Source organism: Cornus florida, unplaced genomic scaffold (genome assembly GCF_030987335.1).
Source record: "Cornus florida cultivar Cherokee Brave unplaced genomic scaffold, ASM3098733v1 CherokeeBrave_3.0.0_Hap2_Chr11, whole genome shotgun sequence".
Lineage (NCBI taxonomy): Eukaryota > Viridiplantae > Streptophyta > Magnoliopsida > Cornales > Cornaceae > Cornus > Cornus florida.
In genome coordinates this window covers 130,697,834-130,762,882 of record NW_026775581.1, presented here as the reverse complement: position 1 = coordinate 130,762,882, position 65,049 = coordinate 130,697,834, and the positions used below count along the sequence as shown (strand labels likewise).

Genomic DNA, 65,049 nt, shown 5'->3' with positions numbered 1-65,049 from the left:
ATAATTTGCAGTTCTTTAATGGCATTAGTAACTGAAGTTAGGTTAACCCAACTAGAAAAGCTAGTACTTGAGCATGACAATATGGGTGTTGGATAAAATTCTAAAACAAAACAAATCTCCTATATGGTAACTTACATTCCCACTATGGTTTTCCTTACTAATTAAAGAAAATTCTACTGATAAATCAATTAGAAGAACTATTAATATGAATTAACTTGACATCAGTTATGGTTTGGATTGTCTAGTCGACCTCATTTATATGGATTTAAGACTACGATGAGTCATGCAGAGTAAGAAAATCTTTGACATACAAATTGTAAGCTTGGTAATAGTTGTTAAAATCCCGATTCTAAATTTTAGAATTTTATAATTTTACAATCCTAAATTGCCAAAACGGTTCCAATCCCATCTAAAATCTATAGGAAATAGAATCTCAGTAGCTGTAGAATCGGGAGTAATAGAATCTCAGTAGCTATAGAATCGGGAGTAGGATTCCGAATTAATTTGGGCCTCTCATTAATTTTGGACTAATAAATTTAATCAGTACAAAGAACATAAAGAATTTTATTTTTCCACCTATTATTTGTCAATTCTGAAACAAAAGGAAAGAAAAACTTCATTTTATTGTTATGTTGTGATTTGTTTCGAATCATAAATATATTAATAACTACTTGGTCCATACTCCATAGTCTATACGGTGTGTCTGTGACTACTTGGTGATTTTGAGAAATTTGTTCAATTTTGAGGATTTTTGTTTTGTGTTCTTTTTCTGTTCCGTTTATGTTTCAAATTTTTGTGTTTTGACTTTATTCTTGTTATATTTTACAAACAATATTGTTTAAAAAAGTATTTTGAATTTTTTTCTACAAATTGGTAGAATGTTACGATTTACTTACGATCCGATTCTATAATTCCGATTGTACGAAATCCAAAACGATTCTACATAAAATTCTGAGTATAGCAAACCACACAATAACGAGAGAGAGCCTCTCGGGGGTTTGTTGATCCCCTTTTAAATGGTAACTACTACCCTAGAAGGCATCTTAATATATATTCATAGAAACTGAAAGTGAAAATATAGAAAATGATGAGAAGAAAGAGGTGTGGATATTATTGCTTATCTACCAGCTGCCACGGATGATGGACTCTCTGTGAAATACTATATATATATAGCACAAAAACACACCCCGACACTAAGAGAACCATAATTAGCCACTTTTAGAGGAATAACGTACTTCTAACAGACATCACACAAGTATTAAAACAAGAAGAAAAATTCGAAAAAAAAGAAGAAAAGGAAACAGATTGAATTTATCAAGAAATTCAATTAATCTCCTTTTATGTGCTGAAGTTGCCGAAAATGCTTTTGGGCGGCTGCATTACATGTAGCAACGTGTGGCTTTCCTCCTCTTTGGACATGGCCTCCTGGCCGGAGTTTTCATCAGTGGAATCCGGTGGATAGGAGAGAAGACACGAGAGAGTACCCAAAACACAGTCCAAAAGTGGAAAATACGTAAAAGTATCTGCAGCTTCTTGTAGATTCATAGCGTATAGCTGCCCAAATTTGGCGATCAAAATATGTGAAGTTGAGGTGACTACTATATAGGCGGCTGGTACGTGAAGTAGTGGGATTTTAATTTAGGGCATAATGGTTTTCTTGTGTGGCATCCATTATCTTAATTTTGTTTTTTTTGTTCTTTATAAGAACTACATTTTGTTTAATTCTTAGACAACTATATGCCCCTTTCTTGATTAATGATCTGAGCATATTGATGGATTACGTACTTTTAGAAGCAGATTGATGTGATCATTGCTACAGAAGATCGACCTATGCAAATTAATATATAAGAAAACCATTAAGTTAAAATTCCTTTAATTTATCGCCTAATTTCATCAAAATAATAAGACACTTCAAAATAATGTCGTTCGTTCTTGTAGTGTAGTCATGAATGGTGTTTGATAAAGTTGAAATGTGGTACTTTTCAAACACGATCTTTCTCTCCGCTTGATTTTCTATCATTAATTCTTTAGGGTTCATTTGGTTAGCGTCAAGTAGTCAGAAAAAAAAATATATATATTTAAATTTTTTGAAAATTTGGTTAGAGAAAAAGTGAAAGTTTTTGGGAAAGTAGGAACCCTACAAAAAAGTAGGGAAATTCACTTTCTCGCAAAAGTTGTATACTTTGTATATTACTTTCCTATTATATTCATGTTAGTTATCTCTTTTTTTCTTTACTTAATTACATATACTGCTTTGGAAAGGAGAGTTTATTTCTTCTGTAAATTGCTTTTTTATAAAATCATGTATTACTAATTAAATTGTTTGTATTTTTTTTTATATGTGCATCCAAAATTAATTAATTTTTTCCTTTTGTTATTGAATTATTTTTTTTCATTTTTTTTAAATGTCTTAAATAACTAAAATATTTTTTTCTATAATTGATAATGATTAAGAGTTATTATATATATACATAACTATTTGTTAATAACAAGAGTGTTAGGTGAAAACTAGTCTACATTATTTTAACACAATTTGTTTCATACCTAACATCAAACATTATTTTGAAATAAATAATTGATGATTCGTAAATAGTTTACATAATCTGTCTATGACTTAATTTTCTCAGTGAGAAAGTTGTAATTAGATATTAGTATTTAGTTACATCATTTATAAATAAATAATAAAAAATAAAATTAAAACTAACATAAAGAGAAAATAAATACTTAAACTTTGATAGTCCACTTTACCAAAAACTTATTTTTCTTATCTTAAAGATCGAGAATGCAAGTTTACACAGGAACATGCAAGTGAATATATATAGAGAGGAGAAAATAAAAAAAATTATATTATGATATCACATACTATTCTATTCCATATTTCACTATTTCCTTACTAAAATAAATAATTAAGTATAAATAATATTTATCAAACATAAATTTATTTATTTTTTTACTATTTAAAATTATAAGGGTATTTTAGGTAAGTAAAATTATTTTCTTTTCCTTTTCATACTATCCAAACTACTAAAATAATATTTTCTTACAACTTTCTTCAAAATATTTCCTGTTAACCAAATATATGATAGAAACTTGATTTTTCATTCTTTCACTTCATTTTCTTTCATTTTTACTTTCTAAAAAATTTTCTATCTAACCAAATATATCCTAACCGCGCCTTTTAAAATTCTTTGCGAAATGACGTGTTTTTTTGTAGTTTTTCTTTTTTAATTAATTGATGTGGCACATCTATTAAAAATTAGACAAGCCATTGCCTTTTTAAGTAATCAACGTGGAGCAATGTAAGCCTTAATTTGATATATTAAAAATTAGACATGTTATTGTCTTGTCAATTCAACTTAAGCTAATTTAGACTAAAAAAAATTAAAAAATTAAGATAATTTGGAGATTTATGGTGCATGCACCTAGGATGGAGACAAATTAAGACAGAATGTGTTGGCATCCACCATCCTAACTCCTAAGTTTGTGATCTGCACTTTTTTTTTTTTTTTTTTTCGGGTAAATTAGTGATCTGCACTTTGTCTCCTAGTAGCCCTTTCTTTTTCGAATTTAAGACCAGGTATTAACTTTAATGAAGCAATGTTTAATTGAAGTAGCGGAAAAGAGGAACAGTTAAATTGGTGATCTGCACTTTGTCTCCTAGTAGCCCTTTCTTTTTGAATTTAAGATCTATTAATTAACTTTAATAAAGCAATTTTAATTGAAGCAGTGAAAAAGAGGAACAGAAAACTGTAGTTTTCTTTACATTCATTGTTTATGTAGCTGCTAAAATTTGATGATTACAAATGACAAAATTTGATGATTACAAATGACAAAAATATGTGGAGATGTATATATAGGAGGCTGAACTCGTAGTATCGAAGTAGTGGGACTTTTAGATTAATTATATGTGGCATCCATTATTATATATAGTTTTGTCTTTCACTCTTTATATTAACTTCACACTGTATGTGTTTTTTTTCGGAGCCAATTACTCTTTCTTGATTTCAGGATGAGGAATCAACTTTAATTAATAGCAGTGATTGATTGATCATTGCTACAGAAGACCCGCATGTGCAAATTAATAGAAAAACCATTGAGCTTTTGTTTTGTTAAAGCCCGCTCTTGATAATTTCCTTGTGTTTGTACATTCTGATGGCAAGTACTGCTTTGACACCATTATTAACTGAAATTTTAGCTGACCCAACTTCAAATAACATCATTAATGGTGGTACGTATCTTCATATAAAATAAAAATAAAAAAACCCTTAATTTGGCATAATTAATCTAGAGATCGAAAAAGTTAATTATTACCTCAATCCACTAGAAGGGATCCTTAATTTTCGTAGGATTGAATGTGAAAATGCAAAAAAAAAGAGAAAAAAGGGTATGGTTTTGCTGCTGTTGTGAGATTGGAGTGGACTTAGGGAGAGGGGAAAAAAAATGGTACCTGCCATAGATTATGGACTCAATCGCCATGAAAGACACATGTAGAAAGGGCACACATTTATTAAAATACTAGGAGAACCATAATATATTCATTCAGCTTTAGATAGCCAATCTCTCTCACACCACACACACCAAAACCCTAGTTTGGAAGCTACTTTTCACTACTGGAACAACGGTAAAGGGGAGTTTACAGAGCAATAAAATGAACTTATGAACAAGTTCAATTAAGCTCCTCGTATGTGTTGAAGTTGCCGGAAATGCTTCTGAGCCGCCGAATTAGATGCAGCAGCCCCGTCGTTTTCCGCTTCTTTGGACATGGTCTCCTCACCGGAGATTGAACCGGACTCCTCCTGATGTTGATGAGAGGAGGAAAAAAGAGAAGCAAAAGTACCCAAAAAATATGAACAAATAACTGCTGCGAGTTGTAGATTCATTGCTTAGATGGATGGAGCTACTAAAATTTGGTGACTAAAGAGGAAAATAATGAGTAGTGGAGATTAATTAGATGATGAGATAGTAAGCAGAGGCGAGCTGGACTTGTAATGGGAGTGGTGTGAGGGTGTGATCTTAATTTTATATAATTGTTCCATTGCGTGGTTACCAAGTCAATAGTTGATTCAATGTGTGTAAGATGTCAAGCCTACTCAGATTGACACCGATAAAATAAATGATGGGAATTTTCCTAATATATATGTCGGAAGTGACAACCTCCCATCACTCGTTTTGTGGAAATGGGTATTGATGCATTTTCTTCTCTCTCAAGATAAGAAAGAAAGACAAAAAAAGTCGCTGGAAATTTTGACACTAGACATGGATCACGTGACCTTGTGCCCTGTGCGTGTCTTCATTTTCTTTGACTGCCCCATTTTCACAATTGGGTCCGGCCTGATCTGTCCCGGCAGCGGGGTTCCAAGGCTTCGGCCCAGAAAAAATTGGCCCTATCTACACATAGCTAGGGTAACTGGTCGGGCATTTGACTCTAAGAGCATTTCCAATGACATTGCCAAAATTTTGTAATCCATTCAATCGGCATCTAACAGTTTTTAAGAGTCAAGTTAGCGATTTAGACTCTCCAAAATTTATCATGTAATCAAATTGTTCTAAAAAATATTAAAATTTTAATAATGGCTATAACACACACACACACACACACACATATATATATATATTAAATAAGATAATATTTATTAAGGATTAGAAAAATTAAATTAAACAACATAGTACTATATGAATTTTTTTTTAAAAATTAAAAAAATACAATATCATTATTAAAAACAACTAGGGAAAAAGAACAATCACATTGTTTTCCTCTAAAAAAAATTAAAATTTTTAATAACAACTATATCATAAAATAAAAATAAAATTAAATAAGACAATATTTATTATGGATTAGAAAAATTAAAACAATACGATACGATATAAAAAAATACAATATCATTATTAAAATCAACTAGAAAAAAAGAACAATCATATGGGAATCTTGAAAAAAAAAAAAAAAAAAAAATTATTTTTTCAATTTTTACTTTTTTTTTATATACTTTTTTTTGCCTAAAAAAGTCTTTAAGGCACTATTTGTGTCAGTTAAATAATTTCTTAACGACTTTTTAGTTCATTTTCCTTTGCATTAAGGGAAAAAAGAACATAAAAAAAAAAGGAGCCAAAAACAACATTTTTCTAGAATTTTTTACAACCTAACACGCTATTAACCCAATTATGACTTAAATATATGAAGAGAAAAAGTAAGCGGGCCCATGATCGCCAAATGGGCCGCCATTTTTGGCAACTCATTCCGCAATTCAGAACTCCTAGCCCACTTTTCAACGACCCCAATGGACTACTCAAATGCTATTTTGGATTCAAAATTGTTAAAAACATCATCACAGGATCTGTTCTAACTTAAAAATTTAAGCCGTCAAAGACGAAGTAACATTATTTGATGTGTAAAGTTCAAAATTTGGAGCTACTCAACTTTTGTAGGAATATAAAAAATGAGTTCATTTTTAGTATATAGGAATATTTTTTTCAACATAAACCGAATATTGAAGTAACTTGACACACCCTAACTCAATTTAAACTATTTAATAAATTGAACAAGTGAAATGTATCTAATCATCTACATTAACCTCATTCAAACATGACATCATACATTAGCGTACCTGCTTAATAGTTTACAATAAAAAAACAAATAAACTATAAATCCATCTTGCAAGTTCTAAGAAAACTAAACAGTTAATTATTCATACTTTGGTCTGGAAGGAGAGTAATATATATTATATAAGGTCCATACTCTGTTCTAGAAGGAGAGTACTATATTTTAATGCCTATAAAGCTGGAAGTTATATATTAATGAAGTTTTATTGAAGTTATCAGATAATATTTGTTTATATTACTCTGATGTAATAGTGTTGCATTCATTGGGCTGTTAGGTCATTCCTTCCATATCTATAATTCTTCAGGTACAAGGGTGAATTGTTACTGCCAAGTCTAGAGTCTTGAGTGTGAATGGGGAAAAGAACAATGGAACGTCTTTTGTATAAGATGTAAATATTGTAATAGAATTTAATATTAAGATTGCACGATAAGGCAGGTAGTATGTGGTCATCAGTATGTTTAGTCGTTTGCGAATGAGGTGATAGAGGGTAAGTACTACGTTGCCGTGTGCATTGTGTTTTAGAAATTGAAAACTATGGACTGGAGTTGAATTTCATATTGAGTCTAGGGTATGAGGAGATAGTGCTGGTTGTTTGAGGATCCAAAGAGATAGACTGTCGATTGGAATGATTGGGACGAGGGTGATCACGAAAGGTCTAGTTGGTGGCTCCATTTGACTTTTGTCAGGATCAAGAATGTTCTAAAGAATGGTGAAGAGAGAGGTAATGATGTTGAAAGTACTCTCCTTCCAGGCTAGAGTATGGACCTTATATAATATATTACTCTTATTCCAAGCCAGAGTATGGACCTTATATAATATATTCATATTATATCAATATCCTCATTTTATATAAGCATTCTCAATACTTCAATTATCACATTCAACTATAAAACTTCCACTGAGTACATTCACCTTATCAACTTTCAAATTATTTATTTTTCCTTCGGTACTGTCAATGTGGTCCGTTTCGTCTCCTTACCTAAACAATATTATAACCATGTCATATTCATTTCTAAAAAAAAATAAATAATAATTATCACCTTCCTATAAATCTCAAATTCTACATGGTTGTAGTCAAAATTATAATTTACACCACTCTGATAAGAATGTTTGACCACTCCAGTTTTAATCTATGTTAAGGTCATTAATTTAAATTCATAGTACTTATTATATATTGTGATACCCCTCGGATCCGAGACGCGGGTTGATCAGGCCCAGGCTCAAACCCGAGGGATATCAGATAATTAAAGTATTTTAAAACGAACACGGATTACAAAATAATAAAGAAAATAAATAATAACGCTGAAAGAATTCTATATTAAAAATTCTCAAACTATAATTATTAAAATCCGATAATCCAAAACTCCATAAGTTTAACAACTCGGGAATCCATCATTGTGGACCCCTAATAAAATCCCAAACTGAAACTAAAATAACTGAAATGAAACATAAAGCTAAACATAGAGAGTAGTCCTACGTAAACGGAGGAGTGAGTGTCTGTATCTGCTCTGCACGTCCAAGCTCTAACCCTGGAACTGATGAACACCTGGAAAATAAAGAGTGGGTCAGGCTCACATGCAAGTCCTATTCTACTACGATCCAAATAGTAATCCGATACGCAGATACATCCTAGATAGCTCAACAATATTTATCTAGTCCATACATATATATATCCACACTAAGGGACATTCACTGGACTACAGTAAGGGTCTCAACCTAAATAGAAGGCAACATGTGAAAACGCACCCAAAGGTGAGTATGAGTACCTAGACCTAACAGGGTACACCTCAACCTACTTTAACCAGCTACGCATCCACTGCATATACGCACCCTAACCAACGAGTCTGAGACTCAAGCTCATCTCGTGGTACCATAAACATATATATATAATTCGTCCAAAATCAGGGTATGTCATTCAAATACTTATTAAGATGACATACAATATACAAACTAGTTAATCACTCAACTTATTGAGTTGATATGGCTTAACTACCACCCATTAATCCAGGAAGCCATTCAACTTAGTCGCAGTTGATCTGACTCAGTCACAATTAGGATTCAATATTTTTCAATCCATTCCTTTAATCCGATAGGTTAGGTTTAAGCGTTTTGAGCTAAACCATTCCTAGTATGTCACCGTCCCATACCGGTGCATACAATCCTCCATATCCTTGTAAATTACAACACATGCATAATAAGCTAGTAATTTACAATCCAAACCATTATCCATATCATTGCAGAAAAGTATTTAAAATTTCAGCAATATAAATCCCAACATTAATTCATGTAATTGCACTAGAGAATTTAATATTCCAACAATTAACATCCAGAGCATGCATAGTTCAAACTTTAAACATAAAATGATCTATCATGCATCCAATATAAGATTTATAATCTTATTTACAATTCATTATGTTGCCCAAAATTTAACTAAACAATTTGGTTCTTTCCATCCATTATCAGTATGCTAAATTGTATGCTTTTATACTGATTCATCCTTTCAATAATTTATAGAAATTATTTTCAAATCTATTTTGTCCAATTCCTTAGGCCTAAGAGATGTATTATACACTCTAGAACCTTCCCTAGTCCATTTAACCCATTAGATTTAATTAAAATAGGTTTTAAAACAAATCTGGGAATTAAAAACCAAAAATCCCAACTCAGCCGCCTAAGTTACAACTAAGCAGCCTAAGTTACCAACTAAGGGGGCTGAATTGCTAACCGAGGGGGCTGAATTGCTAACTGAGGGGGGCTCAGTTGCGAACTAAGGGGGCTGAATTGCTAACTTAGGCGCCTCAGTTGCGAACTTAGGCGCCTCAGTTAGTGCTGGGGTCTTCTTCTTTGTCCGTTCAGCCTCTGTAAACCCTAAAACTTCATTGTTAAGGCCCCTAAGCTTCAACCTAAGTCTCATTCGTCCATACTAAATTATTTTAAGTGTTTTAGTAGGCAAAGATTCAAGTTAAACTACAAATCATACATAAAGATCTAAAAAAATAATGAAATCACACACAACTATATATAACCATAAAACTCTCAGTTTGAGTCCGTTAAGCGTGCATGATTATTTCGTTTTATCATTACTTAAACCCATGGAGTTTAGCTAGGCATGCACAGAACACAGATTAAAGGGAAAGAATAGAACAAAGACTTGCCTTTGAGTTTCAGATTTTAAACTCTAATCCACGTCTCTGAATTTTCCGTCAATGTCCTAGGCTGTAGTTCTATACCTCCAGTGCTTTGGTTCCACCCAGAAACAACCACGTTCCTTCCTCCTTGAATTGCTTTGTTAGTTACCCAAGTTCCACTCTCGATTCATCTCTGCCTCTCACAACCTTACTCTGTTTTCTCTCAATATACTAAGTACGCGAATAGGGTTTTCTCTAACCCTATCAGACTTATACAAGCTTATATATAAGCCCCAATGAAAACCTAATCCTAATCCCAAACTAATTAAAAGTCGGCTATACAAAAACGTGATATCTAAAACAAAACCCTAAAACAATTAAAACATTTAATTCATCTAAATTAAATAAAGAATATAATAAACCATTAACTAAAAAAAAACACATAATTTAATTAAATAACACAAATACCATTAAGCAAATAAATTATTCAATTAACTAACACAATTAACACAATTCACTCAACTAAGCAAAAAAATAAGCAAATACACAATTAAACAATTAAAACAAAACAATTAAACAATTAAAAATACAATTAAACAATTAATTAAATATCAGGACTATCCTTTTAAACTTAGGGATATATATATATATATATATATATATATATATATATATATATATATATTGTGTTCATACAAACATAGGACCAAATTATTATCAACAAAAATCAAGGTGGGTTGATTTTTACTTTTTACTTACCCATTATCAAGTACAAGTCCACCCAAGTAAGAGGTTTGGATATGTAAACAATCGAGTAGTTAAGGGTCCGTTTGGATGGCGATAACGTTATATGTTATGGTTTTGTATGATATGAAAACAACCATTTTGGTATTAGTATGTTTTTAGTAGAAATCGAATCCATATTTGGTAACCATTGTTTTGTTTTTGATAATTGTATATCAAAAATATGATAACGCGTTTGGTATTGTCATGCGTTTTAAGGAATCCGAAAACAAAACACGTTTGGAAAGTTAGTTTTGTTATCAAAAATTCTGAATCAATAACAGAATACCTGTTTGGTAAAGACTGTTTTGTTTTTGTTTTGAAAAATTATATATATGAATACAATTGTAAGTTTATATGTAAATAGTCCATTTTTCTTTATGATTTGAGATAATTTGTTAAAATTTTAAAAAAATAAAAATAAAAATATTCTGCATTAAAGTTGGGAAAAAAAATTATGAATAAATTTATATGTATAATGGCAACCAAACTACAAATCTTAAACTTTGTAATAATGAATAAATCTGCATAAACATGATTAATGGCAACCAAATTACAAATCTAACTTTGTAATAATCTTTCAATGAAAGCAGATCTTTGCACTCCATTTATCTTTTTCTTTTGGCTTGCATTCCATTTAACTTTGTTTTGTTTCATATATATATATATATATAATATAAATTCATGATGAATGTGAGAGAGAGAGAGATCCTTGTAGTTGAAACTAACAATGAACAAAGCTAAAACGTTGATCTTCTTAAATTGGTCAGAGTTGAAATTTGATGGACATTGAAGCTTGTGAATAGTTTTACTTCACTTAGATTAGTTTAAAATTTTGTAGTGGAGGTCCTTCAAATTGGTAATATTTTTTTTGTTTAGTCATGAGACCATTTCCCCTTTTCTTGAGTATTTATTTTGATAACCGACTTGTGAATATTTCATACAATATCCAACCATAAGCAAAATTGATAAATATGAATAAAGATTAAAAGCAAGCAATCAAGGAAGATCACTCTCGTACAAGACTGAACAACATTCACATATATACTTCCACGTATAGTTTTACTTTGTACATCACAATCTTAAGAACTTGAGTGTTACACCATTCACATATATACTTCCACATATAAGGAGTTAGACATTTCTTAAAAATAGTATGTGTGTACACACACACTTTATTACACTTACATAAAATGTACACACAACTGGAGATCACTAATATTCATTCCATAAAATGTACACCTACTTCTTTATACTTGCATAGGCCTCTATTTAATTAACTTAGAGATCACTAGCTTCCTGGAGTTACAGCAACTGGAGAATGCTTCATATCAATCTCACTGGTGCCACTGCCTACAACTTAATGCCATGTCCTTTAATGTAGTAGCAAAAAATGAATTTGAATGTAAAACAAGACATTACTTATAATAGCAAAATATAAAGCAGAGTTAAATTCAATTTTTTTATTTTATTTTTAAAAAATCCAGCATGATTTCCTCTTAAAAATGGACATTTCCAAAATTTCAAAACACAATAAACACAAGGGACACCGCCCACAAAATTAATTCAACAAGGGACATCGCCCACAAAATTAATTTAACAAGGGACACAGTCCACCAAATTATTTCAACAAGGGACACCGCCCACAAAATTCATTTAACAAAGGACACCGCCCACAAAATTATTTCAACAAGGGACACTGCCCACAAAATTCAATTAACAAGGGACACCGTCCACAAATTTCCTTTTCCAACAAGATATATCTAACCTTCTTTCAGGCTAAGCTGCAAATTTGGAGTATAAATGACCTCATGCAAAACAAAACACATGAACAACATTAGAGAAAAACAAAATAACATACGGTAGGAATGAAATAATTAGAAGTAGTAAACAAGATCTATCTAACCTTTTTTCAGGCTAAGCTGCAAATTTGGAATGTAAATGATCTCATGCAAAACAAAACACATGAATAACATTAGATAAAAACAAAATAACACACTGTAGGAATGAAATAATTAGAAGTAGTAAACAAGATATATCTAACATTTTTTCAGGCTAAGCTGCAAATTTGGAGTGTAAATGACCTCATGTAAAACAAAACATATGAACAACATTAAATAAAAACAAAATAACACACGGTAGGAATTGTAATACCCCTAAATTCAAAAGGATAGGTTTGGTATTTAGTTAATTGTTTTGTTTGCATTTTTAAATTGGTTAAGTGTGTATTTGCATTAATTGATATATTATTTGATTTTATCTAAATTTATTTGAACTACTTGAAATTGTTTTAGTTGATTGTATTTAAATTAAATGTTTTATTTTTAGTTTTAAATTAAATTCTTTTAATTGTTTATTTTTTTTTAAATTAGTTAATTGGTTCACTATTTATTTATTTTTGGTTATCGTAACTTAGGGTTTTAGGATTCAATATGGCCGACTTATGGTTAGTATAGGAATTAGGTTTTGGTGATATTTGAAGCCTATAAATACTTTATGTTGTGTCAACTTAGGGTTTAAAAAAGATAGAACTTTTATTTCACGTAGTGGAGAGACAGAGAGTTACAGAGAGGAATACAGAGAGAGATACAGAGAGGAAGTCTAGGGTTTTACCTTAGGCTACGATTGAACCAAGGAAGGATTGAAGGGGTTGTACATGGGTGGAACCAAGGATAGAGGGATTGATTGGTGAAGGATTTGCCTGAAAATCTAGAAACGACAGTTAGAGATTTCAATCCAAAGTCTCAAAGGCAAGTCTTGTTCTAGCTCTTTCCCATAAACTTGTGTTCTGTGCATGCTTAGATGGACTCCAGGAGTTTAATAAATGCTTAAACAATCTTTTTATGCATGCTTCAATTGATAATGAATCTCGTTGAATGAAACTGATATGCACAAATTATGAAAGTTTCTGTTAGTTGGTTTCTTTTGTATACATGTTTAATTTTTGTTTAAATTGAGATCATGAAGATGTATTGATGATTTGTAATTAATATGGGTCTAAGTTTAAACCTTGAATCAAGTATTAAAAACAATATTTGATTTTACTGAACAAATCTGTTTTGTATCACTTAAATTTCTAAATGAGATTTCTGTAGTTGTTGCTTCAAAAAGTTGTGTTCAATACCTGTTATGGTCGGATGTCAGTGGTTTAAGTTGAACGTAGGACTGAATTGAACCCTGAATTAAGTTATAAGAACTGCACAATGTCTCTGAACTTCACCGGAGGCAAAGAAGACGATCAGAATATGGGATACGGCTCTCAAAGGAGGAGAGCCGGCTCACCAAAAGAGGGAGCCGGCTCTAGGGGAAGAAGAGCCAGCTTTACAAGGGTGTAGAGCTGGCTCTACATGTGATTGAGCCGGCTCTACATAGGGTAGAGCCGGCTCCATCAAGGGGAGAGGCGGCTCTACCCCTTTCTCCTTCAGTTTTTCAGTTTTTCGTGTTCTAGGTTTTGATTTAGCCAGAAAGGGTTGGTTTAAGTGTTTCCAGTTGCTATGAAGGGTGCAATTATCTGTTACAGACATGTAAGGACTACTAGGAAGCTTGTTAATCAGTAATATGTGGAGGTATAAAATAGTATAAGCCTAAATAATAAGCTTGCATGTGGAAGGTTGGATGATCAATTTAAATTGCGTACTGTCTTTAGCAAATTGATTTCTTCATATGATTTTAAACTGTTAATCATGTTTTCAACTGTGTTATAAACATATAATTATTTATTCAGGAAAAAAATAAATATGATTAGATGGAAATTAACTGATGTGTTACATGTACTGTATATTACATCAGTTGTAGTACTGTTTGGAGGAGTTGTATGCGTAGTCTTATGATATGAATTTGAAAGACTGGAATGTGATTCCTAACTCTTATTTTGGATGCATTAATTGGCCATGTACATGTTGGACTATATTTATGCTAATTCTGGAGTGTAGTTGATATATATTTATATTGTTTTGTCAACTATGTTTATATGGAGGTTTGTATGCACCGGTATAGGACGGTGGCATACTAGGAACGGTTTAGTTCAAAACACTAAGACCTACCTATGCTAGGGACGGATTAGTATAAAACACTAAATCCTACCTACACGGAATAAGGGAATGGATGTTAAAATAAATCCTACTTATAATGGAGTCAAAGAAGCTGCATAAGCTGAATGACTACTCGGATTACTTGTAAGTTACATTAAGTCAAAGACGCTGCACAAGCTGAATGACTAACTGGACTTTGTATAGATTGGAGGGACTTTAAATATATATGTTATGGTACTGCGATCTGAGCTTGAGTCTCAGAGTCGACGGTTAGGGTGCGTATATGCATTGGGATGCATAGCTGGATACGATGGTTAGAGGTGTAACCTGCTTAGGTTTAGGTACACATGCCCACTTCGTGTGCGTTTTAGCATGTTACCTCTATTCAGGTTGAGACCGGCTTGTAGTCCAGTAAGAGTCCTTTAGTGTGACTAGATATATATTTATAGACTATTAGATATTGTTGAGTCTATCTAGGATGTATCTGCGTATCGAGTTTCTGATTGGATTGTAGTAGAATATGACTTGCATGTGGGCCTGACCCACTCCCTTATTTTTCAGGTGTTCGTCAATTCCAGGGCTAGAGCTTGGACGTGCAGAGCAGATATAGACACCCACTCCTCTGATAATGTAGGATTTTCATTTTATGTTCTAGATTAGGATTTAGTCTTCTGTTGGTTAGTTCAGTTTGGATTTTAAGGGGTCCACAAGATGGATTCCCGAGTTGTACAAATATTGGAAGTTTGAAATAATTTATATTCATTTATAAATTGTAAGGAAATTATTTAGTTTTCTTTTCAGCTTTAATATTTATTTCTTAAACTATTTTGTAATCTGTGTTCATTTATATATTAATTGTTTGGTATCCCTCGGATCTGTGCTCGGACCTGATCACCCGGGGCTCTAGAATCGAAGGGTATCACAGGAATGAAATAATTAGAAGTAGTAAACAAGATATATCTAACCTTTTTTCAAGCTTAGTTGTAAATTTAAAGTGTAAGTGACCTCATGCAAAACAAAACACATGAACAATATTAGATAAAAACAAAATAACACATAACACACGGTAGGAATGAAATAATTAGAAGTAGCAAACAAGATATATCTAACCTTTTTTCAGGCTTAGTTGTAAATTTAAAGTATAAATGACCTTATGCAAAACCAAACACATGAACAACATTAGAGAAAAACAAAATAACACACGGTAGGAATGAAATAATTAGAAGTAGTAAACAAGATATATCTAACATTTTTTCAGACTAAGTTGCAAATTTAGAGTGTAAATGACCTCAGTAGCAAATTTTACAAATGCCCTAAAGCTCACTCCCAAAATAACAGAGAAGAGAACACAACAGCAACTAATACGCAGTTCAAAATATACCATTTAAGTATATATTACATACCAAATGAAACACAGGAAATTAACTAAATACGTATTACATGTCATATATTACAAAAGATGGAAGTTTATTTAACTTCATCTTTCAATAACAACGATAATGAGCAACAAGAGGACAATCACAATAAACATGATTGTGATAGCAAGACATCCACAACCTAGGAAGAACATGTACTTCTGCCTACATTGTTCATTTTGAATCATTGCAATGACTCTATCCAAGTCAGATTGAACTTGTTCTTCAACTTGTGCACCTTGGTGCAACTCATCCACCCACATAAATGCATTCATATGTGACTACAAGAAATATAAATTATACAATTAGGAAACAGTAACAGAAATAACACCTAAAAGTTTAAAACCATACCTCCCGAGCTGGACACCTATAGAATTGTCGACCATCATTTTTTGGAGTTCGAGCCCTATACAGATACATAGGACCTCTACCACATGCACATTGTGGTCGCTCACCTTCAAGCCTATACATAAGTGCGCCTACAAGTACTAAAGTATTTAATATTTGATGTCATAATATAATTAATTATTACAGTTATCCATAAATAAGGAGCATCTGAGTTTAATTTACGTAATATAATTAGTTATTACAGTTATTCATATTAAAATTCTACACACTATTAGACAATTTTATAATTAGTGATTACAGTGTTCCCAAATTAGGTTGGCAATACCATCACGATAAATATCCATCTGTCGTATCTGTGTATTAGTAACACTGACCACCTGAACATCGTCATCCAAATCAGGTTCATTTTGTGAAGATTGAGGGGTTTCAGAATCAAAATTTTCATTAGATTCACCTTGGGATCTTATGAAATTATGCAATGTACAACAGACAATGACAATAAGAACTTGAGTGTCAAAGTGATAAGGGGGCATTTGCTTCAATATGAATCTCATCTTTACCAACCCAAAACATCGCTCTATGATATTCCTCAATGACAAGTGCCTAAAATTGTACACCTCTTCTCTACCACGTGGTCCTTTAGTATGTCTACGATTTTCCTGCATGTGGTAACGTTGACCCCGGTAAGGGGCCAAAAACCCCGGTTGATTGGCGTACCCAGAGTCTACTAAATAAAACTTACCTGTCATGTTAAGTATGTTTAGTATTAAAATTAACGTATTTGTAATGTTAAATGCATAAATATGGAAAGGTAATATTTTTACCTTCGGGTGGTGATGGAAAATTGAAATCCTCATTCTGAATGCACTCATTTAAAATTTTCGAATCATTAGTAGACCCTTCCCACCCTGCTAGAATGTATGTGAATTTCATATCAAATGAACACACAGCCATGACATTTTGGGTCGTATCACCCTTTCTACCACGAAAGGGTATTTGTTGGTCAACTGGCACTACAGCATGGATATGAGTACCATCTATGGCTCCTACACAATTCTTAAAGTATGGGTAAAACTTTGGATTGTTCTTTATCTCTTTAGGAATTTCATTCAAATCCGGGGGAACAATAATCTTAGTCCTTAACTGTAATACCCCCGGATTTCCGGATGCGGGTTGGCCAGGCCCACGCCCGATTACCCGAAGATATCAAACAAATTAGCAATTAACGAACACAGAGTACAATTTTAAAGTAAATAAGAATAAATAAAATTTGCTGAATAGAATACTAAAATGATAATCCATTGAATGAAATCCCGAAATAAAATTTCATTAATAAATAACCTCTATGATACAACTGATCTTTCATATACAACTCGGGAATCCATCTAGTGGACCCCTATTCAAATCCCAATTGTATTCAAAAGAACTGGAAATAAAACTCAATTCTACCACATGAAATACAATCCTATGCCAACGGTGGAGTGAATGACTGTATCTGCTCAGCACGATCCAGCTCTATGACTGGAGCTAACGAACACCTGTAAAAAAATAATAGAAGGGTGGGTCAGGCCCACGAGCAAGTTCTAATCTAACTGTAATCCACACAGTGACCCGATACGCAGATACGCCCTAGATATCTCAATAATAGCTAGAGTAGTCCGTATATGTATATAGTACACACTATAGGACGCTTGTTAGTCCAGTAGGTCTGTTGTAACGCCCCCGGATTTCCGGATGCGGGTTGGCCAGGCCCACGCCCGATTACCCGAGGATATCAAAACAATTAGCAATTTAATGAACACATAATACAATATAGAAAACAAGAATGAATAAAATTTTGCTGAAAAGAACCTAGAATGATAATCCAATAATTGAAAACCTCAGAATAAATAATTTCATTGATAATTAAAACTATTTTTGATACAACTGATCCACCAAGAATGGAAATCGTTCTCCAATGTATACAACTCGGGAATCCATCTAGTGGACCCCTAAAAACCAATGGTACTCAAAAGACTGGAACAAAACCCAAGTCTTAACATGAAATAAAATCCTACGCCATCAGTAGAGTGAATAACTGTATCTGCTCAGCACGATCACGCTCTACAGCTCAGAACTGACGAACACCTGAAAAAAATAATAAAAGGGTGGGTCAGGCCCACTAGCAAGTTCTAATCTAACTGCAATCCATACAGTGACCCGATACGCAGATACACCATAGATACCTCACAATATCTATCTAGTCCATACATATATATATCCACACTATGGGACATTCACTGAACTACAGTAGGGGTCTCAACCTGAATAGAAGGCAACATGCGAATACGCACCCAAAGGTGGGCATGAGTACCTAGACCTAACAGGGTATACCCAACCTACTATAACCAGCTACACGTCCACTGCATATACGCACCCTAACCAACAAGTTTGAGACTCAAGCTCAACTCGTGGTACCATAAACATATATATCTAAACTCCGTTCCTAACCATTCACAAGAAATCCAATAAGTCATTCGGCATATTCAACCGTACCGACTTATAAATATATAAGGAGGATTTATTTAACAACCCGTTCCCTTATTCCAAAATAGGTAGGACTGAGTATTTTAAATCAGTCTGTCCCTAGTATGCCACCGTCCCATACCGGTGCATACAATCCACAAAGTCCATATAATTGATAGAACCAGTCATACTGTTCACCAATTAAAATCCATAAGGTAGGAATTAGCATTTTGAGCTAAACCATACCTAGTATGCCACCGTCCCATACCGGTGCATACCATCCTCCATATCCATGTAAATTACAACATTCAAATGATAAGCAAGTAATTTACAATGCAAAACCAAACCCAGATAATTGACAGAATTTTAATGTGAGAATTCAGCAATTAAAATCCAATACATAATTCCAAATAATTGGTCAAATTTAATATAAGAATTCAGCAATTATAATCCAATATATGATTCCAAATAATTGACCGAATTAAGTATAAGAATTCAGCAATTATGTTCCAATACATAATTCCAGGTAAATTACAAGGCATAAATAATAAGCATGTAATTTATAGTCCAAAACCAACCATCCACATCGTTGTAGAATAGTATTTAGTATTTCAACAACTTAAAACCAAAACCATGTAAATTACAGACTACGAATGATAGTACAGCAATTTAAAATCCAAAACCAATATCCAATTAATTACCGAAGATTTTTAAATGTTTCAGCAATTTATATCCAACCAATTAACCATATAGTTGCAGGGGATGAATTAATAAATCAACAACTAACTTCCAGAGCCTGCATAGATTACATCTAACACATCGATGACCCCATAATATATTTAAGACCATTTAATAAATATATTACATCCCACTGGAATGCCTAAAAATAAGCTTAAGCATTTAACACTTCATTCATCCACCAACCGTATACAATTGTACATAAGTGTTATACAGTTTGATCCGTTAATTTAGAATTAACCTTAAATTAATTTAGGGTCCTAATAACACCTAAAAATTAACTATTTAATCCCTCCGTGAAGTCTCATTAAATTTCTAAAATTTAATCAAGCCATTTAGTTCCTTTCTCTGTTAGTAGCATACACCGTTGTATATTTTTACACTGCTTCATCCTTTGTCTTAAAGACTTAAACCATGCAACATTAAGTTTAATAACACTTAAAATTAACTACTTAGATCCTCTGTTAAGTCCCTACAGTTCATTAGAATCACTCAGAAGCCCAAACAGTGCTCAAAACACCAAACAGAGCCCTAAAACCACTTTCTGGACGTAAAAATAAATTGGAGCCGGCTCTTGGAATGGAGGAGCCGGTTCTTCCCCTATTGGAGCCGGCTCCAATCCCCTAGGAGCCGGTTCTTGCTGAAGGGGAGCCGGCTCTTGACTTCCTAGAGCCGGCTCTCTCCCTCTTGAGAGCCTCCAGTTCAGTCTCTGCTCCGTTTCCGTCAATCTGCTCCTTCTCCGATCAATTCCTACCCCTCAGCTTGTTTCTTAAACTGATCTAAAGGATCTAATACCCTCTTGCTAGCATCCCCAAGGTTTGATTATAGCAATTTAAGTCAATTACAAAGCTTAAGTTTGCTACCCAACTTAACATGCTGTTAGTATGAACACTGGAACCATATGCAAATTGAAGCAGAACGGATTGCAACACGTATTTAAAATAGAATAATAGCATCCCTATAAGCTTTGTATAACCCCAGTAGTGTTCCTATACTGTGTTTACAAAAGTTGCAATCACATACAGAGACTAAATTTACAACAGAATCAATATACTTGACGTACAGGATACTGAAACAAATATACACGAACTGTAAATATATTGGATTTTAAAACAAACAGACTATCACCCAAGCATATAATAAACATGTAGGTTTCAATCATTGATTAGTTATTCCCTAGAGATCATCTAGGTGCACAGAACACGACCCAAAGGGAAAGAGGAAGATAGAACTTGCCTTTGTAATAGTTGGTCTGCTTTCCTCTGTTCTGGCCACGCTGAAAATACTGCTTAGCCTCCTATTACTTCTGTGTTTCCCTTCTCCTAGGTTTGGCTTTGAAACCTCAGTCGAGAACTCACAATTTGCTCTGTTATCTCAACCCTTACTCTGCATCTCTCTGTGTTTTGCAGAACCCTCTACGTGTATCTGCTATGTGATATATTGTAAAACCCTAGCTTAACGCATAATGGAGTATTTATAAACTAAATACTAAAACCCTAATCCTTGTCACATTGAGATAAAGCCCTAAACTTAATCCTAGTTTAGTTAGATATCAGATGCTTATGAGACGGCTCCAAAAACCCTAACTAAAACGTATCTAAAACCCTAGTTAATGGGAATTACATAATTACCCTGTTCAAAATTTAAATACTTAATAAATAATTAATTTAATAAAACCCATTAATTAAATACTTAATAAATAATTAATTGAATAAAACCCATTAATTAAATCAAATAAGCAAGCAACGAATCACTTAAAACACATAAAATAAATAAAACAATTAATTAAAATAAACCAACAAATAAAGAATTACACCCTTAATTAAAATAAACAAACAATTAAAAAAAATAACACAATGAATTAAATAAACAAACAATTGGACACATAAGCATATAGATACAAAATCAATTTAATATGCACAAAAATAAAATTTAAATTCCATTTTTATCCCTTTTGAAATTAGGGGTATTACATCTGTCTCAGCCTGAATAGAAGGCAACATGCAAATACGCACCCTAAGGTGGGCATGACTACCTAGACCTACCAGGGAACAACACCTATGTCCAGTTATCCATCCCAGACGATATACGCGCCCTAACCATGGTCCTGAGACTCAAGCTCATACCATGGCACGTATATTATATCTGTAAAGTCCATACTCCTCCTAATACAAAATATCAACCATATATATAGGGGTCTGATATATGTATAACAAATCCATCCTGAAACCAAATAGGTCATTCAGTTCTCAATTGATATGACACAAATAGATGATGGACTTAACCATTAGGGTTAATCCATACCTTAATCCAATTTGGGTAGGACTTAGTGTTTTGAACTAATCAATTCCCAATATAGGTAGGTCTTAGTGTTTTGAACTAAGCCATCCCTAATATGACACCGTCCCATACCGGTTCATATACATCCATTTAAGTAGGACTTAACCTTTGTATGGTTAATCCAACTCATTCCAAATTAGGTAGGATTAGTGTTTTAACTAATCCATACTTAGTATGTCACCGTCCCATACCGGTACATACAATCCTCCATATCCATGTAAATTACCACATATATATAATAAGCAAATAATTTAAATCCAAAACCAAAGCCAAGTAATTGCAGCATCGTTTATACAATATTATAGCAATTTCAGTTCAAAACCCTAATCCAGTTGATTGCAGAATAATATATAAGATTTCACAATTGGCATCCAAACCAAGTAAATTACAACACATAAATTAAAGTTTAGCAATTTACAGTCCAAACCAATATCCAAACCATTGTAAGAAACTGTTTAAAGTTTCAGTAATCTAAATCCAAACAGTTAACCATATAGTTGCAGGAGATGATTTAATAAATCAACAACTAACATCCAGAGTATGCATAGATCACATCTAACACACCAATGACCCTATAATATATTTAAACCCATTTTATAAATATATTAAATCCCACTGGAATGCCTAAAAATAAGCTTAAGCATTTAAAACTTCATCCATCCACTAACCGTATACAATTATACATAAGTGTTATACAGTTTGATCCGTTAATTTAGAATTAACCTTAAATCAATTTAGGGTCTTAATAACACCCAAAATTAACTATTTAATCCCCCCGTGAAGTCTCATTAAATTTCTAAAATTTAATCAAGCCATTTAGTTCCTTTCTCTGTTAGTAGCATACACCGTTGTATATTTTTACACTGCTTCATCCTTTGTCTTAGAGACTTAAACCATACAACAATAAGTTTAATAACACTTAAAATTAACTACTTAGATCCTCTGTTAAATCCCTACAGTTCATTAGCATCACTCAAAAGCTCAAACAGTGCTCAAAACACCAAACAGAGCACTAGAAAACACTTTCTGGACGTAAAACAAATTGGAGCCGGCTCTTGGAATGGAAGAGCCGACTCTTCCCCTATTGGAGCCGGCTCCAATTCCCTAGGAGCCGGCTCTTGCTGAAAGGGAGCCGGCTCTTGACTTTCTAGAGCCGGCTCTCTTCCTCTTGAGAGCCTCCAGTTCATCTCTGCTCCGTTTCTGTCAATCTGCTCCTTCTCCGATCAATTCCTACCCCTCTATTGGTTTCTTAAACTGATCTTAAGGATCTAATACCCTCCTAATAGCATCCCCAGGGTTTGATTATAGCAATTTAAATCAATTACAAAGCTTAAGTTTGCTACCCAACTTAACATGCTGTTAGTATGAACACTGGAACCATGTGCAAATTGAAACAGAACGGATTGCAACAAGTAATTAAAATAGAATAATAGCATCCCTATGATTTTTATATACCCCAGTAGCATTCTTATACTTTGTTTACAGTAGTTTAAATTAACTACAAAAATTAAAGTTACAACATGCTTAAAAGGCAGAAAACTGGAACCAGTGTTACATGCTTTGTAACAGATTTGTTTTAAGGCAAACATATCATCAATGAAATATATATATATAAACACGTAAGTTCCAATTATTGATTAGTTAAACCCTAGAGATTATCTAGGTGCACAGAACACGGCCCAAAGGGAAAGAGGAAGATAGAACTTGCCTTTACAGTTTTGGATTCAAAACCATGTCGCCGTCTCCTAAGCTTTCCGACGATGTCCGAGTACTGTCAACTCCACCCTCTACTGCTCAGCCTTCCCTTCCCCTAAGTTCAAACCCTAAACCGCAACCAAAACCCTCACCTAGGTTACTCTGTTTTCCTCAAACCCTCTCTCTGTTTGCACTCTACAACTCTCTGTATTTTCACTGTACGTGAATAGGGTTTGAAAATAGGGTTTGGGTTTATTTTTCCAAAAACCCTAAGAAAATATAATGATGTATTTATAGAGGTTTAAGGAAAACCTAAATAGAATTCTGAAATTCTGAAAGGAGCCGGAAAAACTCGTGAGAATAAAACAAAACCCTAAAATTATAATACATATTGAATTAGGATTGATAACACTAGTTTAATTATTAATAAATACTAACAATTAAACTAACCCTATATACAGATATACTTAAATATACATGTATATACTTCCATGGGTAATACTGTACCCATCCCCCTCTTATCCGAATAATCCATGAGACCCAAACGGTTGGTCCATCACTACTATCCAAACCCAACTTCCATTAATTAATAAAACTTAAATTTACAAATAATTCAATTAACATTAATCCAAATAAAAACATATATAAATACATATTCAATTTAAAACAATTTAAACATTAAACAAACAATTAAACATTAATTCAAATAAAAACATATATAAATACATATTCAATTTAAAACAATTTAAACATTAAACAAACAAAACACTCATAACTACAATTAAATCAATTAACAAAGTAAAACAATTACACACTTAAATAACTAGGCACATAAAAAAAATGTAATAAAAATAATTGAAATTTTAATTTTATCCAATTTTATCCTTTTTAAAATTAGGGTATTACATTCTTCCCCCCTAACAAACGGAATTCCGTCCTCGGAATTCACGAAACCTTGAATTATTTTAAAATCCATTTTCGTTCAGTTGTGGACTTTGCCTCTGTGTATCGGCTCTACTTCCGTTTTGGTGATCATCTCAGAAATTTCCCTGAAGAGATTCTACACCTCCCACACCCTTTTACAAACCATTGTGGCATTACAGTGATCTTTATCTACCACAACCCCATGAACACAATCATAATGATATCCACCAATCCTAGGGTGTTGTAAAAACGAATCCCTATCTAGTGTGAAGCATGTCAAACTAATCATTTTAAGATAGCTGACACATATTGAGAGTTCAACTATCCCATCCTATGTAACATACCATCCTGTTACACGTCCAAGTCCAAAAGATTGGCTAGACTCCTAGATATCTACCAAATCCTATGACACTATATCCACAAATCCTATCGCATATAGCGCTATTACTCCTGGTTATTACAATAATAGTTGGCTGATATACTTGTGCCCCTACCAAATCCTATTCCAAATCCGGAGCCAATTAACAGAAATGAAACACATAACTATCAACGATAACACAGGTAACAATAAATTGTAACACAAAATAACAAAATCAACCACATAGATATACACAATGCAACAAAACAACCAAAATACAATTCCTAATTAAAACATCCTCCATTCCAGAGAAGAAAACCTCCTTTGAACTCAAGTTTGCAAAAGTCCGTTCCATAGTTTCGTTGGTAATTATCTAACCCTGAAACTGATCATTAACCGTAGCTTAACTGCACATTCGCTTGCTTAACAAAATATCAAATGGCTTAACCCTCATCCACCTAATACGCAAACCGTCTATCGTGGCTTTATAAAGCAACTTAGCACGTTACATCCTAATTCCCATACGCTCTAGAATGTGATATAAAATCATGTCTTTGTTCTGACAAGAACTCCATCCGATTCCCAAACTCCTAAAGAGTACTTTTCAATTAACTCCTTAAGACATCATACGAAAATTCATCCATATATAGATTAGTTCACACCAACTCTACCAATATCATTCACTATACTACTGGTGAATGAAAACACACTTGTGCGATTCGTTATCCTCAAATTTCAGTATCCATTTTCCTGGATACGCCGAAATCTCCTTCCTTAGGATCCTCTTCAGAATCCTACTCTTCGCTTCTCTCCTCTTTGAACACAACTGAAATTGTGTTGGTCCCAATAAACGGTGATCTACCACCTACACCTTAATCCTTCCTTGGCGTACACTTTCTAAGCAATGCTAATCTTAGAACTAAACCTTCGATCCTAAGTTCTGTTTCTTGCAAAGAACTCGACAACATACTCCTTTACTCCGTTAGGTCCATATTGCTTTCGTCGTGGACCCCATCCTCCTCCTAGTGTCAACCATTCCATAACTATGGAATATAATTGACATCCGTTCCTCCTAACAAACCGTAAGTAGAGTACAACAAATCCTAATATGGTTCTAAGTTTTAAGAGACGCAACGCAGAAGTCTTATAACGAAAACACTCCTAAGGACACTAGAACCTGGAGTGCTCTGATACCAACTGTAATACCCCCGGATTTCCGGATGCGGGTTGGCCAGGCCCACGCCCGATTACCCGAAGATATCAAACAAATTAGCAATTAACGAACACAGGGTACAATTTTAAAGTAAATAAGAATAAATAAAATTTGCTGAATAGAAAACTAAAATGATAATCCATTGAATGAAATCCCGAAATAAAATTTCATTAATAAACAACCTTTATGATACAACTGATCCTCCATATACAACTCGGGAATCCATCTAGTGGACCCCTATTCAAATCCCAACTGTATTCAAAAGAACTGGAGATAAAACTCAATTCTACCACATAAAATACAATCCTATGCCAACGGTGGAGTGAATGACTGTATCTGCTCAACACGATCCAGCTCTATGACTGGAGCTAACGAACACCTGTAAAAAAATAATAGAAGGGTGGGTCAGGCCCACGAGTAAGTTCTAATCTAACTGCAATCCACACAGTGACCTGATACGCAGATACACCCTAGATATCTCAACAATAGCTAGAGTAGTCCATATATGTATATAGTACACACTATAGGACGCTCGTTAGTCCAGTAGGTCTGTCTCAGCCTGAATAGAAGGCAACATGCAAATACGCACCCTAAGGTGGGCATGACTACCTAGACCTACCAGGGAACAACACCTATGTCCAGTTATCCATCCTAGACGATATACGCGCCCTAACCATGGTCCTGAGACTCAAGCTCATACCATAGCACGTATATTATATATGTAAAGTCCATACTCCTCCTAATACAAAATATCAACCATATATATAGGGGTCTGATATATGTATAACAAATCCATCCTGAAACCAAATAGGTCATTCAGTTCTCAATTGATATGACACAAATAGATGATGGACTTAACCATTAGGGTTAATCCATACCTTAATCCAATTTGGGTAGGACTTAGTGTTTTGAACTAATCAATTCCCAATATAGGTAGGTCTTAGTGTTTTGAACTAAGCCATCCCTAATATGACACCGTCCCATACCGGTTCATATACATCCATTTAAGTAGGACTTAACCTTTGTATGGTTAATCCAACTCATTCCAAATTAGGTAGGATTAGTGCTTTAACTAATCCATACTTAGTATGTCACCGTCCCATACCGGTACATACAATCCTCCATATCCATGTAAATTACCACATATATATAATAAGCAAGTAATTTAAATCCAAAACCAAAGCCAAGTAATTGCAGCATCGTTTATACAATATTATAGCAATTTCAGTTCAAAACCCTAATCCAGTTGATTGCAGAATAATATATAAGATTTCACAATTGGCATCCAAACCAAGTAAATTACAACACATAAATTAAAGTTTAGCAATTTACAGTCCAAACCAATATCCAAACCATTGTAAGAAACTGTTTAAAGTTTCAGTAATCTAAATCCAAACAGTTTACCATATAGTTGCAGGAGATGATTTAATAAATCAACAACTAACATCCAGAGCATGCATAGATCACATCTAACACACCAATGACCCTATAATATATTTAATCCCATTTTATAAATATATTAAATCCCACTGGAATGCCTAAAAATAAGCTTAAGCATTTAAAACTTCATCCATCCACTAATCGTATACAATTGTACATAAGTGTTATACAGTTTGATCCGTTAATTTAGAATTAACCTTAAATCAATTTAGGGTCTTAATAACACCCAAAATTAACTATTTAATCCCCCGTTAAGTCTCATTAAATTTCTAAAATTTAATCAAGCCATTTAGTTCCTTTCTATGTTAGTAGCATACACCGTTGTATATTTTTACACTGCTTCATCCTTTATCTTAGAGACTTAAACCATACAACAATAAGTTTAATAACACTTAAAATTAACTACTTAGATCCTCTGTTAAGTCCCTACAGTTCATTAGCATCACTCAAAAGCTCAAACAGTGCTCAAAACACCGAACAGAGCCCTAGAAAACACTTTCTGGACGTAAAACAAATTGGAGCCGGCTCTTGGAATGGAAGAGCCGGCTCTTCCCCTATTGGAGCCGGCTCCAATTCCCTAGGAGCCGGCTCTTACTGAAGGGGAGCCGGCTCTTGACTTTCTAGAGCCGGCTCTCTCCCTCTTGAGAGCCTCCAGTTCATCTCTGCTCCGTTTCTGTCAATCTACTCCTTCTCCGATCAATTCCTACCCCTCTATTGGTTTCTTAAACTGATCTTAAGGATCTAATACCCTCCTAATAGCATCCCCAGGGTTTGATTATAGCAATTTAAATCAATTACAAAGCTTAAGTTTGCTACCCAACTTAACATGCTGTTAGTATGAACACTGGAACCATGTGCAAATTGAAACAGAACGGATTGCAACAAGTAATTAAAATAGAATAATAGCATCCCTATGATTTTTATATACCCCAGTAGCATTCTTATACTTTGTTTACAGTAGTTTAAATTAACTACAAAAATTAAAGTTACAACATGCTTAAAAGGCAGAAAACTGGAACCAGTGTTACATGCTTTGTAACAGATTTGTTTTAAGGCAAACATATCATCAATGAAATATATATATATATATAAACACGTAAGTTCCAATTACTGATTAGTTAAACCCTAGAGATTATCTAGGTGCACAGAACACGGCCCAAAGGGAAAGAGGAAGATAGAACTTGCCTTTACAGTTTTGGATTCAAAACCATGTCGCCGTCTCCTAAGCTTTCCGACGATGTCCGAGTACTGTCAACTCCACCCTCTACTGCTCAGCCTTCCCTTCCCCTAAGTTCAAACCCTAAACCGCAACCAAAACCCTCACCTAGGTTACTCTGTTTTCCTCAAACCCTCTCTCTGTTTGCACTCTACAACTCTCTGTATTTTCACTGTACGTGAATAGGGTTTGAAAATAGGGTTTGGGTTTATTTTTCCAAAAACCCTAAGAAAATATAATGATGTATTTATAGAGGTTTAAGGAAAACCTAAATAGAATTCTGAAATTCTGAAAGGAGCCGGAAAAACTCGTGAGAATAAAACAAAACCCTAAAATTATAATACATATTGAATTAGGATTGATAACACCAGTTTAATTATTAATAAATACTAACAATTAAACTAACCCTATATACAGATATACTCAAATATACATGTATATACTTCCATGGGTAATACTGTACCCATCCCCCTCTTATCCGAATAATCCATGAGACCCAAACGGTTGGTCCATCACTACTATCCAAACCCAACTTCCATTAATCAATAAAACTTAAATTTACAAATAATTCAATTAACATTAATCCAAATAAAAACATATATAAATACATATTCAATTTAAAACAATTTAAACATTAAACAAACAATTAAACATTAATTCAAATAAAAACATATATAAATACATATTCAATTTAAAACAATTTAAACATTAAACAAACAAAACACACATAAGTACAATTAAATCAATTAACAAAGTAAAACAATTACACACTTAAATAACTAGGCACATAAAAAAATTGTAATAAAAATAATTGAAATTCTAATTTTATCCTTTTTAAAATTAGGGGTATTACACTAACTCACAAATTAACTTTAAGACAGTATGAAAGTGATATGAAATTGTGGATGTAGAGTGTTGGAATCTTTCAGCAACGACACGATTCCTTTCATTTGTAACGACCCATTCCACCACATGGTATGATATTGTCCGCTTTGGGCCTGAGCCCGCACGGTTTTGCTCTTGGGCTTCACCCCAAAAGGCCTCATACCAATTGGAGGTGACACACTTACATATAAACACTTCACCTTTCCTCTACCCAGGCGATGTGGGACTGTACACTCGTAACTCGCCAGTGTGATAGCCTGACAGTGTTTCTTGCACCCGCCCATGGCACACTCGCTCATAAGGTCATCACAATCCACCCCCCTTAGAGGCCCGACGTCCCCGTCTGCACACTTCCGACTGGGTCAGGCTCTGATACCATTTGTAACGACCCACTTCACCACATGGTATGATATTATCCGCTTTGGGCCTGAGCCCGCACGGTTTTGCTCTTAGGCTTCATCCCAAAAGGCCTCATACCAATTGGAGGTGACACACTTACATATAAGCATTTCACCTTTCCTCTACCCAGGCGATGTGAGACTTTGCACCCGTAGCTCGCCAGTGTGGTAGCCTGACAGTGTCTCTCGCACCCGCCCACGGCACACCCGCCCACAAGGTCATCACAATCCACCCTCCTTGGAGGCCCGACGTCCCCGTCGGTACACTTCTGGCTAGGTCAGGCACCATTTGAGGCATTGTACGGTCGACCGTGTCGGTCACCTGTTTGTTGGATGGAGGTTGGAGAGAATCGATTCTTAGGTCCTGAGTTCATCAAGGATACCTCTGAAAAGATTGCTCTTATTCGAGATCGCATGCGTCCTGCCCAAAGTAGGCAGAAGAGCTATGCTGATCGTCGTACTCGGGCTTTGGAGTTTCAGGTTGGGGATCAAGTTCTACTCAAAGTGTCTCCTATGAAGGGTGTTATGTGCTTTGGGAAGAAAGGGAAGTTGTCACCGCGATTTGTTGGTCCATTCATGATTACGGATCGCGTTGGAGCTGTTACTTATCAGTTGGCACTTCCGGATACTTTGGATCACGTCCACAACGTGTTTCATGTTTCCATGTTGCGGAAATTTCTTCGAGATGAGGATCGGTATCAGCATATCGATGTTGGGGAGATTGCGTTGCAGCCAGATGCAACTTATTTAGAGCCACCGTGTCGTATTGTCGACCGACGAAATCAGATTCTTCGTAATAAGGTTATTCCTTTGGTTCGTGTTCAGTGGAGTCATCACAATGAGTCTGAGTCCACTTAGGAACGAGAGGATGTCATTCGCTCACGGTTTCCTGAAATATTGGAAGAAGGTAAGAGTGAATTCCGAGGACGGAATTCCTTTTGTTAGGGGGGAAGAATGTAATACCCCTAATTTTAAAAAGGATATTCCTGGTATTTAATGGTATTTAATTTATTATTTAAGTGCATTTTATTTGATTATGTGTCATTATTTTTTATTAGGTGCTTAATTGTTTTCTTTTGTGGTAATTTAATTTATTTAAATGATATTTATTTTTAGTTATTTGATTGGAATTACTTGTTAGTGTTTTACTTATTTAATTGGCGTTAATGGTTTAAGTGTAATTGGTTTAATTATTCTATGTGTGTCTTATTTTATGTGTGTCTTATTTGGTTTAATTAGATTTACTAATTATTATTTTGTTCAATTAGATTATTTGTTAACAGTAAACGGGTTTTGGAACTCGCCGGGATTTTTTTAAGAAGACGACGTTGCAACTTTGAACAAAAGTTTCTGAGGCAAGATTCTATCCTTACTCTTTCCCTTAGGCTTCATACTCTTTGCACTCTTAAATGATTTCAGGATTAATGAAGATTAAACCAAACTAAAATGATATCTGTTTTGCTATGAAACTGGTAGTTACAGTAGTATTGTATGCTTGTTCAACCTAGACTAAGCATGTTTGTGGATGCATTGTGTTTCTGTGGTTCACGTTTTTCCTTACCACTGCTAGTATAAATTATTGGAAGGATGGGTCTAGATGATAGCTATCTTAACTTCTGTAATAGTAACTGTTGGAACTTAAATACTAGGAGGATTTGAGTTTAACACTAGATCGGTTTTCTGGAACACTATAATTTGAGCATGTCTACATACATACTGTGAATATTGTTTTGATGTTTACATTATCACAGTTAGTATCAACTGTGGAGGTTAGGATTTTGTGATACATACCCTACATATCTGTATGTCATTTGTAAGGTATTAAATGGAAGTTTTAATTAATTCTGTCTTTATATCAGACTAAAAGGAACAACTTAAATTGGGCATGTATATGTTGTTGTTGTGACCCTGTTTATCAATGCTTATTTTATCACTGCTAACATTGAATGTTGGATGTTGGAATTTAGTTGATATATACTTGATTTATTGGTATTATTGACTACTGGAGGATTGGAAAGTAGGCACCGGTATGGGACGGTGTCATACTAAGGATGGGTTTGGTTTTTAAAACAATACCATTACCCACCTACTTGGAATAAGGATGGGATTAACTAAAAGTTAAGTCCCATGGATTTGTATTGTCATGGCAACTACTTGTTGAGCGGCAATACCAGGGATTTTGGATGGATTTTATATATGTACTGTTATAGTGCCTCGGTATGAGCTTAAGCCTCAGGACCGATGGCTAGGGAGCATATATGCATCGGGATGTGTAGCTGGCTACGATGGTTGGAGGTGTACCCTGTTTAGGTATAGGCACATATGCCCACTTCGTGTGCGTTTTAGCATGTTACCTCTATTCAGGTTGAGACCGGCCTGTAGTCCAGTGAGAGTCCTTTAGTGTGACTATATATATATTTACGAACTATTAGCTATTGTTGAATTGTTTAGGATGTACATGCGTATCGGGCCTCTGTTTGGATTGTAGTAGTATAGAACTTGCGCGTGGGCCTGACCCACTTCTATTTTTCAGGTACACGACAGTTCCAGGTTTAGACGTGTTCGTGTTGAGCAGAGGTCTCTATTCACTCTTCCGATGATGTAGGGCTCTCTCTATAGTTTTATTTCTGGACGTTTATTACAGTTGTTCTATCTTCCGTTTGGATGTTTGATAGGGGTCCACTAGAGATGGATTCCCAAGTTGTAAACTAATGGAGTTTTGGAGTTTGTATTTGATGGATTTTAATAATTATAATATTTTGCGGATTCTATTTTTAGTTCCTTCCAGCTTTAATTTCATTTCTTAATTTATTTTGTATTCCGTGTTCATTATAAAATATTAATTGTTTGATATTCCCTCGGGTTTGGGCCTGGGTCTGATCAACCCGTGTCTCGGATCCGAGGGGTATCTCATTAAATCACATATTCAAAATCTAAGTTTTGACAAATCATCAGTGTTTACACTAATATTATTTTATTAATATAAAATAATACACTGACCATTAAGTACTAGATTATTCTAATTTAAGAATATCTAATCATAATCCAATCTACACATACAATAATCATAAATGATATTTTAATCATCTAACACGTAACAATTTAAATACGCTTTGGCAAATCAACCATGGCATGATAAATATTTTCATTTATAAATTGGCAACTCAACCATGCCTCCTTGAATATATTTATTCATATCTTGGCCAATCAACCATGCCTCCTTAAGTATATATTTATTTATACTTTTAATTAGCAACTCATCCATACTTTCCAATTATGTATTTTATTCATACAAATAAGGTAAAAGATTTAAGTCTTTGGCAAGTCATCCATGCCTATAATTCAACCATGTACCAAACCTTAAAAGTTAATTTACCAACCAAACAATTCCTACGTAGGAAAATCAACTTACAAACAAAACAACTCATACGTAGACATTCCATGCATATCTCATGTATATAATTAATTTAATAATCGGCCTATCCATATATATCAAATATGAATAACAATACAAATAACCTTAATTCACATACATATATATATATATATATATACACACACACACACACACACACACACATATATTATATAATATATACGTGTACAATCCTTCCCTAATAATCCTCGATTATATATATATATATATATATATATATATATATATATATATATATCCTTCCTTCCATACTAATCATAATTTAATAAAATCAATGTGTACGCATATATATAATTATATATACACACACACACACACACACCTATATACACCTTCTTCCATAACAATATAATAATTTATTATATTTACACAATTTAAACGCCACTAAATCTCGTCATAAATAATTTTCATAAATCTTCCATCTCGGTAAATAATTTTTCGATACTGTCTCACTAAAACATAAATACCTCCTACTATGATGGGAATCTAATAATGAAATTGGTACCATTGGAAAGAGCACAAAAAATCTTTGAATTTGAGCTCAAGAATGACCCAATTTCGATTTAAAATGACTAAGTTATGACCGTTTTAATTTTATGTCACAAATAGGCAAAAATAATTGGTTGAGCTCAAACGCTACTGTGAGCGCGCCCATACTGGATTAGCTCACTTGAGCACACACACATGCACCCACACCAGATTAATCTTCTGTTGACCAAACCTAATCCATGGTCCAGATTCACATGCGCGCCATACTTCAATGCACCGCGATGCACTAGATCAATCCACCTATATCAAACTTTTTCAATAGCCTAGATTAGCAATCACACCATCATTCCATGCCCCATCCCACACTGGATCATAACCCTATACTTGCGCCAACTACCGACGTCTCCTCCAGTGTGCATATATGTCTAAATAATATATATATATATATATATATATATATATTTCCAATAAATATATAAAGATAAATTCTAATAAATTACCAAAAATACCAGAAAAATATCAGAAAATTCCAGAAAATTTAAGAAAAATTCCAGAAATTTTAAAACACTAATTAACCCCTCTTGGGTCCAAATCCAGCCTATCTGTTGATGTAAACAAAATATACAACACATATATACAACAATAAAAATCTAAAATTCCAAAAAATAAAATATAATAATTCATATTTTAAATATTCCGTTCTAACCATTCTTTAATCAATAAATTTAACCTTATATTTTGATACTCAAGGTGAAATCCTTATGAGTTCTAAGAGAAAAGTTAGAGAAGAACTCGCCTGAAGGTTTCAAAACGAAACCGAAACTTCAAGCCTTGATTGCCTCCTCCAAATCCGACGCACTCTTTCTCTAACCCGGCCTCCTCTTTGTCGGCCTTCTCCTTCTCTCTTTCTCTTATTTTTCTAACGTGTAAATTTTTAATCCTAAACCTTATGTGTATATTTATACATTAAAACCTAAATCCTATTCCAATTAGGACTACCTAATAAGATAATAACCTTTAAATAATATAATATATATAAACATATATTATATTACACCCATATATATATTTATCTTCCATAATTAACCATTAGTTAATTAAATCATATAAACCTATATATATCCATAAATATATATCTCTAAATATATATTTTCATAACAATTATTAATTAATTATATTTATATAAAATTATATATATTTATAATTAATACAAAAATGATCATTTAAATAATTAAATAATCATGGGCTTTTATTAATTAACCCAATAAGGCGTCATACAAGCCCAATACCACATCTTTTGGTCCAACTTCCCTTAATCCCAAATCCAATTAATTTAAATAAATCAAATAATTAAATAGACACTTAAATAATAAAAACTAAAAACTAATTACACTAAGCACATAAACAAAACAATAAATTACAACCAAGTTATACCATACCAATAAAATTAACACGCCAACAATTCAATCAATAATTAAACACACAGACAACAATCATCATATCAATAATTCACGAAATATAAATAAAATAAAACAATTAATCTAAGCACTCAATAAAATAAATCAATTAAAAATTAAAATAAACGCAATTAAGTCAAATTAAATCAAATACATCATTTAAAAATAAAATAAAAGTAATTAATTTTAATTAATAAATCATTTAAAATATCGGGGTATTACATTCTTCCCCTCTAACAAAAGGAATTCCGTCCTCGGAATTCACGAATCTATGAAATGAAAACTTTAATTATTTAATTTCAAATTTCATTATTCCTTTTATCCGTGTGGAAATTAACCCATCCACACATATTCATAAGTAGCATTCATATCTCGTAATTAACTAATTCCATATTTATATAATTGATAAATATAAGTACACACTAGAGACTCTCACTAGACTAAAGCAATCTCAACCGGATATTGGGTATCTCATGTAAAACGCACACAAAGGTAGTCACGAGTCCTCCTTCTACCAGGGCCCACACATTCTTAAATCTAGCTACCCATCTCAATCGGCAATATATGCCTCAATCCTAACCACTGATCCTGAGACTGGCTCATATCGTGGCACACATATATATAATCCATTATATCCAAACATAAAAGTAAACTATCCAACCATATTATTTCAATGGCATGCCATCCAACTATTCCGTTGACCTGACACGAATAAGTAGGACTTAACTCTATGGTTAATCCATTCCCTTATAAATATATAGGTAGGACTTAACTTCCTTGGTTAATCCGTCCCTGAAATGCCACCGTCCCATACCGGTGCATTAAACCATACCATCCACAAATAAATTGGTAGGACTTAACTATTTCGTTAATCCGTCCCTAAAATACCTCCATATCATTTTAATGGTGCATAAATCCATAAAACCCATACTTCATGCAATATATATAATCATACATCAAATAATCCAGAAGTAATTATAATAAAAATTCGATAAATACATAATTATATTATATGCCAATTAAAATCACATAAATAGACATTGAAATTTCTAGAATAATATTAAGCAAATAAATCATTCATTCACAACATGTAAGTTAATTAAAATTCCATATGGTTCAAGTCCTTAGCATAATAATGTATATTACGCATTCTGAGATTTTAACTAGTCTATTTCAACCATTTAAATCACCTAATTTGATCTAAACAACCTTGGAACACCCCAATCCTCAAAACAGAACTTAAAAAAAACCCATTCCGCAACTACATTCATCCTCCCTGAACAATACTGAGTGTAGAAGTAATAACTTCCCACAATTCAGTTATCTACTCTATCCCGCACCTACGTTTACTATGTGAACGTAAACTATCGACCTTTGTAGTCTATGTCATTCAATCAGTTTCCACAATAAATATTTTCTCCCTACATACTAATTTAGCATACGATTCTGACGCCTATACTCCTTCCTCCTCAAATACCTTCCAAATCGGTGTCTTACCATTTTCTGATAAGACTCAACGATTTACCATTAGGACGCACTAACGGACCGAATATAGAATACCATGAATCCTAAACTAAAGCTCTCAGTAAAAGAGTACACAACGCGGAAGTCACACAACGAAAGACACCCTAGGGACACTTGAACCTAGAGTGCTCTGATACCAACTGAGATACCCCTCGGATCCGAGACACGGGTTGATCAGGCCCAGGCCCAAACCCGAGGGAATATCAAACAATTAATATTTTATAATGAACACGGAATACAAAATAAATTAAGAAATGAAATTAAAGCTGGAAGGAACTAAAAATAGAATCCGCAAAATATTATAATTATTAAAATCCATCAAACCCAAACTCCACCAGTTTACAACTTGGGAATCCATCTCTAGTGGACCCCTATTAAACATCCAAACGGAAGATAGAACAACTGTAATAAACGTCCAGAAATAAAACTATAGAGAGAGCCCTACATCGTCGGAAGAGTGAATAGAGACCTCTGCTCAGCACGAACACGTCTAAGCCTGGAACTGTCGTGTACCTGAAAAATAGAAGTGGGTCAGGCCCACGCGCAAGTTCTATACTACTACAATCCAAACAGAGGCCCGATACGCATGTACATCCTAAACAATTCAACAATAGCTAATAGTCCGTAAATGTATATATTGTCACACTAAAGGACTCTCACTGGACTACAGGCCGGTCTCAACCTGAATAGAGGTAACATGCTAAAACGCATACGAAGTGGGCATATGTGCCTATACCTAAACAGGGTACACCTCCAACCATCGTAGCCAGCTACACATCCCGATGCATATACGCTCCCTAGCCATCGGTCCTGAGGCTCAAGCTCATACCGAGGCACCATAACAGTACATATATAAAATCCATCCAAAATCCCTGGTATTGCCGCTCAACAAGTAGTTGCCATGACAATACAAATCCACGGGACTTAACTTTTAGTTAATCCCATCCTTATTCCAAGTAGGTGGGTAATGGTATTGTTTTAAAAACCAAACTCATCCTTAGTATGCCACCGTCCCATACCGGTGCTTACTTTCCAATCCTCCAGTAGTCAATAATACCAATAAATCAAGTATATATCAACTAAATTCCAACATCCAACATTCAATGTTAGCAGTGATAAAATAAGCATTGATAAACAGGGTCACAACAACAACATATACATGCCCAATTTAAGTTGTTCCTTTTAGTCTGATATAAAGACAGAATTAATTAAAACTTCCATTTAACACCTTACAAATGACATACAGATATGTAGGGTATGTATCACAAAATCCTAACCTCCACAGTTGATACTAACTGTGATAATGTAAACATCAAAATAATATTCACAGTATGTATGTAGACATGCTCAAATTATAGTGTTCCATAAAACCGATTTAGTGTTAAACTCAAATCCTCCTAGTATTTAAGTTCCAACAGTTGCTATTACAGAAGTTAAGATAGCTATCATCTAGACCCATCCTTCCAATAATTTATACTAGCAGTGGTAAGGAAAAACGTGAATCACAGAAACACAATGCATCCACAAACATGCTTAGTCTAGGTTGAACAAGCATACAACACTACTGTAACTACCAGTTTCATAGCAAAACAGATATCATTTTAGTTTGGTTTAATCTTCATTAATCTTGGAATCATTTAAGAGTGCAAAGAGTATGAAGCCTAAGGGAAAGAGTAAGGATATAATCTTGCCTCAGAAACTTTTGTTCAAAGTTTTAACGTCGTCTTCTTAAAAAAATCCCGGCGAGTTCCAAAACCTGGTTACTGTTCATGGGTACGAAATACTATTTCCGAACTCAAAATCTAATCTCCACCGTTCAGATTGTGCGACACTGAGTCATGAACCTATCCTCCAAATTTCAGCTCGATCGGACCACGGACGAAGTGGGATCGGGTGTTTGATGAAATCTGGGCAGAATGGAAACAAAACCTGTGCGACCCAGTTACTATTCACGAGTACGAATCACTGTTTCCGAGGTCAAACTCTGATCTCCACCGTTCAGATTGTGCGTCACTGAGTCGTGAACCTCTCCTCCAAAATTCAGCTCGATCAGACCACGGACGAAGCGGGATCGGATGTTTGATCAAACCTTGGCAGAATGTGAAAAACTGCGTTTTTCCTTTTCCACTTCCACAAAACGTGTGCTTTGTTTAAAAAAACCCTACACAGACGTCTACCTTATACTTATAGAGTTTTCCTAAACCCTAGGTTCATTTAAGTCCAACTCACAATCCTAACCGGCCCATCCAATTAACGTAGAAACTACGACGGCTATAATATAAAACCCTAATTTATACTGTAATTAAAACCCTAGTTAGATGTATTTACCTAATTACCCTATTCACCATTAAATACTTAACAAATAATCTAATTGAACAAAATAATAATTAGTAAACCCAATTAAATCAAATAAGACACACATAAAATAAGACACACATAGAATAATTAAACCAATTACACTTAAACCATTAATGCCAATTAAATAACTAAAACACTAACAAGTAATTCCAATCAAATAACTAAAAATAAATATCATTTAAATAAATTAAATCACCATAAAAGAAAACAATTAAGCACCTAATAAAAAATAATGACACATAATAAAATAAAATGCACTTAAATAATAAATTAAATACCATTAAATACCAGGAATATCCTTTTTAAAATTAGAGGTATTACATTGTGAGACACGGTAAGTAGGAAAATTGCAACTTGTTCTTTTACTGTTAGAAATGTTGAATCTTTCAATCCTGACAATTTCAACTCACGACACAATGCCCTAAAGGTGTTGGGGTACATTTAAAAATTTTCATAACACCTATCTTCATGTCCATTTAAGAGCTCGAATATGTAATCTTCCCCTTGTAACATGGAATCCCTACAACGCTGCTTATCAAAATGTTTATGATAGTACTCATATACGGCTGCGATCAATACAAGAATTTCTTCCTCCTCATCATCATCATAAATGGTTAATATTGTCCTTATATCCATAGCTACTATCCTATTTAAGAATAAACAGAAGCAGTTATTGTAATAAAAATTAAGCAAAATGGAAAAGACATACCAAATCATACAATTATCCAGCAATAATGTAAAAACAATAGATATAGAACATAAATAGTTATCCAGCATTAATTTAAAAGCAGTAGATAGAGAAATTAAATACAGTCTTCCAACAATAATGTAAAAGCAGTAGATAAGAAAAATTCATTACAGTCATCCAACAATAATGTAAAAGCAATTATAAAACAGTCATCCAAAAGCACATAAAAGTAAGATACCGAAGAAATCACAGAGGCTGATTCATCACCCACCTAACCTTCCTGTCATTAGGAATGCAAAGAAATATGTCCCTCCACACCTTGTCCACCAAACATCCTTATAATCTTAGCATAATGGGTATCATCAATCCCCACTAATGTGTTGACGATCTTAACGCACTCTTTAAACTGGGGATCCATTTCTTTTTCTTTTTTACTGGGAGATGTCACTTCAGGCATTTCGGTAAATCGAGATGGTTAACAACTAGAAGATGATTTTGCTATAGCTTTTGCAATTTTATCAACTTTCGGGTTCCTAATATTAGTCAAACATTCCATCACTAAAGACATTATTTCTGAAAAAGTTTCTTTCTTCTATTTCTTAGCTACAGGTTTGGGAGTAGGACTGAGGTCAATAAGTCCTTCTACATTAGGTCGTTCTACATCAGTCATGCCTGCATTGCCCTCAGTGTTATGACTTTCAGCTTCATGTGTTGCCACTTGAGGCATTGTTAGCACTTGGTGAGGTCTGGGTGGCTTTGTAGAAGGATGAACATGCTTGCCAGTAGCATGTGTATTCCTAAAAATCCTTACCATCTACTCATAATTCTTGCACCCCTGTTTTTTTTATTTTTTTGCCATGCTTGAGAACCTACACGTTATTAGCTTACAATTATTGTTCATCAAACCCTTTTAATACTAAATCACTAATTACTAATTGTATGTATGGTAAATAGACACGTATTGAAATACTAACCTTGTACAATCGAACCCATCTTTCAGCTTCCAACTCAATCATCCCAGTTTCACTGTTGTACCCTACACCAGTCTTAGATAATATTTGTTTGCAATCTTTGTACAGTGCTCTTATATTATTGAATTTTTGTCTACATTGGTCCTTCGTGTACTTCTTTCCAGTTTCCAATAACATTGCGTCCACAATATGTGTCCACTCATTTGGATTAAAAGTCGTGCCTGTACGATTTCCTTTTCCAACCTCTTCCTCAATCAAGAGCATGAATTTCTATTGATGGGCATCACACCAAACAACGGCATCGGCCTGTTCAATAACTACAACATCCTCACCATTCTCACCATCAAGAGAATGAATGTCTCTTGATGGGTATTACTCAACATTGTCATTGTTCATGTCCATCTGATTATTATTAAGTAATTGAACAGTTTAGTACATTGAATTGTGTTTTGATTCATAACTCAACACGTCAATGATAAGTAAAGAAGGTACTGTCTATAAAACACTTCAATAAGGGGCAAAAAAGAAGAAAAAATGTGATAAAACCTCAAAGCTGTTTTGTGTGTGTGTGTGAATCTGAAGAATAAATTTATTTTCCTACAAAGTAACACACAAATACTTTGCTCCTATGAAAAAAAAAAAAAAATTTGGATCCTCATCCTTTTACTTTGAGAGAGAGATGAGATAGAACCCTTGTTTTATCAAATCTTATAGACACAACACAATTCAAAAAACTTCCACAACACATTTCTAGATTAATCAAATTCAAATCTGAAAATTGAAGTATACTAAATTGTACAAGCTTTATTTATAAGTTGACTTAATCCTTTGGAAACATCCATTTCACCTAAACTACACCAAAACTAGAGTTACTCACTCTGAGTACCATCACAACGAGGGCAGGGAAGGGAAGGGAGTAATTACAGTCTTGTAAAATAGGACTCATACATTACGGGATCTGTAAAGAAGAACAGGTGCAGAAATAAGTGGCTCATTCTTATTGGTCATTTGATTGGTTCAATATAGCCACTTATTAAGAAGGAAGGAAGAGGTGCAAAAAGAAAATAGAAAGGAAATAACAAAAAAAAAATTGTTGGGTAAGAATGATGCAATGAAAGAAAGGATAATAGTAATAATGTGTCATTCTTCATTTTTTATAAAAAAATTTCGGTCCAAAAATGAGCGGAAGAAGAAGGGAAAGAAAAATAAATTATTATATAATTACAATATTATATTACTATCAATTACAATATTATAGATATTACTCAACGTAATGATAAAAATAATTTAAAACTTTATCCTTCATTCTTTCTTGAGAACATAATAAATTGTTAATTTATTATCTTCTTTTCTATCAAACAAAACAAAAAAAAAAAAAAAAAAAAAGACCCAATTTCTCATTCACCCCTTATTTTCACTATTCCCTCTAACTTTTTTTTCTATACTACCAAACAAAGTATCAATACATGCAGTACATATGTAAATAAAAGTACTTCTTTGCATTTATGCAGTACTTATGTAAATAAAAGTACTTCTTTGCATTTCTCTTTACATTATGAGTATCAGAATACAATTTTTAATTTTGACCATTTTTTTTTTTTTTTTTTTTTTTTTTTGGGTACACTTTTTTTGGTACAAGTGTCCAGTTTAGCTACTGCATTAAAAAAGAAGAAGGTGTAATCACTACTACTAATTAGAAGAATACAAACACAATATGCAATTAATCAACCTAACATTTTCATATGTTGGCAAAAAACTACATATTCCATATGTTGACAAAATTTCTGTCTTTAGACAGATTAATCAACCTAACATTTTCAGTTTTAAGTATAAAGATTCATTAAGCTCGCCCAATTAGTCTTTAAATAAGGAGTTTAGAATCAAATTAATTCAAGATTGGTAAAGAAAAATACAGCACTCAATCACAAAATAAAGTTGAAAACAGAGTACCACTTCCTAATTATATTTAAGCCATAACAAATACGGAATACCAATAACATAATTAAAAAAAAATTCCCACTTACAGAAACTGGAAATCGAGAATACATACAAATAGTCTTAATTAGGGTTAGGGTTTCCTAGTGCCGTTACCTGCAGCTCCTTCAAAGACTGGTTGCACAAAAGCCTCGAACTACTGAACAAAGAAGGGTTGAAGTTGAAACCATAAAATTGCGTCAAAGATATGCGAGAAAACAGAGACAAATCAGACAACAGACATGGATCTGAGAATCGAGAATACCAATAACATAATTAAACAAAAATCCCACATACAAAAACTCGAAATCGAGAATACATACAAATAGAGTCTTAATTTTAGGGTTAGGGTTTCCTAGTGCTGTTACCTGCAGTTCCTTCAAAGACCCAGTGTTACACAAAAGCCTCGAACTGCCTCGCACAATGACTGAACTGAGAAGGGTTGAAGTTGAAACCCCAAAATCGCGTCAAAGATATACGCGAAAACAAAGACAAATCAGACAACAGAGAGGTACGACAGCCACTGGTCTGATGTTGGATCTACAAACTCTCGAAGATCTTTGCACAACCTTTGTATATCAAAGGTAGACAACAAATCGCCCCAAATCGCCTCTCAGACATGCGGGAGAAGAGAGAGAAACGAGAGGCACAAATGACCTAATTTGAGAAAAAGTATGTTTTTATACCTCATATCACCGCTACAGTGTTTGGTATCACTTGATTCTAGCACTACAGTATTCGGCCCAATCTGATACCGCTGTTACAGTGCAAAATCAACCAATATCACCAAATTCTTGATATTAGTTTTAGCCCAAATCTGGTATTGTTTTTACACTATTCAAAACCAAATTAGCCCACACCAAACGAGATATGAGCCCAAAACCGAAACCAAAACCACAAAACCAATATCGTTTTGGCTTTCCGAACAGGCCCTAAATATTTTGTCTTAAAATTAAGTCAAATCAACTAAATAAATAAATAATAAATCCTATTTTATTTTTATTTTTTCATAAATCTCACTTGGTGTATTCATATTTAACAAATATTTATCTTTTAAGATTCTCAAACTTAGTTTTGTATATATTCAACAAAATATCTTATTTTGTTGTCAAATTATTTTATATGAATCTAATAATTCTTTATCCAAATATAAATATTTTTTTATTAATGGCGACGTACTAAATCAATTCAAATTAGTCATGCAATTTGTCATTTCAAAGAAACAATTTTTTTTAAATGATTCCTTTCAATTTGATAAATTTCTACGGGGTATATCAGAATAATTTGTAAAATTTAACAGAGTTAAGGAAATTCAAACAGATCACAAGCAAGTTGGCCTCCTCATCTTTAACTAAAAAAAAAGTTGGCCTCCTCACAAATTACAATCACAGTCAAATAACTGAACGGCTGGGATTTATTAGCGCGCATGCATAGCAGTCCCACATCAACGGTTTGATCTCCAAGAAGTGTGCAACTTGTCAAATGACCTTAATGCCCTAAAACCCAAATAGCAGATGTTAAAGAAGTTCAAGGTATAAGCGTAAAAGTATTTCTCACAAGTGGTATTTTCGTAAAATAACAGCTTGATGTTCTAATTCGGGCGGGGAAATGTAATAACAAACATTTGAATTCCTGCAAAAAATTTAGATCCTCCAATTTGTTAAAACCCTAACCGAGCGACGAGAAAACCATTCTCTCTCTCTAACTCTCTCTCTATGAGAAATTTCCATGAAGTGAAGTGCCGGAAACACTTTTCTCTCTCTATCTTATGAGAGTCAACCATGTCGATCCCAATCATTGATGCTTGCAAGAAGAGGAAGAGAACGACAAAGCTCTATGGACTCCAGAGTTTCGCTGACCAGAATTTCCCAATCGCATCCTCAGGTCCATTTCGCGACAATGTTCGATTGTTTCTTCAGGAATGTTGTGAGCTCGAAGACTACAATGTCGAAGGCATGCCCGTTTGGTGCACAATGCTTGTGCACGAGAACAGAGGCTTTCTGGTTCCTCTTTACACCATTGAAGAGAGCGTCAAGCATTCTCTCCGACCCTTGTGCGACCACTGCCAATGCACAGGTGAAATCAAAATTCGAATTGATTTTTCTTTTGGTATCTCGATTTGTGTTTTAGGGATTTTGATTTTGGGTTTTCAAAATTTGAATTTAATTTGGGAATTTAGGGTTTTTTTGTGTACAAAATTTTGTTGTAGGTTGGAAGCATCATCTTCTGACAAAACGAAAGTATCATATGATAATTCCAGTGGATGGTGAGTGGTATAAGCCTCTGAAAGAGGGTGTTTTTGATCTGCAAACCCATCTCTTGCATGGATTGATTCACTGCAATGGGTTTGGCCATCTGCTCTGCATCAATGGAATTGAAAGCGGATCTCAGTACCTCTCTGGTAGAGAAATAATGGATCTCTGGGATCGAATCTGCTCAAGTCTTCATGTGAGGTAACATAAATGTTCTGAATTAATAAAATTTCATTAGATTTATGAAATATCAATGGTTTGAATTTCTTAAGTTTTTGTTATTTTATAGGAAAATTACAGTTGAGGATGTGTCTAAGAAGCGGTCAATGGACCTTCGGCTGCTCTATGGGGTCGCTTACGAACGCTCCTGGTTCGGTCAATGGGGTTACAGATTTTGCCGTGGAAGCTTTGGAGTGACTGAGCACAATTATGAAAGAGCAATTGATATTCTCAGTTCAATGGAACTTGATAAGGTCATACAGGATTTCTCTCATACAAAGCCATACAGAGATGTCAGGCAGATCATTCTTTGTTACAGAAATTTGAGCGAAACCCAGTTGAATACAATCAGAGATATCCTAAAATTCATGCTTACTGTCAAGTCTCGAGCTCCACAACTAATAAGTTCGGCCCATGCTGCAACTGCGTCTTCATCTTCTTCAAAGCTTTTGAAGAGAAAAGCCCTGCAAAACAATACAGCGGCGAAGAAAACATCTGGGAGGTACAATAAATTTGCAACTGTGGCTACTAATTGGGATAGCCGATGGTCTGTAAGAAGAATGGAAAAGACAGCAAATGTAATTGTCAACGCAATAAAAGAAAAGAAAGCATCAAACAGTTTCAGCAATGGTGGTATGACTAGGCAGGAAGCACGAGATGCAGCTCGCCTGCTCATAGGCGACACAGGAATGATTGATTTTGTGCTGAAATCAATGAACAACGTAATTGTCGGAGGTTACATTGTCCACCGGGCTGTGAACCCATCAACTCGGCTTCTAGAATTTTCAATTCAGGAGATTGGGAATGATGTCCAGGTCGATGAGGAGCCCAGACCTGTAATAGTTCCTGAGCCACTTCCAAGGTCGGATATTATACCAGGGATTGATGTTTATAGTGATCTGTCTTACTTGTATACAAATGTGCTATTGGGTCACCCAGAGTCGGTGGTTAAATTGGCCGTTGAAACAATTCTGAACAGCAAGCTTTTTGTGAAGGAGTGGCCATTTAGGGATCAACAAGGTGAATTACTGAGATTCATCTTCCAGGTAATGCCAAGCTTGAGTGATTTAGAAACTGATTTGACAAGAGGATTCCTGCCCAAAGAGTATATTGAGGTTCCAGTGCATGCTACAATTGGTGAGCTGAAGGCAATGGCGCAGAATGCAATGAGGGACACTTACTGTGTTATGGAACGTTTTGTGGTGACAGATATTGAAGAAATGGAGGAAATGGAGGATGATGAAGTGCTCAGTAGCGTGGTTGAGCCAGGTTCCGAGCTTACGCTGAGAGAGTATGGGATCAATTTGGACAAAGAGCTGAAGTATGAAGGCGGGGCAGACAATTGGGAAGTCAGGTGCAAGTGTGGGGCAGAGGACGATGATGGGGAGAGGATGGTAGCTTGTGACATGTGTGAGATATGGCAGCACACTCTCTGCAGTGGCATCGAGGATGCAGAAGCTGCGCCGCCACTGTTTGTATGTGAGGAATGTTGTGCTTCACTTATGCCCTCAAGAATTGATCCTCGCTTTGAGTGGGACTTTATGGAGGCTTCAATGTATCCTTCTATGGCTGAGCTTGGAATGGACATCATGCAGTGAATGTGGTTTCTAGCAACTGTTAGCAGCCATATTAGGTAAGTAGTTTCTTGGCTAACATGTGCTGTGAATGTCGATGACCACGAGCTGGTTAAACATTTCTACAGCTCATTTTGGTTTTACAATTGTTGTGATATAGATTTTACTAGTGATGGGCAAATGTTAGAAACATGTTCAATCTTTCACACATGAATTACACTTTGGATAAAGAATTCTTCTTACTCATGTCATGCAATATAAAAACATTTGGTGTTTTAAAAACTGAAGCTTTTGATATTTAAAGTGTTTGTTACAAGTTTAAAAACTTAAAGCTACAAATTTCAATTTTCAATTTACATGATATACTCAAACCTGATAACCACTCATCTGACTTCTATATACAACAAACATAAATCCTTATCAATCAAGGAGTCTTTATTTGCCAGGATTGTTATATCTAACTGCTTGAATTAGTTGAATGCAAAATTAATTACAAGAACAAACAACAAAGAAGCTAGCTGATTACAGAAAAATCCAACTTCAACAGTTGGGACAACATTATTTTCAGGTTTGAGCACAATCACCAATATCCTTGAAAACTCAGTCTTAAAAGCATTAGGTAACCACCATTTCAGAAAATTGGCTGTTTTGGCAAAGCTTTTGTAACTTTATAGCATTTCTTATAATTATGTTTGTAAATCTAGTCTTCGTTTCCCAAAAATTTCAACCCAAATGAACAATATGAATGGAATGATCTCAAAGGCTTTTTTTTCTGATCGATAAGTAATCTAAAAGGCCAGCAGTATTCATGCATAATGAGTTTCTGTTCCAAGAACAGGAAAAGGAATGGAAAGGAAACTGATAAAAGAAAAGAAAAGAAAAGAATTTATTCATAATCATGAAGCTGATGCTAAGACTTCCATTTGAGGAAACCACCAAGGCAGGCAAACTTATCAAGGTTTGGTACCAGTTCCTTATTTTGGTGGGAAGGGCAGATTGTTGAACAAGGTGGCAATAGTCCAACCATAACCATTTCAACTTGTCATTCTCTTTGTGATTACCTTAGCCTACCTTGCATCCTTTGAGGTTGTTTTAGCTCAGCTGGTAGAGCGCGTGGCTTTTAGTGTTTGGGCAATTACCTATTAAAGCATTCTTCTGTTTTGAAATCAGTATATACCCAACTTCATCCTACTTTTGATAGAAAATACAATCAAGTTTCAAGTGCTTTCATTGAAGCTATTCCATGAAAGTGCTTGTCCATAAATCACTTCTTGATAAACATGTAGCAGTTAGAACATAGATAAATTCTCAAAAATCTAGCATACTCATTAAAGCTTGTGGAAAGAATGAATAGCTTTTTACAACTCTGTAATTCCATAATACTTTGTGTGTTTGTACATCTTCTCTGACCTAACAAAAAAAAAAAAAAAATGATATATTACAAATTAATATGACCTTTTGAGATACTTGAAATCCATTGATGAATCAAAACATGATAACCTATCTTTGTAATGATTCAACAATTTCAACAACTCAGTAGCCTTTTCCTTTGTTCTCTCACCACAACCCACCTGTAGCACAAGCAACAGCTTCTGAAAAGCACCCACTTGAAGTGCCTCAACAATAACACCCTCTTCAGTCTTGCATAACTTACAGAGAGCAGAGACGGAAAACTCTGTCGCCATATCTGAGACTCGTAAAATCTTCTTAACCAACACCGGCACAGCCAGACCGTGATTTCGAGCCTTTTCTCTCCCTTCATCACAACCACATAAACCCTCTAAAACTCCTAGAGCCTTCTCACTTATGCCTCTTTCAGCATCAACAAGAATTTCCAAAATCAAGGAAATCAAACCCAACTCCACAAACCTTCTTGCCATTTTTTCACTTATTGCAGATGGGGAAATCATGTGGTATATAGCCATTAGGGAAGCTTTTGTGGCTGTAGGGCAAATGGGCTCCTCAATTACCCTAACCAATGCTTCAACGACACCATCAATCTCCGCGAATGCGGTAACATGTTGCTGATCCAAAGAGAATAGCTCTTTTAGGACTATAACTGCATTTTGCCTTGCAGAGAGATCTTCCCCATTCAAGAACCATGCCATGCAGCGTAAAGACGGGGCTGAACTGAGCTTGGATTGGCCTTCTGCACCAAGTGGAAACACCCACACCAATGCTGACAAGATCTCCATTAACAAACCAGCATGTTTCTCCATTGACATAGTAGCAAAAGACTCAAATGAGGCTGCTAAAACACAGCCAGTTCCATTGTCCACCACGCACTTCTTGTTCCGTTTGCTCTCTCTCGCCCGTCTCTTCATCTTTCCCACCAATTCTTGGCACTTTTTCCCATCCCCAACTCGACTTGCAACCATAATTCTTGAACCAATCTCCAAAACCTCGTGTTGGGTCACCGGAATTATAGGCGTGGGTATCCTTTCAACGCCATTTGATCTGTTCTCCACGCACCAATCTTGAATCATCTTTCGTATAGCATGATTTGGTATTTGATCAAAGCTTCTCAGAACCTGATTTGTGACTGGACACTTGTGGTTACCGGCTTCGATCCACTTTTCGATGCTCTCTCGATCATATGTGATGCCTGTGGTTAGCGTAACAGGATCTTTCATCAAATCAAGAGAGATGGGGCATCGGAAATGAGTAGGAATCGTGAGCTCCATGTCGAGATTGCCACCGGAGAGCTCGTGCTTACCGGCACGATGGCCGGCTCTTCTTCTTGTCCAAAATGATATCATGTTTTGATTGTTGATCGGAGTAGAAAGAAAGAAATATAGAAGTTAAAGGTTCAATGTTTCAGTTTCTATGTCTATTGCTAATGAAGAGTAGGAAAGAAATTGAAGGCTCTATTTATAAGATACTTTGGGTTGAGTCAAAGAGAGGGAATTAAAAGAGGGTTTGAAGGTAACGTTCAAAATCATGGAGAGTTGAAAAGATTACACGTCGGTTGAGTATTTGAATGTTGACCGTTGAAGATTTGAAATTATTGGGTGAATGTTGTAAATGTAGAATTGATTGTGCTGAGTTGGCTCAAGTTTGACTGGTCACCCGGTCAAAGGTCAGCTTTAGTCGGTTGAGCGACCTGTTTTTATCAGCATTTATACTAGTATTTTTTACTTGCATGCTAGCTGTGTGAAGTTGGAATACAAAAGCATGCTTATTTATTAGTAAATTACATCTAACATTTAATTTTATATTTTCCAGCTTCACTTTAAATAATATGAACTGAATTCCAACTTTGAACAAAATTTGCAATGGTAGGCTGTACACAAATGTATTAGTTGGATCCAAATGCCAGAATAATGTATTAGCTGGATGACTGTTTTAGCTGTATCCAAAATGCCGTGATACATACAATGTGTAAAAATGTCTGATACGTACTATGTGTAACAAATATTATGTGTAATGGGTCGGACACTGTTTCAAAATTTTAAGTTATTCGATGGTATTATATATTATACTCAATATTCTTTCCATTCAATTTTAATATGGGATAACAACCTCTAATAACTGGCCACTTATCATTTTGCATATCAACTAAAAAGTTATAAACTTTAAGTTCAAATATGACTCAGAAACTGATATCCAATTCGATGAGTTAAAATCATGTTCAATTTAAAGTTACTTTTCTAAATTTCTAATCTTATAGGATTTGGGATTAGTTTTGGGTGTAATCGTGTTAACCTTGAAAAAACTCATGTACATTTACATTAGCTTGCGGTTTGTCCGGTGAATCCCTCATGCCTTAGCTTTTGAAATTCAGATTTACAGAGAAATATATTTTATTATTATTATTTTTAATTGGTACTCACATACATTTGTCTTTTCTAAGACTTGAATCTTTGACTTCTCTTTGGAAAGTAAGAGGTTGATATCGCTAGGCCACTGGCCCGTTGGTTTTATGTCCTGTATGTGTGTGTATATATATATATATATATATATAATACATATGTAATTAAGAAATAATTTTTTTAAAAAAAAATTGAACTCATTTAATTTTTAAAAATTCTCCATATTCTCTACCCTCCCTTCTATGTCTAAATTTTAATATTAAAAATTAATACTCCTTCTATTTTAAAATAAATAAACAATATAAAAATTGTGGCTCACAAAATTATAAATCGCCATTTTGAAAGTGCTGGACTATTTTTTATTTTTGGTTAGATATGCAGGACCATTTTGAAACGGAAAGAAGAGGAGAAGAAAGAACAAGTGATTGATGAGCGATGCTTTTGCAACTGAGAAAGCCAGCCCACGTGTGTGACAGAGACAGCACAACGCTCGCATGTTACAGACAAAATATTCCACTCCCTTGCCATGTTCTATTTTTAATTGAACAGCCAACCCATCATGTGACAACTATTATGATTTTTATCTTTTCACTTTTGGGTTAGCAAAATCTTTGTACTTGATCAGGTCGGACGAGCTATCATTACATCTTACCAACAACAACTTATGAGTGCACGTTAGAACTCCTAAAAGAGTTAAAAATAGACGCATAAATTCTTTTTATTTTTTGCGTTTTTACAAAATTGGCGGATGAAGTTTTTTTCGTAGTTTATAATTGTATGGTGCCAATGTAAGAGTATTATATTAAACAGGTAAATTTAAACTCGATCTATTTAATAATTGTTTCAAAAATCCTCAACACTAACCCCGATTTATTAAACGAACAAATATGTTAATTCATTTAATGACCTGTTTATTAAAATAAAACATTTAATAAACGGGTTACACGAGTTAAACTCCTCAATTCTAATCACACACGATTAAGTAAACGGGTTAATCGTGTCAACTCGTTTACGATCCGAACTTGTTTAAAGTTAATTCAAACCTGCTTATCTCGTATCATTTTGGAATTGTGTTGGCGGATCATATCGTAAATTACCACCCCGAAATGTAGGAGGTATTAGTACTTACTCAAAATTTTAACCCACTGTAATTTTTGAGCTCCTATTTATTTGGTTTTATAATTTTTGAGACAGATTAATCATTTAGCCACCTGTTGCTCAAAATTTCATGCATTATTATTTTTGGATATATCAAGTCTGGATGAGTTGTGAAAAGTATTTATTATTATTTTCTTAAAGTGTGATTGGAAAAGGAGAATTAATTTCATTTAGCAATTAGAATTCTGTTTCTAATCTATCTTAATAATAAAACCAATTTATGCTAGGGAAAAAAAAGTTACATATAAGACTTTGTAGGACAGTGTATATCTCCTTTATCTTTCAACATAAAAGGTAATGGTTCCAATCTCCAAAAACAAACGAGTGAGAAGAATTTCTGGTAAATGAAAATATATATATATATATACACACACACATATATATCTGCAGGGTGGACTGCTTTTAAACATCCCACCTGTTATGATTTCCTTTTTAAAAGGAGATCAAAAAAGATATAGAGGGAAATATTTCCTCAGCTTTTCAAAGCGCGCAATGAAAGAAAAATGAAAAGAGGCAGAAGTACCACCACACTTTACAAAAAGACAGTGGTCACTGGACCACTTTTTATCTGTCAACCTTTAACATTTAGGTGTCAGGTGTACACATACAATGGACCATAGATGTTATGGACAACAAGTGCTACTACAAAGCACAAGAGCCATAAGGGCACATTTGGGCGAAAATAATGGCTTAGAAACTATATTTAATTGTGTTGAAAGTTTTTTTCCACACCTATTTAATTGCGCATATGATTTTGAAATCTTGACGCATTGATTATGATGCATGAATCAAGAAAAGCAGTAATTCGAAGAAAGAAAAATGAAATTTTTTCTTGAAGGTGATGATAAATCGCAATTCCTACTTTTCATAAATGGCATTTGGGAGTTCAAATTCCACAGGTCAAGAGTATATTTATCAGACAATAAAGAAATAATTGCCATGGGATAACTATGTTATATGAACAGTTTACATAGGAAACATGAAATTTGTGTTCATTCATAAACACATTAAGAATATCCAAACTACATTACTGAAAACGTGATAAATAAAAAAGGAAAAAAAAAAAAAAATTACAAAGCTTAAATAGACTACAGTAAAGAAGCAATTAGAATGAACAAACAAAATCAACCAGAATCAATCTCACCATGCCTTCATCTTCTTCTCACCTCCCATCTGCAGATGTGAATGACTCAGCAAATCCATACGGCCTAGTGGGTATGCTGGTCTGTGTGTTGTCCAAGCTTGGCAGGAATGAAGAAGAAGAATCCATGTGACTTCTTCCTTCAAATGCTTGCCACTTCTTAAGTGCTTGTGGCAATGACATCTCGAGGTCAATGCCATATACGTCTTCGGTGCTCTGGTCAGATGGTTTCCACAACTCTACTAGAGAAGATACCACATTGACAGCATGACCCATGTCAGGCCTTTGGTATGGCTCTCTTGCACAGCAGTGGCCGGCCAATTCAGCAACGGTGCTGACACTGGCAAGTGTTTCCTCAGTGAGGTCAATTGTAGGATCAATGGCCTTGCAGAAAGTGTCCTTATTAATGTGCATCCTCCGGAACCATGTTACGAGGTGCATGCTTTCTTCAGGCTGGCTCTCATCAAGTGCTTTTCTCCCTGTGATTAGCTCCATCAAAATCACCCCAAAACTGAAGACGTCGACTTTAGTAGTCACTCGCCCTGTCACTGTGCAATTCAAAGAAAGAGACTTCAATTCAGAACTATGCAAATTCAGCTGAAAAAAATGCACATGCTTGTGAAATAAAAAGAATTGTTTGCAGGAAACTTTTTACAGACTTGCGTTCTCTGTGTCTTGATATTTATAGTGTTTGTTACAAGTTTAAAAACTAGATGCATCTGCAAATTTCAAGTTTCATTTTACATGATATACTCAAACCTGATAACCACCATTTCAGAAAATTGGCTGTTTTGGCAAAGCTTTTGTAACTTTATAGCATTTCCCAAAAATTTCAACCCAAATGAACAATATGAATGAAATGATAATCTAAAAGGCCATCAGTATTCACGCATAATGAGTTTCTGTTCCAAGAACAGGAAAAGGAATGGAAAGGAAACTGATAAAAGAAAAGAAAAGAATTTATTCATAATCATGAAGTTGATGCTAAGACTTCCATTTGAGGAAACCACCAAGGAAGGCAAACTTATCAAGCTTTGGTACCAGGTCCTTATTTTGGTGGGAAGGGCAGATTGTTGAACAAGGTGGGAATAGTCCAACCATAACCATTTCAACTTATCATTCTCTTTGTGATTACCTTAGCCTACCTTCCATCCTTTGAGGTTGTTTAATTAGAAGATACTAAGATGATGAAACACTAATGAAGTTGCCGTCTTAGCTCAGCCGGTAGAGCGCGTGGCTTTTAACCACGTGGTCGTGGGTTCGATTCCCACAGACGGCGATGGTTTTCCAAAATTTTCCCTTCTTGTTTTTAACTCCAAAAATTTAATTTTTTTTCTATTTCCTTTCTTTTCTAGTTAATACCATCGAGCCCTCATGTTCCATTAAGATTTAGGACATAATTTTGGTTTTTTTCATGCATAAAGAGCAACACAAATAAAAAATATTGGAAAAATAAAAATTAAGGAGGTGAATAGCTAGAAAATAAGAACCTGCATATTCCGGTGCTAGATATCCAAAAGTTCCAGCAATTCTGGTTTCAATTGATCCTTTCCCCTCGGGGGCAAGACGCACGAGACCAAAATCTGCAACCTTAGCCCTCATATCATCCCCAAGAAGAATGTTGGAGGGCTTTAGGTCCCTGTGTATAAAGCTTTGATGGGCCAAACCATGAAGGTACTCAACACCCCTTGCCACGTCCAAGGCAATAGTCAACCTTCTTGTCCATTCCAATGGTTTCAACCCTTCTTCTGGCCAGTTGAAAAGATGCCTACTGAGTGTCCCTTGAGGCATGTACTCATACACAAGGAGCCTCTCATTCCCATCCAAACAGTAGCCAAGAAGAGCAACAAGATGCCGATGCCGAACCTTAGTCAAAACAGCAATCTCAGACTTGAATTCAGCCACACCCTTCCCAGTAATCACCCCGGACTCCATTCTCTTCACAGCGATTTTCGTTCCATCGTGCAATTCCCCTTTGTAGACCGTCCCAAAACCTCCTTGTCCCAATATATTCTCTTCACTGAAATTGTTGGTCACACTTTTTAGGACTTGAATGGAAATGACCATGTTTCCTGCTTCAACCATTTGGATATCGCTGGTCTCGCTGCCAGGAATAGTATGAGTTTCACTAACTGCACCAACACTCACACTTGATCCTGCAACTGTGATTTTAACACTCTCATTATCAGAACCTGAATGGCGAGGATGAATGGTAATCGCATTTGGGCTCTGTACTCTGCTAAAACGCTTTTGTTTGTTTTTGTATAGACAAAAAGCCACAATACCAATCAATACAATCACAAAGACACCTCCAATTACAGAAAACACGACCACCCCAATCCAGTTTTTAGATTTCTTACCACCACTTTCGGAACTACCATTGTTTTCGGTAGATGGAGTGGATGAACCCCCAGAGGATGTGCTAGAATCATTCTTCTCCTTCCCAATATCCAAATTACCATTCATATTTACAATCACATTGTTCTTAAAAGCTGGTAATTTCCCATGAAGCTGGTTTTTCGATACATCAAGCTCAGTAAGTGCAGGAAGAGTCGTAAGCTCCTCTGGGATTGTACCTGTGAGATTGTTATTAGCAAGAACCAATCTTTGCAGTGACTTGAGCGAAGCAAATTCAGGAGAAATTGTACCAGTAAGACCCATTTTCTGAAAATTAACAATGGTAATGTTCCCACCATTGCAAGTGATCCCAAACCATTCCGAACACGGGTCATTCCCCTTCCAGTTCTCTGCAAACTTTACCGGGTAATCCATGGATTTGACAATAGAAAGCAGTCTATTCACTCTCGGATCACAATCACCAGGTATTGGCAAACAGAAGCTATTAGTATTTTTGGTCATATCCACTGCAACCGAATTGTTAAACTTGGGCATTGGTCCTTGAAGCAAGTTATTGGTCAAATTAACAATCTTTAAAGACTTAAGATTCACCAAAGACACCGGAACAGGACCGGTAAAAGAATTATCTCTAAGACTCAAGCTCTCCAAACCGTTCAACCCGGAGAAGTCCGGTAATGGACCTGAAAACCCATTGGAATGCAACCAAACCTCCTTCAAGAATGTCATGTTCTGTATAACATCAATTTTCCCACCAAGTTTAGCATCACCCATTTGCCCATTAACCCACAAAGACTCAAGTTGTGACCCAGAAAAGGTCAAAGGCAATTTACCTTCCAAGTTATTGAAAGCTAAGTGCAAATTAATCAGCCCTGGAAATTCATCCGGACCGAAAAAATCTGGTATTTTCCCGGTAATATTGGCCGAATTAGCCGAGAAATTTTGAAGGGTTGAAGAATTTCGGAGGCTTTGGGGGATTTCCCAAGCCAAAAAGGGATTGTTGTCAATTTCAACAGATTGAAGTGATGACATTCCTGTGAAAAAATCTCTAGGAATTGAACTGAACTGGTTATTGCTAAGCATTAACACTTGTAATGAACTCAACCCATTTAAGCTCGGAAGTGGACCTGAAATGTTGTTCCATTGAAGCTCTAATCTTTCTAGTTCAGTGAGGTTTGAGAGATTTGAAGGGAGTGTACCTTGGAGGTTTTGGTGCCCGATTTGGATCCGAGTGACCCGTTTGTCCCCTGAGCAGACCACGTGACTCCACTGGCATGGTTCTGGGTCAGACCATCCGAGGTCTTCAGAAGGGTTTAGGCTCTTCTTCAGAGCTAACATCACTGAAGCGTCATTTGGGTTCGTCTGAGACTCTCCACAGACGAAGGTTGAAAAGAATCCAGCAAGAAACAGAGCTAAAAGCTTCAATCCAAGATGGGTTTTCATCCTGGGAAGTTAGAGAGAGAAACAGCGAGTGTTAGATAGAGAGAGAAAACAGACGGATGGGGTGGTGGTTTCAAGGGATTTTGTTCATGCAGAAAATGTATTGACTGCTTAAAGGAGCATAGGATGCTGAAAGGTAGCGAGAGAGAGAGAGAGAGAGAGAGAGAGAGGGAAGTGGAGAGTAGGAAGTATTGCACATGACAGTGGGGACCACACATCCGAAAGCCAAACGGCTGTCGATGACAGTGTTAAAAAGCTGGACATAAGTGGCTGATTCGTTGGCCCATGGGCCCAACCCAACTTGGCAATGTTTACGCATATATTAGAGCATCCAGCGTGGTTAATACAAGTTATCTATCAACTCTTTAAAATGGTGGCATGGTACTTTATTTTTTTTAATTCATATGTATCATGGGGTGGAACCCAATTATCTCATTCTCTATTTATTATTTTATTATTTTATCTCATCCATATCTGCCTTTTGCTTTTTTCCATTCAGTCAGATTGATTAAACAAAGGAAACAAAAAATAAAGTGTTCTCCAAAGGCTTCTGGATCTGTGGACAAAGGCTTAGACAATGGTTGTAGGCCCCACAAAACAGATACTCCACTTCTCTCACCATATCATCCACTTCTCTCTCTTAACAGACACAGATATACTCTAAAGAGAGTGCCGCCCCGAATGCTCTAAGAAATGATACTACCTCTGCTCTATTTTAGATGTCGGTTTCAAAAACTGTGAGTCATAATTTTTAAAACCGAGAAATGAGACAGATGGAGTATAATGTAATTTTAAAAACACATTTGTATTTCATAAATATTTCAAAATAATATGTATTATTAGACTATATTAGACTTCAATGTAAAAGAGCAATGCTTCAAGCTTTATTTTTCTTTTGGTTGGTAAGATGATTATTTTGTTCCCTATAATTATAGGTTACTTAAATTTGGGACTTTGTTGATGAGATGAGACGGACCACTGGTTTTAATGAGTTCATACAGTTGTTATTTGATTCCCAAAGAGAGAGAGAGATATATATATATATATATATATATATATATATAGTACAATATTTATAGGAATAATGTGAGCCAGATGCAGTGCCATGTGGGGTAGCAGGCCCTAGCGTTTTCGTGTATTGTTTTTTAATTCAATTTCAAAAAATAAATATAAATAATTCAAATTCGATTAAAAAAAAAATAAAAAAACAGGAGAGAAGGTGCTCGAGGTGGCACTTTGGTAAGAGAGTCGTTTATGTCTCTACACATATATAGAATATGTATAAATTATTATTATACCAATTTGCCTAGAATATGTTGGGAGTGGTGATATCAAAAACCATCACTCTAATTATTTTTCACGAACGTGCGTATGATTTACTATGGAAGTGTTGTAACTGTGTGAGTTGGTTATGTGGATTGTATATCATTTTTTTTTTTTTTTTTTTATCCTCGGAATAAGAAAAGCAGCCATTCGGCATTTATAACGAGCGTCATAAATGGCCGTACAAAGACAAACAAATCATGAAGCAATAGAAGAAAAATTGAAGAACGGACTCCAGATTTGCTAAGAAACAACACAATAGCGGAAATCACTAAGAAAAAAAAAGCAGCAATGGGAATGACTCACAGATCAGGCCATCGTCAAGGTAACTCCTCCAAGACGGTATCCACAAGGCGCCGTCGACGGAGAAGAAACTCTCCAAACCCAGCACAAGAGGCGGGGACAATAAAACCCATATAGAGGCGGAACCACAAAACCCACACAGAGGTGAGATCATAAAACCTGACATAAATTGAAGATCTAACCGAAAATAAAAAATAGGTCTATTCCGTCAAGTTGGAAACAAATCTAACATGCCTTGACATGTTAGGTTATGTGATTGTATATCATTGATATAGAAAAGATGGGAGTTAGTACTCAACATGTCTTCTTGTGATTTTCTTTTGTAAGTTAACCACTTCATGACAAATTTATTCATAGATATAGGACTTTTAGTGCCGAATCAATAATCAGGAAGACTTTTGTCTCTCTCTCTCTCCCTTATTATTTTTTTTCAATAATCAGTAGACTTTTGTCTCTCTCTCTCTCTCTCTCACTTATTATTTAAAAAAAAAAATATTAGTATGTTTTATTCTATCTTGTCTAAAGTTATTTAGTTGCTCTTGTTTGTAGATTTTGTGGGACTAACTGTTGATATTTTTTCTCATTATTTCAATCTTTTAGTTGCTAATAAATGCATCCATACATAATCTTCTCCAGTTAAATTGTGAGATGTGTTTCGTTGGCTTCCGAATGCACCTTATAAAAGGATTGTAATGTTTAATAAATATTATTACTTTTTTGTAAAGTACATCGAAACATAATATATGATTCACAGGAGGAGATTTTCTTTCTCCTCTCTAACTGAATATTTTATTTTTTTATAATTGTAAACCGGTAAAGAGTGACTACCATTAATATGAGAATTTTTAGTTTAATTTTTTTAAAAAATTCAGTTATAAAAACACATGGTTTCAAAGAACTTCTCGATTTTTTTTATTTTTTATTTTTGGTGTTTTGAGAACTGTTTTTAGAATGACAAATCAATGGTCTGTTTGGCAACCGTTTTTGCTTTGACCCAAAATAGAAGTAGTGTTTCTGCTTAAGAGTGTGTTCAACACTATTTTGAAACTTATTTGGTAGTGTAACTTTATTGCAAGATTTTTAGAAACAAAAAACATGAAAGCTTGTTTGGTAAAAAATGTTGTAAATTTGAAAAATTAAATTTAAAAATGTCCTTTTAGAATTATTATTATTATTTTTTATCAGTGCTTTTGTTACGGTGCGAAAGCAACCAAAGTCATCATTTTTATGTTTTTGATTTTGACCTCTTTTTGGGAAGCATTTCGGTACTATTCAAATGACAACAAATATTATCAAATATGTTTTGTATTTTTATTTCGCTACAATACACTAACAAAAACAAAAAAACACCAAATAAAATCAATTACCAAACATGTCCTAAGTAGTAGGCTCATATTTTTGCTACTCCCATATGCCCAAAACCTGTTCCACGGCTGACACGTTTTAGGGCATCATTTCAACTAGATTTCTAACTTAAATAGCACAACCATTTTGAAAAGGTACGATTTATGAGCCCATTACCCACTTCTCATATGACTATAAGATAGTCTACTGTCACGGGCTTAGAGTTTCAGCACCACTCTAGTTGCTCCCGTGCGGCACCAAGACGTTGCTTCCACTCTCGCAAGTACTTGGTCAGCCTAATTCCCGTGCACACCTTAGCCAACACACTCCCCTCGTGCGCTTACTAGTGTTGTAGTTGCACTCGCCCTCTCCTCACTTAGCTTGCACACTCACACACACTAAGACACTTAAGTTGGCAAGGAAAGAACACTTTTATTACTTCAAAGAATGCTTTGTACAAGGCTAGCACTCAAGCTCTCTACAAGGCTTTCAAGACTCACTCCAGGACTTGTTGGTTGCAAAATGAAGTCCTACTCCTATTTATAGGCATCCCCATCCCTAATGGGTGGCTAGGATGCATTCTAACCAACAGTGGAGATTGATTCTCTAAAATCTTCTTCCACCTTCTACACATTTCCATACATATCTACAACATTCTAGAACCCTCCATACTACTCCACACAATTCTGGAGAATTCTAGAACATTCCACACACTTCTAGAATATACTACACATATCTAGAATCTTCCACACAACTCTAGACTACTCCGGAAAACTCTAGAAACTCCACTTGCCATGCAGTTGCCATGCAGCGTCCTCCTCAGCATCTGCGTGTCGCCTGCGTGGTACAACCTCCATAGGCGGGGCGTGACACTACGATCCATAAAGTGTTTCATGGAGCTCTTCACAGGCCCATAAGAGCAGAGGTTCTACAGATGAATCGAGTGTACAAATATTGTTCCTAGGCCAACCGAAGTATGTTTGAATTTTTAAATAACCCTCTTAAATTATATTTTATGCATGATACTTTCCTAAACTATTACATTTTACTGCAAAATACTCGAATGCCTAAATTATATTTCATTAAATGACCATAATGCTCTTTTTATTTATTTATTGAATTACACTTTATCTATTTTCTTATTCAAATAAATTATAAAAAAAATTCATACTAATTTGATGATATATACTTCATTAAATTAGCATAAAGTTACCTTTAAATTTTTATAATAAGTTTTATTATAAATAATAAAAGTTTAATAATAAGTTAATCATTTTAGAAAATGGTAGTTACAAATTTATTTAATTTTCATTTTTATGATAAATTGATACTAATAATAAAATTAAGGCAAATAGTATAAATAATATTTAGATAAGAGAAAAAATAATAAAATGGTAGTTACAAATTTATAAATAATAGGGTAAAGTACAAAAAAAACCCCTATGAACTTTACTCTCTCTCCCTAAAAACCCCCCCTGAACTTTTACTTTGACAGTTAACCCCCTAAACTATTAAAATTGTTGCAAAAATTACCCACTGCCAAGGTTCGGTTTGGTTCCTCCGGCTAAATAGGCACGTGATCATCACATGCATAAGCTGTAATTTTAAAATGACAAAGTTACCCTTGCTACCTTATTCCAAGTCAAAAGAATGGCCAGCCTTACAGGACTTCCTTAATTAAGCTGACCGAATATAAGAACTGGCGTGAGATCATCTATCAAGATTCGGATTTATGGAGTCTGGATTTGAGTCCTCACTCTAGTCCTTTCCGTTTTTGTTTGTGGAAAGCAGGACTATTATATGTATAAATAAAACAAAATTTCCGAATTGATAATACTTTTTTTCCCCAAATCGAACCCCAAATCAGTCGTCGAAAGTTCAAATCCTATTTTTACCAAATTGCCATCTTTGTTTGGAACAATTGCCTCCATCTCCTTCTCGTTTCATCATAGGAATCTAGAAATCTAGATTTCTTTGTTAACTTCGATCAAGTTCTGATCAGCAATCTCATTCCCGCTCTAGATCTACTGATACATCAGCAGCACCGAGAATACATCCCTCGCGATGTGGTCCAGGCCGTCGTCGTCGACCACCATGTAAATCAGCTACCAGTTGGTGCAAAGACAAGGTAGATGATTTGATCGTTTTCTTCGATTTAATGGACTGGTTGGGTAAGGTGGAAAGATGGAGTTTGTTCGCACCGAGGAGGGTTCGACGTCTCTTGATGCCGAAGAGGGTTTTAACGGCCGAGAGAGAAGTGGTGTTCGGTGAGACACGTAGTCAATCAATGCGTTGAAGGTGCAATTGGAAGTGCAAAATCAGAAACCTGAGCCATCGTTGGCGCCGTGACGGCAAGGAGAGAGATTAAGGTTAGAGAGAGAAAAGTTACGGCAAAACCCATTGTTGTGGCTCTCGTGGTTTGGTTCTTGAGTTAGCAAGGTATTGTGAGAAGAAGGAAAATGGAGAGGGAGTTAGGTCGAAGGGGGTTGGGGGCTGTGAATGGTGGAGGTGATTGGGGAAGAAGAATTTGTGGGAGAGGGTTGGTGACGGCCATGAGAATGGAAGGAGTACTAAAATGAGGTGGGGAACAGGTGTTCTACGCAAAGTGTGGTGTGTTGTTTTGTGATAAAAAATGATGAGTTGTCAAATTCTTATTGGTTATTGAAATTTTGTTTTGACACATCAGCAACACAAGTTTATAAAGTACCAAAACTACGTAGTTTCACTAAAGGATAATTTAGTAATCTTCTTTTTCCGGTACCAGAAATTTCACTGTTGTCCTCAACTGTAACTTTTTAATAGTTTAGGGGGCACTTGTTAAATCAGGGGGGTTTTGTGCAAATGCTTGAAAGTTCAGGGGTTTTTTTTGCACTTTACCCTAAATAATATAGGTTTAATAATAAGTTAATCATTTTAGAAAATGATAGTTACAAATTTATTTAATTTTCATTTTTATGATAAATTGATATTAATAATAAAATTAAAGTAAATAGTATAAATAATATTTAGATAAGAGAAAAGATAATAAAATTAATTTTTATAAGAAATGGTAAAGTGCAAAAACTCCCCCTGAACTATGTCCAAATTTGCAAATAACCTCTTTGAAGTATTTTTTTTTGCACAAACCCCCCTGAACTATCACATTTAGTTACAAAATGTCCCATTGCCTTGACTATTTTTCATTAGGGTTAATTTCACTGACACCCCCCAAGTTTGGCCAAATATCACTCTAAAACAACTTTCGAAAATTACTATCACTTAGGTCCAATTTTACTATTCCGGTTAAAAATGTGCGAAAAGACAAATCTACCCTTATTTTTAAAATTTATTTTAAGCTAAAATATTAACAAATTTAAAAAGACAAAATTGCCCCCAACAGTTTCTCTCTCTAAAATATATATATGTGTATATATATATATACAAATAGGCTCGGTGGCCTTGCACCAGCAACAATGAAGACGGCGATGACGACGGCGAAGATGACGGCAACGGCGACGGCGACGGAGCTACTCCAAAGATGATGACGACCAGTAACGATTCCGACTAGGTTTTATCTGAAACAATCATTCCCACAAACAAAAACCCAAATCGACGTCGACACTGTCAAAATCGCAGTCGAGGGGGCCACCACCACCCCCTACACCGGCGCTGCTACCACTACCATCCCAACCCCGATAGACAGCCAAAATTTCCCTCTATCTCAACCACAAACGACCACCGGCCACTACCAAACCTAGGGGTTGTGATATCTATTTGAAATTATAAAAAAAAAAAAGTCTGAAAGGAGCATACTAAACCTATTCTGAAATACTTCCGGGTAAAGATGAGATTCTAAATTATCGTTCTGAGCATCAGCGTATGAATCACCAGAAAACAATACCACTCTAAGACTCTGCAATACAAAACAACAGATTGAAACAGAACAAAATCTAATTCCGGAGAAAAAATGTATATACATCTATATAATAAAATCCCCAGCTAGATCCTTTCAAAATTAAATTAGTCATTTAAATAAGGGAATTAAAACATTTTTTCCTATCTAAATTAATTGCCAAATTAGATGTAAATATAGATCTTAAAGAATAAATGTAATCAGAGATCTGAAGTCATAAACACATAGATATAGATAATATAGGCATATATATATATATATATATATATAGACAGAGAGACAAAAAGAGATTGTTACTTCAGCGGCTAGCACGACCGCCATATAAAATGGAGGAACGGTTCCGGCTGGAAATTGCAGACCGACCTTCACGAACTGCCTCCAGGCAGTCTGCATCTCTCACCTATATTGTTAATTATTAGTCTCAATTTTTTCTTTTATTGAATTAGTTTATGATTGATTGGTTTGTGTACGAGAGATTAATTACTCAATTGGTTTTTTTTTTTATATTTCACAGTTGGGTTATCCGATCTCCACAACCTCCACTGCCGGCGTGGGTGAGAGGGTTTGCAGACAATGTGAAGGGAAAAGAGAAATGTGCGTGAGAGATGAGTGGGTTGGTTTTTAAAATTACATAAATACCCATAATTTTTATGAGGTGACAGATTTTAGTGGAGGTAGTTTTGTACAATAGCTTTTCCATTTATATATATATATATATATATACATATATATATATAATTGTAAATTGAAAAACATTTAGGGATAATTTAGTCTTTTAATCTAGTTTTATAGGTCAAAGAACCATTTTGACAAAGTCAAAGGGTATTTTAGTTAATTTACATGGTGTTAGAACTCTGCATGTGACGGTTGGGGTGTGAGTGAAAAACGGAACAAACATTTGCAGTATGGGTGATAGTAATTTTCGAAAGTTGTTTTAGAGTGATATTTGGCCAAACTTGAGGGGGTGTCAGTGAAATTAACCCTTTTCATTAAATAACCATAATACTATTTCTTATTGAATTACACTTAGATCTATTTTTCTTAATTGTTCAAATAAATTATGAAAAAAAATCATACTAATTTGATGAAATATTCTTCATTAAATTTGCATAATTTTGACGTTAATTTTGAAATTAATTATTTAAATAAAAATATTAAGTAGAAAAATTTGAAATAATTTAAGTAATTTCTTAATATTTTATGAATATGTTGCATAAAAAAAGATATTTTTTATTTACGAAATTTATTAATTTTTCATGAATATTGAATGAACAAAAGGGTATTTTTTTACACTGATTTTTTTAAAAAGGAAGTATAATAAGTT

General features: G+C 34.6%; 3 protein-coding genes and 1 non-coding gene across 4 annotated transcripts; 2 read left to right on the top strand and 2 right to left on the bottom strand.

The window, feature by feature from the left end:
- Positions 1 to 44,693: 44,693 nt before the first annotated feature.
- On the top strand, positions 44,694 to 47,171 carry LOC132282143 (PHD finger protein MALE MEIOCYTE DEATH 1-like). Its single transcript, XM_059783764.1, has 3 exons — positions 44,694 to 44,988; positions 45,122 to 45,365; positions 45,454 to 47,171. The coding sequence occupies exons 1-3, from the start codon at positions 44,694 to 44,696 to the stop codon at positions 46,979 to 46,981; spliced, it is 2,067 nt and encodes a 688-aa protein (XP_059639747.1). The 3' UTR covers positions 46,982 to 47,171.
- Positions 47,172 to 48,189: 1,018 nt separating this feature from the next.
- LOC132286688 (U-box domain-containing protein 21) lies at positions 48,190 to 49,784 on the bottom strand. The gene has a single exon (XM_059789054.1). The coding sequence runs from the start codon at positions 49,714 to 49,716 to the stop codon at positions 48,403 to 48,405; it is 1,314 nt and encodes a 437-aa protein (XP_059645037.1). The 5' UTR covers positions 49,717 to 49,784; the 3' UTR covers positions 48,190 to 48,402.
- Positions 49,785 to 52,898: 3,114 nt separating this feature from the next.
- On the bottom strand, positions 52,899 to 56,999 carry LOC132284038 (receptor protein kinase TMK1). The gene is made up of 2 exons (XM_059786097.1): positions 54,559 to 56,999; positions 52,899 to 53,616 (listed from the first exon to the last, which is right to left on the bottom strand). The coding sequence occupies exons 1-2, from the start codon at positions 56,864 to 56,866 to the stop codon at positions 53,090 to 53,092; spliced, it is 2,835 nt and encodes a 944-aa protein (XP_059642080.1). The 5' UTR covers positions 56,867 to 56,999; the 3' UTR covers positions 52,899 to 53,089.
- On the top strand, positions 54,275 to 54,347 carry TRNAK-UUU (transfer RNA lysine (anticodon UUU)). Its single transcript has one exon. It is a non-coding gene; the product is annotated as a tRNA-Lys (tRNA).
- Positions 57,000 to 65,049: the final 8,050 nt, after the last annotated feature.

Excerpts from the sequence above, each read along its gene's own strand:
- LOC132286688 (XM_059789054.1), bottom strand. The coding sequence starts at position 49,716 with ATGATATCATTTTGGACAAGAAGAAGAGCCGGCCATCGTGCCGGTAAG.
- LOC132282143 (XM_059783764.1), top strand. The coding sequence starts at position 44,694 with ATGTCGATCCCAATCATTGATGCTTGCAAGAAGAGGAAGAGAACGACA. Across the intron at positions 44,989-45,121 it reads CGACCACTGCCAATGCACAG|GTTGGAAGCATCATCTTCTG; the intron begins GTGAAATCAAAA and ends ATTTTGTTGTAG. Across the intron at positions 45,366-45,453 it reads TGCTCAAGTCTTCATGTGAG|GAAAATTACAGTTGAGGATG; the intron begins GTAACATAAATG and ends GTTATTTTATAG.
- LOC132284038 (XM_059786097.1), bottom strand. The coding sequence starts at position 56,866 with ATGAAAACCCATCTTGGATTGAAGCTTTTAGCTCTGTTTCTTGCTGGA. Across the intron at positions 53,617-54,558 it reads TCTAGCACCGGAATATGCAG|TGACAGGGCGAGTGACTACT; the intron begins GTTCTTATTTTC and ends TGAATTGCACAG.